Raw genomic sequence first — 72,089 nt, forward strand, 5'->3', positions numbered from 1 at the left:
CATGGGCAACACAAACTAAAATACAAACTCAACGAGTTCACTCCTCATCAACATATAAACTATCCATATCAACACATGTTCATTTAAATTGATCCCAAAAGAATAACATCAACATATGAATGAAGCGGCCTGATATAGAGTAGACGCGGATCAATCCAGAAGTAAAGAACCATTTCTGAAGTAACAAAACAAAACAATCCCCAATGCTCAAGAGGTAGGTAATATATTCACATTCCCGAGTTCACCATAACAATGATGGAACCTGAAAAATAGCATACACCCTGAAGCACCGTTGTTCATAATTCATCAATCAAGAGTTCCTCGAATCATGAAGTTTCTTAGCCAGGGTGTCACGCAGAGCCAAAGCCTTGGACGACACAGCCTCACCCTCCAGCGAATCACACGGGCCATTGTAAGAGTCCTCAAACCCCGACGCCAAAGCCGAAAAGTCCTCCCTCATGAGCAAACTATTATGAAGAATGGAACACGCACCGATATACGCGACGGCCATCTTAAGCTCCTCGGTAACGGGTCGACTGAGGACCCCCCAATTCCTCAAACTGGCGGCGGTTCGGAGCGCAGGGAGGCGCATGGTTGCATGAGCAGCGTTGAAATCGGCTTGGACGGTGCCAGGGAGGGGTTGGGCGAAAGGAACGATGAGCCAGGGGAGCAAAGGGTATTGGGAATCGGCGACGAGGTACTGGGTAAATGGTGCGTTGAGGAGGGTTCCCTGTTCGATGTCGTTGAAGAGAGTGGAGGATTTAAGGATTTGGGAATCGGTTTTGTCTCCGAGGAAGCCGGCGGCGATGGTGAGAATCCGGAAGGAGGAATCGACGACAATCTGGGCGGCAACGCGGGAGGGGGAGTTGGTGTGGGCGTTGACTACTTGGAAGCGGGTGCAGAAAACGACGCCGCAGCAGTTGGGGAGGCCGGAGAGGGATTGGAAGGATTGGGAGACGGAGCGGAGGTCGGAGGGGTTGGGGAAGGAGACCCAGAAGCGGAAGTTGGTGCAGAGGACGCGGCAGAGTTGCTTGACGCAGAATTTGGAGACAGGAACGGAGACAGCGAATCGGGCGGAGATGTCAGGGTAGTCGAGGCCGGCGGCTAGGCGGGAGAGACCGATGGCGAGGCGGAGGGCGGGGGAGAGGTTGAGGGGGAAGAGTTCGGCGGGGTCACGGCAGTCGAGGAGGGGCTCGAGGAGGCCGGAGAGCCATTGGAAGGTGGAGGAGGTCATCATGAAGGAGTTGCGGAAGGAGTCGGGAGTGCGAGTGAGAGTAAGCGAAAGGGGATTAGCATCTTGGGAATCGCGTTTGCGTTTGCGTTTGCGAGAGAGGGAAAGGGAGAGGGTGGTGGTGAGTTGGTGGGAGAAGAGAAGGAGAGGGAGAAGTGAATGGGAGGAATTGGGGAGAGGGGAATTGCGTGGTAAAATGTGGAGGAGCAAGAGGAGGAGCTGCGAGATGAGGGAGGAAAGTATTGCGGCTAATTTGCGAGATTCCATTATGATGGAGAGAGGGAATTTTGGGGGAACGGAAACCGAGGTTTCTCTGTTTGTATTGTTTCGGAGAGAATAAAGGTTTGGTTTTTGTTGAATTCGGCTGTATAATTCTACAGTCAACTCAACTGAGTCACTCACTCACTCTGACACAGGTGACCTTTCATTGGCTCTGAACGTATCACGAACCTTCCATTTCGGCGCCCACCTCAACTTTCCGAATCTTCCATTTCATCCGCACGTGCCACCTCTATCCTCTCTTCTCTTCTTCACTAAATTACGTCACTACCCTTCACATTTTCAAAAACCTTTCATTTTATTTTAAAACATTCCTTTCATAGTTTTATACAAACTCCCCCCTCCTTTTAAAACCTTTACCTTTCTCTTCTCTAAATTAAACTTCAAAAATTAAAGCATCTTTGGTCCAAAAGATACTAGATTTCCTCCTTGGGTTAAAAGGTTTCAGTTTAAACTTTCTCAATAGAAAATGTGGTTGCCGATATTCCCAACAAATATTAGTTATACATTTACGTCCCATGTTTTCCGAAAGTCCTATACAAATATGTTTGTCACCATATTAAGCTAGCCAAAAGGTGGACTGTATTGCTTAAACTAAATTGTAATCTGGTTATGGAGTTGTTTAGGTTTGTTATTCAATCTATCTTGGGGGGTTTTGTTTGTTTTCATAGGATACAAGTTTCTTTCATATGAAAAACAATAATGTATCAATCTGCATACACACTTAAGATGTCTTTAAAACAATAATGTATTAATGTTAACTTTACTATCTTGATCCTGTTTGTCCAGATCCCAGTCCCATAATTGAATATAAATAAGAAGACTGATATAAAAGTTTATGAACCTACAACTTGGATCTAAGTTGGTCTTGTGATCAATTGAGATTTTGTCAGAGTCCATTTAAAACGCACTCAGGATTCGTTTTAATGGAATTCACGTGTCAAGAGGGGGCTCGACACTCAGATGACGGACGTCAGGTGTCAAGCGGGGGATCCGGAAATCAGATAGTGGAATGCAGGTGTCGGTAAATGAGCGGACGTTCGTTTGACGTGGAAAGCAAAATTAAGTTTTGGAAAAATTTACGTCACACTCTCTGCATGCACCTTCTTCCCCAAACTCTGAAAATCTCATTTCTCATCCTTCTCACTAAAAGCTCTCCCTTCTCTCTACCAAATCTCACCTTTTCTCTTCTCCGATCATCGTTTAGGCACCGTAGAAGCACTTCCGGCGTCCAGAGCTTCAGTTTGAACCGATCGATTTCGAGTTCTGAACTGGTAAGTTATTCTTGTCCTTGCCGTTCGTTCTCTGGCACATGCAAACCAAGTTCTGGTTGCATGAGTTCATAGTCTCATTCTGAACCATTTTGGTCTGTTGTTTGATTTTGGTTTGAAGAGTTGTTGAGCGTTGAGGGTAGAAGGAAATTGTAGTCAGGCAAACCGTATTTTGTCTCTAGGAACGTTCGTTCACGCTTAGAGGTAAGGGAAGCTATTAAATTTAATTATGCATGTGTTGATTTTGTGTATGTATGGAATGAATGGATTGATGATTTGTATATGAGCGTATGACTTATATGATTTCTGGATTTTGATGGTTTTGTATAAGTCGATAAGGATTCTGAAAAATTTCGTAGAATAGTTGGGTGTTCAGTTTCAACCGTTCGGTTATGGTCAGTGAATAAACTATCAATAGAGTTAGCATTTTGACCTTACCAGTTGTAGTCGTTCGTTTTATAGGAAGTGATTAATATATCAAGTGTTGATAGTTATATACTTTTATAATCAGTCTTGTTGGATTTGGTATTTCAGTTTGTGATAGCTCATATATTATTATTAGTAGACTTCGTACTTAGACCAGGCTTAAATTACGTTCGTTTATGATCAGATACAAGTTTATGGGTATTTCAGGTAAAAAGTCTTAACGTTCGGTTTCCTTAAAAGTACTAGGTTTGATAAATAGTTTGTAGGAGTAATTATAAGTGTTCGGTAGAAACTCTAGGCGTTCGGTTTTGTAAAATAAGTAAAATATCGTTCGGTTTTACACTAAGGATCAGTAGTTATAAGTGTTCGATATAAGCTCTAAGCGTTCGGTTTTGTCAGATAGTGAAATATCGTTCGTTCTTGTTTTGAGTATAGTAGAATAGCGTTCGTCATTACTTTGAGGATATTGAAATACCGTTCGTTCGAGTATTGAGGATAGTTAAATATGGTTCAGTCCTATATTAAGTATTGGATTTAATTAGAGTCTTCTATCCTTAAGCTGTGTTCGGCTCATGTTAAAGTTATATCTATTAAATAAACGTTCGGTTATATTCGTCTGTTATTTAGATCCTTTCCGTTAGTTGGTAATTAAGGTTGGTGTTATTTGAGCGTTTGATCTTCTTATGTGAAAGGTTGTTGATCTTTTAATGCTGATGTTATGGCTTGATGCTAGTTGTTTATTTTCCGTAATGATCTATTATGTATGGGAAGTATTATTAGTATTCAAGTAAAAGTTTATGTTTCAATTAATGTGGAAGAGAATTCCGGGGAGGAATGTCTTAGTGTAAGGATAATGTTGTGGTAAAGTATGAATACAGACAGTGAAATTCACGGAGTTCATCTTGATATTCTGATGATTACCAGTTCTCAAGTAGAGATGGATAAGTCATTGTGTGAGAATGGCGGGAGATCCTAGCCCCTAGGTTCTTGGGGTGAGTTATAACAGACTAACCTCGAGTGACAGTTGATGGTTTTTCAGTTACTCCACCACCCAAGTGCACGAACGACCTCAAGCTACGTATTCATACAATCCGGATGGTTAAGTCAAGTGTCAGTCGTACGTGAATCATGATATTCAAGTTATGTGTGATATCTATGTTGGCTCTTGTATACTAAAGCAATCGGTCTGTAATGATTTGTATCTTTATTTCATGTACGAATGCATGCTTAATTGAATTATAGTAGCTTACCCTTATTTTATGTTTTATCCATGTTGCCGTCCGGTCTTCTATTGCAATGATCATCCTTGTTGGATGTGAGCAGAGGGGGAAGGACTTACGTTGGAGCAGGAGCTGGACGATGAGACTCCTGCTGAATAGTTGATGATCGTTCGGTCGTATAGGAATTATAGTTTTGGTGAACCGAACGTTCACTCTTTGTTTTCTGTAAATATAATCGTTCGGTTATATGTTGAACGTTCGGTAGTGGTATAGGAAGCTCTTGCAATGTTAAACGAAAAATTTAATAGGTATTTTGTAACGACTGTAAGTTTAACGTTCGTATTTGTTGGAAAAAGCTGACACAATAGTATTTCCTGAGGCGTGTAGAGTCACTGTCCTTAAGGACTTATCCGCGGTGTGTTGCGTAAGCCCCCCAGGATACAACAGGAACTTCTCAGAATGTCTGAGGATCTCAGAACTAGCAAGGAACTCTAAACAGAGTATAAGAATAACCCAGAATAATTTTAGAAGAGAGAAAGAGCTAAAGAAAGAAATTCAGAAAAGAGAAGAATAAAAGAGACTGAATTTTGGTGTGTCTTGGAATGGAGGAGGAGCTCACTATTTATAGAGCTAGAAAGAATCAAGAAAATAAATGAAATTAAAAGCCATTAAAATGTTAACGTTGCACCAATTAATTATTTGAATGTTGTTATTAAAAAAATTAACGTTGGCAATTATGAAAAGAATTTTAACGTTGCCAAATACTAACGTTGCATCATCAACGTTTTCATATTTTGCAATATAATAATAATATATTATAACAATCCCCCACATATTGCAAAATAGAGTTGAAAGAAATAGTCTTTGACTCAAATAATTCAAACACAAAAAAAAACTTTTATTCTGGGTCTCATAGGATGTAATGCATCAGAACTGGTATAGCAAGCTATATGAACCAGTCTTAGATTGAGAAACTTAATACACAGTGTAGTTGGTATAGCAAGCTATATGAACCAAAACACTTGACGTGTATTAGAGGTTTATCAATCACAATGCACCCCCACAGTCCTTGCTGTTATCGCTGTCTTGCGCTTACTAGGCCATGCGCGTGCCCGGTATTCATGAGTGCTCTAGAGATCATGCCAAGATCTCATGCAAGCGGCCCCACTTGACACTCATATAGGTGATTTCATCAAGTGTATGCTGCAAATCATACACCACCCATAAGGGATATGAAAATCATTAAAACTTTGTTTCAGACAAAATTCTATCACCGTATAGAATTTTAATGACAAAGTTTAACCTCTCAATATTGCAGTCTCTAGCACTTTCACACACACCATAGGAATGGACATAATTGATTAAAATCAATTTAGTGCTATCAGAACTAACAAGTGACTTGTTTTTACCCATATGAACCTTATTCATGGGATCTCCAATCACAAAGGTTGGGTTACCATCACTTGTTTGTTTGCAAGTGGCTTAAGTCCCATTCCCCTCGATGTTTCTAAAATCATATTTCTTCCCAAGGGTTTTGTCAGAGGATCTGCTAGATTCCGTTCTGACTTCACATAGTCAATGGAAATAGTTCCACTCTTTAGCAGCTGCTTCACCAAATTGTGTCTCAATTGAATATGTCTATTCTTTCCATTGTAATTTTTGTTTTTAGCTATAGCTATTGCCGATTGGCAATCACAGTGTATTGACACAGATGGGGTTGGTTTCATTCCTAGTGGAATGTTTGCTAAGAAGTTTTTCAACCACTCAGCCTCACTACCAGCCATCTCAAGAGCGACAAACTCAGATTCCATTGTTGATCTTGCAATAATTGTTTGTCTGGCTGATCTCCATGTAATCGTACCACCCTCAAGAGTGAATACATAACCACTAGTGGATTTTGTCTCATCTGAATCAGAGATCCAGTTAGCATCATTGTACCCTTCTAGTACAGCGGGAAATCCACTATATTCAATGGCATAATCCATTGAACCTCTTAAGTATCTCATAAGCCTAGCAAGTACATCCCAATGTTCCTGATTTGGACATTGAGTGTACCTACTTAGTCTACCTACTGCATAAGCAATATCAGGTCTAGAAAAGCTCATCAAGTGCAGTAAGCTCCCAATTATCTGGGCATACTGAGGCTGAGATACTGATTCTCCTCTATTTTTCATTAATTTAGAGTTAGCATCATAAGGGGTACTCACTGGTTTTAAGTCATAAAATCCAAACTTCTTAAGAAGTTTCTCAATGTATTGTTCTTGAGATAGTAATATACTATCTCCCTTCCTTATGATTCTAATACCTAAAATCACATTGGCTTCACCCATGTCTTTCATTTCAAATTTTGATCCTAGAAACAATTTAGTTCTAGTGACAATCTCATTGTACCAAAGATTAACATGTCATCCACATACAAGCATATAATGACACAATCATCATTTTCAAACTTAGAGTACACACATTTATCAGCATCATTAGGTGAAAACCCATCACAAAGCAACACATTATCAAGTTTTTCATGCCATTGTTTCGGTGCTTGTTTCAACCCATATAAGGATTTTAAGAGTTTGCATACTTTATCCTCTTGACCAGGTACAACACACCCTTCAGGTTGAGTCATATAAATTTCCTCCTCTAAATCACCATTCAAAAAAGCTGTTTTAACATCCATCTGATGTATCACTAGTTTATGGATAGCTGCTAGGGCTAACAACACTCGAATAGAGGAAATCCTAGTCACTGGAGCAAAAGTATCAAAGTAATCTATGTTGGGTTTTTGAGTAAAACCTTTTGCTACTAATCTTGCCTTATATTTTTCTATGGATCCATCAGGGTGATACTTTTTCTTAAAGATCCACTTACAACCAATGGGTTTTGCTCCTTTAGGCAAATCTACTAAAGTCCAAGTATTGTTTTTCTGAATTGATTCAATTTCAGTCCTAATGGCCTTATCCCACTGTTTTGCATCAGGAGCACTAGTAGCTTCTATAAAGCTTATTGGATCATTATCAACAAGATAAGTATAAAAGTCATCTCCAAAGGAAGTTTCCTTTCTCTGCCTTTTGCTTCTCCTCAAATCCTCATTTATAGTATTACTATTATCATTATCATCAACAGATTGAGACATCTCACTAACCTTTAAGGGAAACACGTGTTCAAAAAATTCAGCATTTTTCGTCTCCATTATAGAATTTCTCTCAAGTATGTTACTTTTAACAACTAGAAACCTATAGGCAGCACTATGTTCAGCATAACCTAAGAACATACAATCAGAGGTTTTAGATCCTATTTTCCTTTTCTTAGGATCAGGTAACATCACCTTAGCTAAGCACCCCCACACCCTTAAATATTTAAGGTTAGGTTGGTAACCTTTCCACAACTCATAAGGAGTTTTACCGGTTTTCTTATGGGGTATTCTATTTTGTAAAAAACATGCAGTAAGCAAGGCTTCTCCCCAAAGGTTATCAGGTGCACCAGAACTAACAAGCATAGCATTCATCATTTCCTTAAGGGTTCTATTTTTCCTCTCAGCTACTCCATTAGACTCAGGTGAATATGGTGGGGTCACTTCATGGATAATTCCTTCTTTAACACAATAGTCATTAAAAAGTACATACTCACCACCTCTATCTGATCTAATCCTTTTAATTTTCTTATTCAACTGATTTTCTACTTCTGCCTTATAGGTTAAAAATACATCAAAGGCTTCATCTTTATGTTTGATTAAGTAAACTTTGGTATATCTAGAATAATCATCTATAAAGGTCACAAAATAATTTTTACCTCCTCTAGACATGGTTTGTTTCATATCAGCTAGATCAGTATGAATTAACCCTAATAGCTCAATTTGGCGTTCTACAGAAAAACATGTTTTCTTTGTTAATTTAGATTCTACACATATATCACATTTTATACTCTGTTTATCATGCATATTAATCAATCCTAGTCGTTGTAATTTTAAAACATACGAAGAATTCACATGTCCTAATCTAGCATGCCATATATTATACGAGTCAACAATATAAGCAGAAGAACTTGATTCATTAATACTTTCAGAAACATTTAGAATGAAGAGTCCTTGATCACAATATCCCTTCCCCACAAACACATTATTTTTTGTCATGATGATCTTGTCAGACTCAAATGACACTTTAACCCCCACCTTTCCCAATAGTGCTACAGAGATTAAATTAACTCTGATTGATGGCACATGTAGCACATCACTCAAGGCCAGAGTCTTTCCAGATGTGAGTTTGAGAAGAACTTTTCCTTTTCCCAGAACAGGAGTGGTCCTGGAATCACCGAGGTAGACATGTTCTTCTCCATCCCCTACACTAGTGTAAGAGGTAAAAGCACTTCTGTTTGCACAGATATGCCTGGTAGCACCAGAGTCTACCACCCACTTGCTCACATTGGTCATCAGATTTACTTGAGAAACGACCGCAGCAATAATGTCATCTCCTTCGGCTATATTGGCCCTAGGAGGATTGTCGTTTCTCGCTCTACGCCTGCACTGTGGTGCATGATGGCCTGGCTTCCCACATACGAAGCAATTTCCTTTCTTTTTAAAGGTGGGTTTAGATTCATGGGGACGAGATTTAAGAAAATTATTTTTCTTTTTGTGATCAGGTTTGTATTCGTACCTTTTTGGAGCAGGTTTTACTTCTACCATATTTGCTTTCGCAGATAAAGCTTTGGCCCTTGTAGTAGCAGACTCCTTCCTGTTGGTATCTTCAATTATTATGTGTGTAATGAGTTCTGGTAGAGACATTTGCTTGTGCCTGTGTTTCAACTGTTGTTTGTAATTTGTCCAGGATGGCGGCAATTTCTCGATCAGAAGTTCTGAAACAAATTCATCCGGTAGTAGAATGTTTTCAGCTTTGATGTCTTCGAGCAACTTGTGGTATTCATTGATTTGAGTTTTTATGTCCTTGTCTTCAATCATTTCCCAACGGTAGTAATTTCCTATGACGAATCTTTGTCTGACGACATCTTCGGCAGTGTATTTGAGAATCAACGAGTCCCAAATGTCCTTTGCTTCCTTGTAGGAACAGTACACATCGAACAAATCATTAGAAAGTGCACTAAGCAAAGTGTGTCGGCATACCTTGTTCGCGTAAGTCCACTCTTCAACTAGTTTTGAGTTTGAAGGAATAGTGGAGTCGGGCTTTGGAGATGAAAGAGCAGCAACAACTCCATACATGTCTAAAAGGGTGGAAACGCGTTCTTGCCAACGTCGGAAGTTTTGTCCAGAGAAAATCTCGATTTTTGACACGTCCGGAAGTGATTTTGCGAAGACCGTCTGGGTTCCGGAAGCAATGGTTTGGCTCTCTGAAGGCATGTTGTTGATGTCAGCCTTAAGTCCTTAAGATTGTTGGAAAAAGCTGACACAATAGTATTTCCTGAGGCGTGTAGAGTCACTGTCCTTAAGGACTTATCCGCGGTGTGTTGCGTAAGCCCCCCAGGATACAACAGGAACTTCTCAGAATGTCTGAGGATCTCAGAACTAGCAAGGAACTCTAAACAGAGTATAAGAATAACCCAGAATAATTTTAGAAGAGAGAAAGAGCTAAAGAAAGAAATTCAGAAAAGAGAAGAATAAAAGAGACTGAATTTTGGTGTGTCTTGGAATGGAGGAGGAGCTCACTATTTATAGAGCTAGAAAGAATCAAGAAAATAAATGAAATTAAAAGCCATTAAAATGTTAACGTTGCACCAATTAATTATTTGAATGTTGTTATTAAAAAAATTAACGTTGGCAATTATGAAAAGAATTTTAACGTTGCCAAATACTAACGTTGCATCATCAACGTTTTCATATTTTGCAATATAATAATAATATATTATAACAGTATTATAGTAATTGTTCTATCATATTATTAAATATATTATTAAATGTGGACACTTGTATATAGTTGTGTGCTAGATTTCATTGAGAAATATTATTGTACAAGAGAAATTTGATATTTTCTTTATTATCTATCTTTTTGTATTTTTTTATTATTTTTGTAACTAAAAATATTTTCTTATTTTACGGAAAATAAAGATGATTTGTAATTGTTTTATTTATAAATAAAATATTAACTCTCATCAACAGTGGACGAAACTATCTTGATTTAAGGTAATCGTTAGCTTTGAGTCAAGAGAGCTTACTATATTATTGTGCTTTGATTTAAAGATCTCAGTCTATTACTGAAACATTAGCAAATATACTTTTTAAGCTTTCATATACACAGAGATTTAAGAATAAAAAAATATAAATAAAATACTATACATATATTTAGTAGTGGACAAATGAATTTTAAAAAAAATCATTTTTAATTACAAGTACTCGATTAGAAAAAGATATACATATCATTCCTTAAAACAAAATTCTTCAAACAAATTTACAAATATAATGAAAATACTCAATTCCTTATAGTTCACACATTAAGTATGGGTGCAAAATTATCCAAGCAAATTTAAAATGAAAAAGGACAAATATCACTTGGAGTAGACAAATTTACAATAAAACACCTGCATATAGTTTCATTACCTTCTCTTTTATTGAATCCTTAACAATTATTTTTCCATTAGGGATATGGAAAATATACTAAAAATAATATATGAAGCTCATAAATCAGGTTGAATCCAAGACAAGTAAAATATAAAACCTCATTGCTCATATATGAGTCTTCAATTCTCATATTTGAGCCTTTGTTGATTGGATTCGAGCCCTTGATTTATGGATATGGAAAATCTTAAGTTGAATTTAAGGCAAGTAAAATATGAATCTTTATTGCTTAAATATGAGCCTTAAGTGCTCTGATTTGAGCCCTTAATGTTAGAATTTGAGTCCTTAATGCTTCATATAGTTAGATCATTATTCATTTGAAAGATGGATAGTGTAAAGTAATAGTAATATATCTTATTTGAGCCTTCCTTAATGAATTTCCTGAGGATAAAATACTAGGCAGCCATCACCTGAGTTTGACGATAGAAAACATTCATGTTTAGTATTGTTTAGTCAGGTTACAACTTGATCCCATCAGAGTTGGTATACATTAAGTGTAGTATTTTTTAGTTAGGTTACAAGCCTGCTTCTAGGAGAACTGGTATACATTGAGTGTAGTATTTTTTATTCAAAGCCTACTCCCAAGAGAACTTGTAGACATTGAGTGTAGTATTTTTAAGTCAAGTTTCAAGTCTACTCCTAAGAGAATTGGTATACATTGGAAGTAATATTTTTTAGTCAGGTTACTGGCCTACTCCCAAGAGAACTGATATACATTGAGTGTAGTATTTTTTAGTAAGGTTACAAACCTACTCCGAAGAGAACTTGTATACATTGAGTGTAGTATGTTTTAGTCAGGTTACAAACCTGCTCCTAAGAGAACTAATATACATTTAGTGTAGTATGTTTTAGTCAGGTTACAAGCATGATCCTAAGAGAAGTGTTATACATTGAGTGTAGTACTTTTTTTAGTCAGGTTACGAGTCTACTACTTACACTTCTAGAATGATCTAATTCTCCTTTTCTTAGTCGAGTGAGAATTCGCTCCCAACAATGTTAGAATTCTTTAGTTCTCTTTTCCTTAGTCAGGTGAGAACCCACTCCCAACCGTGCTGGAATTCTCTAATTCTATTTTTCTTAGTCGAGTGAGAACCTTTTCTTGTATGTGTTGGAAATCTAATCATTTTAAACCTGATGAAATAAACATTAAATATGTAGCTACAAAATCCAAGTTAGTAGTCTACAAAATCTGTAGGTATAACTCAAAATATATATATATATATATATATATATATATATATTAACTTTAGTTATAAAATTTTCATACGTAGAAAATCATATCAAATAAAGAGTTAAGTAAAAATTAATTTTTATAAAATATCACTTTAAAGAAGTGGATTTTAAGTATAACTCCACCCCATAAAATTGACTTGTACAGTGAGATTTATACCCACATATATACTCCAAATTGGTGCGGTGTGGGTCTTCCAAGACTCCTCTCATGTCGAGGTATATATATCTCGAGCATGAGACTAGATATTAATGGGTGGTCCGATAGTAGCCTGATAATGGGTGGAATGATATACCCATCAGACTCAAATCTCGCTAGGATAAACTCTAAGTCATGGTTGTGATAACGGTATTTTAAACCGTTATCAATATGTTATCAGGAAAATTGAGTTGGCCTAGTGGTAATGTGATGCGTACCTCAAAGGTCCCTCCCCCTTTTTTTATGATAAAAAATTCTTTGATTTAAAGCTTTTTTTAACATGTACTAATTTGTAACTCATACATAACTTAAGGAAGAGGGATTAGTAGACATGAGATAAATATAATTAAGCCTTTAATCATATTTCTCACCTTTTTTTAATCATTATAAAAAAGAGTTATGTATATATAAAAATACTCCCCCTAAAATTGAGAACTCCCCCTGAATATAAGCCATAAATAAACAGGACAAGATAAGCAATAAGACAAATTTATTTTAGTAGATAAATGAAAACATAACATAAGAGAGATACAAAATGCAAATGAAATGCATGAGGGGTGACTACTACTCATCACTATCATCAATATCTAGAGGTTGGACTAACCCCTCTAGAGCATGAACCTTATCATCTAATCCCCTAATAAGAGAGAAAACTTCCGTAATTCCTATAGGCTTGAAGAAGAGACATATCAGATAACTGCCTAGACAACCTCTCTAAGGAATAAGAGTGACTGACTGATGCTGGTGTAGATGGTCCCACCTCATCTTGAACATCATTCATTGCCTGGTCGTCATCTTCATCTTCTGGGTTCCCCACATCATCATGATGGATGTAGGTATTTCCTTGGAAGATGAATCCCATTTGAGGAGGGTAGAACCGCCAATCTTGTTGCCTGGATGAGTGCTTTGGAATGCCTCAATTGAGACATTTACTCCTTTATACTCATAAATTCTGGTAACCAACAAAGCATAGGGTAAAGGATAATGTGTATACCTCTTAGCCTTCATCATGGTGTCGTAGATGAGGCCTGCCCAATGAGTCTTAATTTCATTGACTATCCCATAAATGATCATTAGGTCAGCTTCGAAACACTGAGCATGATTTAAAACATGGGGACACAACAACCACACAATTAAGTAGTGGATAAGCCTTTCATTACTCTTAAGGTCATTCACCAACAATTGCTTCCTATTCACTTGTACCTTAGGGTTCTTCAGGAATGAACGAAAGGCCAAGATCTTGTTGAAGCCTTCTAGCCCCTAGGTCAGCATCACCGCATCTTCATCAAGTTGAAGTTGAGTCACGATGGTCCAAATATCATCATCCAAAATAATGTCAATTTATGACTTTTATGTGATTATTTTTTGTCATGTTTAGTGTAACAAACAACTAGATTAATGGATATGTGGCTATTATGTCATGTCTTGGATAAAAATTATCGTTTGAGCATAAATTAAAGAAGATTGGATTAAGGTAATAATATATACCTTTCACATATTACAAAAAATAACATCAAAATTTAAACATTAGTATCCATACATATTGAAGTTGTGTTATTTTTTCAACCGTTCAAGAATCCATCACCTATAATGAATGACACAATAAAAAAGACAAGATAAAAGTGAACTGTGTATCTAATAGAACAAAGAAGTTAGGATCCACGGTAACATTAGTATTTTGCTTAAAAACTATCTAGGACAAACTTTTTATTATGAAAGTTTTAGTTTTGTTGTAATAATTTTAGTGTTGATAGCTTTAATGTTAGTATTTACATTTTATGTTAATAGCTTTAGTTTTGATATATAATGTGTACTAAATTTTTTTTGAGTTATGCAGGAATATTTTCTTATTTAAGTTTTGGTAAATTGTAAATTAAAAAAATATTTAGAAAAAATTAGACAACAATTTGATATGATACTCGTAGTTAAGAGACATCAAACTATCAGATTACTGAAGTTTTTGGACGTCTATTTTCAATTTCGATGTCAATTTCACTACAAGAAAAATCCCATTTATATACGGCCGAAATCCGTATATAACATCCAAAATCCGTATAAAAAGTGATGTTATATACGGATTATATACGGTCAAAAATCTGTATATAAAAAGGGCGTAGATAAGATTACATACGGATTATCCGTATGTAATTTATATACGGATTATCCGTATATAAGTTACATACGGATAATCCGTATATAAATTATATACGGAATATCCGTATATAAATTACATACGGATATCCGTATATAACTTATATACGGAATATCCGTATATAAATTATATACGGAATATCCGTATATAAATTATATACGGAATATCCGTATATAATTTATATACGGATTATCCGTATATAACTTATATACGGATTATCCATATATAACTTATATACGGATATTCCGTATATAATTTATATACGGATATTCCGTACATAATTTACATACAGCTTGACTTGAATAGCAAACCTGGTCATCCAACTTCCAAAAAGAGACAATTTACAAGACCTGCCCATACCACACAGACAATTCACAAGACCTGGACATTATATCCATTCACAAATTTAATAAATAAATCAAGTCTTTAAAACATACAAACATGCATTTCACATTAATCATAATAAGAAAGTTTACATAATTGTTAATCATAATAAGTTCAAATAACATGTTTAAAGTCATTGAGGGAATAAGTGTGAGTCATACATGTCCTACTTCTAAAAACATAACTAGTAATCTCCATAAACAGTATCATCTTCTGGTTGATCTGTTGGTTGCTGTGGTTGTTGTGGTTGTTGTGGTTGTTGTGGTTGTTGTGGTTGAACATTAGCTTGTGGCTGATTCTGGGATTGAAGAAATTGTTGTGCAATTGCGGCTGCAGGAGGTGGAAGATACTGCATCATGACACCAATAAAGCCTTGCAATTGAGAGTTCATCTGTCGAAGTTGGTCATCATGGGTTGATACTCGTGTGTGGAGGTTAAGAATGTCCTCTGCAATCGGTTGCTGAGAAGAAGATGCCTGTGTCTGTTGTATGTAACTATCGACACAGTCATCTTGAGCACTGACATTTCCAATGCCGTATACGCGTCCCTTGTACCTTCCACCAGCAACATCCAACCAACATTGGTTTCTCAATCTTTCCTCATCTGCAGGGTCTAGGGGAGCACATGTTGAAGCCCCAACGGATGCTGTCTCAGATCTTATTTGAGAAAATCTGGCTTCAAACTCTTCCTGTTAAATGAATACATGATTATCGTTAAATAGATAGACCTAAGAATTATATAACCTAATAAAGAATAAGTTAGTAGAAACTAACATGTGTCCGCCTAGACCTTTCATCGACAAATTCTCCTGTTGATGCTCGAATATGTGTCTGCTGAAATATTTCATCAACATGCACTGACCGACCAAGCTCCTGTGACTGCAAGCAAAGAAGATGTAAGTTGTTAACATCAAATATTTTTAAAGTTTATCCATATAGAAATGTAAAAATAAATTTATATGTACCAGACGAATTGCATGCTCATGCACGCTAATGGATCCCCCAGTGTGCAAACAACCACCCTTGTCAGATGTCCTGTTCTTTTTGGCCGTTTCACATTTTTGTCTATAAAGTGGCATGTTCCACTTCTCCAAAAGACCATTCCAAACATTATCCCCCATCCAATCAGGTTTTTTTCCTTCTGTTCGAGCTTTTTTAAACATCTCAGATAATCTATGAGATGCTTTTGTGTGGAATTTTTTTTTCACCTTTTCTTCATGGTTAGACCTCCATGAAACCTTTCTCTGTTGACAAAAAAGATGAATATTGGATAAGATAATTGAGGACCTTAACATTTAAAATTAACTGTAGTACATAATGTAAATGAACACAAGTGTACCTTAAAACGCTCAAAGAAAACATCTCTTCGTGTCTGAGGTATTTGTCCCCATGTCACCCATGGCTCATCAAATTGTGCCTTGATGGTGGCTGTGATTGCTTTGGATGCTGTTTTTGTTGGATAAAACCTATACCAAAATAAAAGTCAAATATTAGAATAATATAGTATATGCTTGGAACAGTAAATTGATGTTTTCTTACCCTCCTCCAATAGGTGTAATGATTGGACGATTGTTGGAAACATCTTCAAAGTCATTGGCTGCTGAACTTGAACGTGGAGGGTTATCCCCTATAGGAGATGGTGATGGCATATTTGTGGGAGTTGTTGGGTTAGAACCAACATGGGGGGAGGGTGATCTCCATTGATCAGCAGCAAATTGTTGTGAACTAGGTGTGAAAGGAGGAACTTCCAACGAAGGTGGAATTGATGGTGGAGTAGGTGTCAAACCAGGAACTTGTAATGGTGGTGGAACAAATCTAGCAGTGGAGGTAGAGGTAGGTGTAGATGGCTGACTACTTGAAGCATTTACGTTATTGAAACGGTTTAACAACTTGACCATATAAGATTTCTTCTTGCCCTTCTCCTTATCTGATTTTGCTGAAGGTGGAATAGGAGGGTCACAACCATCTGATGCCATATTCTTCAACAAAAAACAAAATTGTGTTATTATGATATTACCTATTAAATATGCAGGGAAAATGTATTGAAATTGCAAAACCTATTATTGAAGCCTTGAAAAGGAAAGGTGCTTCTGCTATGGGATTTGTTGGTTTCTGTTGGGGTGGTAAGTGGCATATATGGGTTGTAATTATCTCAAGGTTGCTAATTCCTCATATATGGGTTCTCAAACCTTGTTCCTCCAAACATAGCAATTAGAATCCTTAATTTCCACCAAGTGACAATTAGAAACTTGCTGTCCCAGAAACTTATCTGTATAAAGAGTATTCTCTGCTGAAAAAATACAAATAACATCACACTTGCTTAATTACATTCTACTAATCATCACATGGATCTCAGTTCCAACTAATGTATAAACATACGAGACCTTCTCAGTTCCAACAAGTTTTTAAAAAGAGTCATTCATACACAACTTACAAGTTTGGTATACAATGTTCAGCTGTTAAAGGGAATCTTAATCTTTTTAAAGTTAGATACCCTAGGAATTCATGCACCAGGTTCGTCTCACTAATTGGTTCTAAGATTGATCATTGGCTTAAAAGTCTGGTGAGATGATTTGATCATTTGGTTTTTAAAAGGGTCATTCAGCTGCAACTTACAAGCTTGCTATATAATCATAATGTTTGAGAATAAAAGATAGGGTATCTTTTTTAAAGTTAGTTCCGATAGAAATTCATGTACCAGGTTCATCTCAACAAAGTATTCTTTTCGTTGAGTTTGGTACAATTAATAATTAAGAGATGTATAGAAACTCATCTCAACCACAAAATTCACATTGTAACCCGTAATTAGTAGAGTTAACCCACATAGGCACAAAGCAATTTTGCTACTGATTCAGTGAAAGACCACATTAAGGTCTATATAAGCACTAGGTGTCTGATAGATAGCTTAAAGCAAAGCATATATTTTTTATTATTCTAACTTTTATGTCTTAAAACTAAAAATTTTAGTCAGCATAATAATGATGAGAAAGACAAATATAAAAAGAGAAAATATATATGGCCTAAAGACATTACAAAACCAAATAGTTCTTTTAAGCCCTTTGAAATCACCCACTGGATAGAGGTGCACAAATAAGTGAGCTCCACTGGATAAGTTCATTGAAAAGGTTGTTTTATATATTACATTCATTCCAAGTATTTATGTTCTTGAATACGTATATACTGTTCTTGATAAAATTTAAGTGGATTAGAAGATTTATATAGATGTATATTCTTGAAGATTAATTAGTAGTCTAATCAAGCCTTTCCGAAGAAATCCAACTGGGATGTCGTATGGTTGAAGGACAGACATCATATGCAGAAGCTAATGTGTTGGTAATTTTGGCAGAGACTGATTGGGTTAAGAAGAAGATAAAAAATAATGAATTGTCTAGAATTGGTTCTGGGGAATGGGTATTTGGTTGAAATCCGAATACCAGTTTTCTATTGGAGTGTTGAAACTGGTGGTGTGTGGGATGTTTAAACCAGTAAAGAGATTAGATTTTCATGAATAAAACAGTTAACTGAATTGTACTGAACTAAAAAATAGTTCAGACAGTTACTTTGAGATGTTTTTAAGTACATTACAGTTTTACAGTTTTCCTAAACTAGTTTATAGTTAACTATAAAATTTTACAATACAATGTAGTACAGTGTGCTTTGCCCACCCCTAATCAAAATAACACGGAAATTGAAATTACATAAATTAATTCATCACTTCTTCTTTCTCCCCTCTACAAGTATGGGTTTATGATCACCCATGGGTACACCAACACATCGTAACTCTATTCACTGCTAGAACTGTGAAATGAATCTTCATCCTCATCTTCACTTTGTCCCTCTTCACTGCATTCTTCTTCCGATTCACTTGTTTCTTCATCCATATAGCGTTGAACTGATTGTACATTGTTGGGGTCCACTTCTTCAAGACCGGCTTCTATATCTTGCAATCGGATAACTTCTTCAACTTGAATGATGTCATTAACATGTGACATTTCCTCCACTTGGTATGGCTCAATGGCATCTACCTCATTAGAGTCTATACGACCTCTAGGTTTGGTCTTTATTGCAACACACCAACCCCGTTTGTCGGTGCGCGATACAGGATATGGTACATAATACACTTGTTCTACATTATGTGCAATTATAAAAGGATCAAACAAGATATATCTTTTATCCATTCGAATATCCACAGTGCCATACTTTGAATCCACTCTTGTCCCTATTCTTGATGGATCAAACCAATCACAATAAAATAATACAACCTTCTTTTCAATGGTTGAGGTATTATACTCGAGCTCATATATGTGCTTAATGACACCATAGAAATCATCTTCACCCCCTTCTGTAAGGCCTTTAACATGAACCCCACTATTTATAGTCTTCTTGCCCTGGCTCCATGCATGGGTATGAAATTTATATCCATTGACAAAGTAGGTATGTCATTCCTTCACACATCTTAAAGGACCAAGTGATAAATCTCTAAGATGTTGGTTTCTGACACTTAAAGGATCGTTATGAACCTACAAAAATATATGAACCTATTGAATATAATTAAAAATGAATCAATATGTGAATAACAAATTTATGTCGAAGAATTTGATAAGTTGTACTTGATCCCTGAACCACAATGGGAAATTTGCATGTATATGTGTCGAACTGTTTGACTCTGAAAGTTGATAGGTATGTAAGAATGAGCTGTCCATAGGTATGAGAATATTCAGTCAATATCAATTTAATATGATGAAAACAAAATCCATAGACAAATGCAATTTATTTGGAGCCTTACTGAAGATAAGGTTGAACTTCATTGCAATTGATCAAGAGATGAACATGAGCTGATCTCAATTCTTCGTCACTTAGCCAATGAGTTGATTCCCTCCCGGAATGACGACCACCTTCGTCAAACACTGATAATGTTGTCCTTTCAACTTCAATGTCTACTTCATTTCTCATGCTTTGTGGTGTTAACATAAAGTTCTTGAAGTAGTGTGAACAAAAATGAGTTGTTTCATTGTGCAAATATGATGCCACTATTGATCCTTCAACCCTAGCTTTATTCTTAACTGAACGTTTAGCATATCCCATGAACCTACAATTTAAGAAAGTCGTATGTTAGTTTCAATATGTGTTGCATCTAAATTCAACTGTTGAATGAGATATTGTCACCTTTCAAATGGGTACATCCACCTATATTGGACCGGTCCACCAAGTCTTGCCTCATATGGAAGATGTACAGGGAGATGTTCCATACAATCAAAGAATGAGGGGGGAATATTCTCTCCATCTTGCAAATAATCATTGGAATGTTTTCTTCCATCTTCCGAAGGTCGACCTCATTCAATGTTGTACAACATAAATCTCTAAAGAAATGACTTACTTCTGTAATGGGATTGAGAACATGAGTCGGTAAAGAACTAAACGCTATAGGAAGTAAGCATTCCATAAACACATGGCAGTCATGACTTTTCATCCCAATGACCTTTCCCCTATTCACATCAACACACCTTGACAAGTTAGAAGAATATCCGTCAGGCATCCTAAGATCTTTCAACCACTGACAGACCTGTTTTGATTGGTCTACTGAAAGTGTATAATTAGCTTTTGGCTTGTACATCTTTCCATTTGTATGAGTTTTGAGCTCCAAGTCTTTTCGTTTACAATACAAGCCTAAATCCATTCGGGCCTTTTCATTGTCTTTTGACTTTCCACTGACATTCATCACAGTATTAAAAATGTTGTCAAAAAAATTCTTCTCAATATGCATGAAATCAAGATTATGCCTTAACAAATTATCCTTCCAATATGGTAGATCCCAAAAGATGTTTTTTTTTCGTCCAATTATGCCACTCACCGTATCCATCTATTCTTGGCGCACCATTTTCAGTTACTTTAGGATAACCATTAACTCTATTCCAAACTTCTGTTCCCGTCAAATATGGTGGTGCGTCTTCCATGTCCACTTCCCCCTTTTTGAAAGCATTCTTATTTCTCCTAAAGGCATGGTCATTTGGTAAAAACCTCCGATGGGAGTCAAACCACGAATTTTTTCGCCCATTATATAATCTAAAAGCCTTTGAATGCTCCATGCAATGTGGACAAGCCAATTTACCATGGGTGCTCCATCCAGACAGCATACCATAAGCAGGAAAATCATTAATTGTCCACATTAGCATCGCCCTCATGATAAAGTTTTGTCGCCTTGAAATATCGTATGTTATGACACCACTCCACAACTTTTTCAAGTCATCTATCAAGGGCTCTAGGTATACATCAATGCGTACTTTTGGATTGAATGGCCCCGGAATGAGACAAGTCAAAAACATGTAGGGTTTAGACATGCACATTTCTGGAGGTAGGTTGTACGGCGTGACAATTACTGGCCAACACGAATATGGTATAGATGACGCCTGCACATATGGATTAAAACCATCGGAGCATAAACCAAGTCGAACATTGCGTGGCTCAATGGAAAAATCACGATGTACTCTATCAAAGTGCCTCCACGCCTCTCCATCACACGGATGACGCAAAACACCATTTGACGACCTGTTGTGATGGTGCCATGTCATTTCTGTTGCAGTTTCTTTTGAGGCATACATTCTTTGAAGTCTTGGAATTATTGGCAAATAGAACATGGATTTAACGGGAACTTTTTTTTTTGAACTTGCTCCTGTCTTGTGTTGTTGATACCTTGGCTTCCCACAAAATTTGCATTCAACTAACGCTCCATCCATCTTACCATATTCATTATCATAGAATAGCATGCAACCATCCACACAACAATCAATCCTCTGCGATTGTAATCCCAGCTTCGACACTATCTTTTTTGCATCGTAGTAAGTTTTTGGTAAACCACATTTGTGTGGTGTTACATCCAAAAGCATTTTTGCAAAAAAATCTATGCATTGGTTAGGAATATTCCAATTGGACTTGCAAGCTAAAAGCCTCACACACATTGATAATTTGGAGTCTGATGCTCCTTCATACAAAGGCGTATTTGCCTCCAACAAAAGGTTATAAAACCTTTGAGTTTCTTCATTTGGAGCCTCTTCAATGTTAGAAGAATTTGATGCTTGGAAGGGTTGTCTTTGTATGAGAGCATCATGGACCATGTCTTCCATCGTCATAACTTGTTCATTTGGTTCACCTTCTGTCTCCACACCCCTGAAAGTGACATCATTATCTAAATCAGCTTCTTGCATGGTTTCCCCGTGATCCTCCCAAATGAAATAATTAGGCTTGAAACCGTTTTTATACAGGTGAACCTTCACAACTCTTTCGTTCAAAATCTTTTTACAATCGCACTTTGAACATGGACATCGAAGCCCCCCATCTCTTTGATAACGGTCTTGTTCACAAGCTTTAATTATAAACTCTTCAACACCCAATACAAATGACTCTTTCAACGCACCTCTTCCTCTATAACACCTATCGTACATCCATGAACGATTTGGTGGAACTTGATCCATGTTCTGTATACATATCAATTAACGACAAATTAGCCATTACTTAATACAAGGCTAAATTAATTATGTATTACAAGTTTTCCTTCAAGGAAAAGTAATAAGAAAGTTCAACACTAAACAATCAGTAATTGAATTTCCATCACTGCTCCTTGGAAGGTAATGTTAGGTAAGTACTTAGTCATGTTAGTTTAAAAGGTTTGGCATATTACATGGGGTATAGATGTTCATGCTTTATGAAAAGTGATGTTGTTATAATGAGTACACATGATTGGATACTTTGGGGTGTTGTTTGTGTATGAAAAAGTGTCATGGATACACTTTAAAACCATGTATATTGTGGATATCTTGTTTTTAGCCTCTTGCATTAAGTATACATTGGTGGGGCACTTATCTATACTCTTTGACCAAGAGTGCGGGTAAGAGAGTATTGAGTATTCTCTTCCATTGTTTAAAGAGAAAAGAACGAGTTTTAAGTATGAGAGGAGTGGAAGTGAGGTTTGAGTGAGTTGGGGTACATGGGTTGATACAAATAATGAAGAAAGTAGAACTTTTTGGTGTCAATGCTGTGGAAAAAGATCATGAAAGAATAATGATCTCTGGCATCCTTGCACATACATTTCTGAAATTCAGAAATCAATAAAATGCGTTCAATATTTATCAGAAAATAACCATAGCTGAATAACATGGTTTGAGAACTATGGGAAAGGAGGAGAACGTATTCCAATTTAAAAGGAGAAAATTTATTCGGGAAAACACAATAACAAGTGACTTTTTGCTAACAAAACATGCCTGAATCTTTAGAAACACCTAGCATCAGTGACTGTTGACTAGAGGGGGAATGGACAGAATTGGGTGGCTGCTGTAGTGATGCAGAAGAAATACCACTGAGACTAGTGGACTGGACCCCAAGTCCAATACCAGATTGAGAAGAAACAGATGAGCCATGAGAGTTAAACTGCATACATTACACTACGTCATATAAAATACATTTTTCTGATGTAAGAAACTATGTGATACAAGGAGTTATAGGTTATATATTATCATTTAACAGAAAAATAAGTTTTAGTCACATTAAATTATTCATAAATAAAAGTACATATGGAAGGAAAATTGAAAATGAAAACATAAAGCTTCAAGAAAAACACCATTAACAACACTTTAAAATGAGAACTAACAGTATGCCATATTTACTTACTGATACTTATAACACATATTAAGAAAACAGAAAAAAATAAGAACTTTGTATTGAATATCCGAGTTTACAAGTGATGAGCTTCTGTTGACAGCAAATGCATATAGACTACAGAGGCTCATTTAAATGATGAAATCAATTATAACAGCTGACTAACAAGCATCCAGTGACGCTGTAACTGTAACAAATAAATTGTCAGTGACAACTGACAAACAGAAAACAACAGATCAGACAATAGAAGTAATCAGACTACAACTGATCAAACAAGTAATTCACTCACTGCACAATCCTCCTCATGGGCATTATAAGCGATTGATTACTATTTGAAACTTAATCACGAACCAATCTGAAAATTTTCGATTCTACTTGATACTACAAGATCAAGTATCTGGTGATTTTGGATGGTCCATGAATTCATATTCTACCCGGAGTAAAAAACATTCATTCCTTTAATTTCTACTCTTACCAAAGGAAGCACAGAAGGCTTTACTTTTCCTTTACATAAACAGAATTCATGTTTAAGTAATACACTCACAATCAGACAAATTATCAGGCAGTCAACGATGACCAACAAAAAGAAACACGAATTTTTTTTCCCTTTCCCCTGTACAACTTTCTCCATCACTTTGTACTGAAACAGATTTAAAAATAAGTCTCCAATTTAGCTTGGAATATTAAGAGGACCAATGCTTATGTAGTAAAGAACCACATTAAAAATCAAGAAAAAAGTAACACTAGAAGAACATGCATGTTTAGGCTGGATAGCTCAATTTTTGTGGACCGTAATGAATCTTCTAAGAAAAAAAAACAAGCAAAGAAAAGACAAATTTGATAAACAACTACCTGTTGCAAAAGGGGGTTTTGCTGCTGGGCAGAAAACTGCTTATGGTTTCCCCCAACAAGAGAAGGCATATTACTTTTGCAGATTTAATAAAACAGTACATTCAAAGCTGGCTGGTTCAAATAAAGACTCAAAGAATGCCTAAACACTAGATCTAACTACAGGATATCAGCTAGAAGATTTAAAGTGACCTAAAACCACACAAAGACAGCAAGCACGGTGCAAACACTTTATTTAAAACTGTGACAGTTTTGAAATCCAGAATTTAATCAACTCAACCATTCATTTTTCAATTCTGTGATTGATTGGAGTTGCTATCCCTTGAGACATGCTTAAAATCATAAAAGAAACTTGTCTCAAGCTTTATACACAACAAAACTGAGCAGCAACAGTATTGACCAAAGCAGACCAGAAATTGAATTGGAGAATTGTGAAACAAAGACAAGACAAGCTACTGAAAGTAGGGAACTCAGGTATGCATTTTGCATTTTAGTGATTAACAAAAGTTGCTACTGCTTGAAACATGTATAACAATAGTAAACACACTTGTACCAAGATTCAAAACTACAAAATCTGACCAACAACAGTGAGCACAACTTGAAACCAGTGAAGAATATTGATGCAGATTTTTGAAATCATAGTGTGAGGAATTCAACCAGTCATTTTGCTTTTCTGAGATTAATGAGTTTGCAATCAGTTTAAACACATTTAGACTCATAAAGCAGATTTGGTCAAACCTTGAAACACCAGAAAACTGGACCAAAGCAGATTATAACAACTCAATGCAGAAAGTACAGTTTATGGACAGTTTGCTACTGGAACCAAAATGTGCAATGCTACTTGGCTCAACTGATCAAAGCTGGACATGATGTCGTTTCTTTATATGATCAATCAGAGACCTAGCAACTGCTTAAGGCACAACCAAACCAAAAAAGAAAAAAAAAATACAGCTGAACAGAATCAAAATATTAATGACAGAATAACACTGCAACACTTTTGCACATGACTGGACAAAACTGAAATTGATTTATAAAGCTGAATTTGAACTCAAACAAACAAAGTGCACCGTCTAAAATGATGAAGAAACATTAAGGAACAACTGAATGAACACAAACTGCAAGCTCAAGTACGAATTAAGCCAAACAGAATTGAAAAAAAAAATATTTGAATTGGTTAAGATGTAGGTTACCATTTTAGGTTACAGATGAATACAACACAAAACAACTATTCTATCAAGGATACAAAAGGAAAATGTGATAGGTTTGGAATTGGTTATAAGAGGAGGGATAAGAGGTATAACTGAATATGTCTGACGATAATTCTAGCATTAGCAAAAGCAATGGTGGGAGAAGAGAGCGTGATCAGGGGGAAACAGCGTCTTCCTCAATATAATTTTATATGCATCCACATATAGCTCCCTTTATCTAATTAAGCTCATATTTTGAAATGCTTAAGGTTTATACCACCCTCTTATAGGCTTTCCCTGGTCTAAGGACTTATAATAGCCTTATTCAATACACAATAAAATACAACACAAGATCATTCTTTGATTTCTTATACAGTGTATGTATAGGATATTTGATAGGTCCTCTTTAACTGTGTAATTTCTAAAGGGTTGTAAATATAATTGGGATAAGAATCAAGGTTAAAATGTAAGGTCTGGGGCAATCAACAAACAAGAGCTAACATTTTTTTATAAACACCAGAACAACACATAAATTTATTACTGAAAAATGAACATAATATTACAAGATCTTACAACATAATATATCTTAAATTATAAAAACATGCAATACAGTCCTTTTCTGTATTCAGAAAGATGATTATGAGAGATAAGTTACTACAACACAACCGTCATTGACATACAAGATTGAGTAATACCTGTAGGAGTATCGAATACAGCTAACAATCTCCTGCCAAGATCTTCAGCTAAGTTTAGTACTTAAAACTTGGTTTGAAGAGGCTGGACAAACATGAATTTCAGAAAATATGTCAATAAATATCTTCCACAGGTGCACACATCCTAACAGTAAGAAAGAAGTTTATGTTTGTATCCAAACTAGTAGAAAACAAATACTTCTAGATGTAATCATAAATAAAAAGATCAATCATTTCAAACATTAATCAAATTATCCGAAAAATCATTCTTAGTTCACATTACAAGACTTTTATCTTCATGTATTATCCGAAAAATCATTCTTAGTTCACATTGTTAACCTCCTTCACCACCAAACATACTAAATGTCAACATTTGTCTTACTTTCATAATTTATCTCTACAATTAGACAGATTTTTTCTTTCACTGTTGGTTAGTAAACACTCTTCATGCTCTATTCTATCTCACTCGTATGTATATATATAACTTTATAAAATTATAATTTCACTTAATATTAGTAAGAAAAGGAACCCTGACAGCATAATATCAGTTCCTTATGATATGGAGGTCTGGACAACCTCAAAGACTTCCAAAGGGAAAACATGAAAACTATCACAAAAATGGGTCACCTTTCTCATTTCTAATGTGACCCCTAGCTCTCATGTACCTAGCTTCACCATTGCTTAAGCCCAATTCATATACTACATCAAAAGAGGATACTTGTTGGACATAGCAGATGTCATAACTGAGGAGATTTAAAAGTTTAATGTTCTGAACCTAATGGCTTGGCCTGGAGACACACCCTTTCAAATGGGGGAATCTAGTGTACTTATAGTGGTAGAAGAGCAACCACAACCATAACAACTAACACCACCACAAAAAAACTTAGTAAAATCCAACACCAGTACCTCATCAACAACAACAATAGCCACAACAGGACACCTCTTCAGAGCATACTTAATTTTTTAGCACTACTGTACAACAAAAAGTTCCTTATAATGAATGAACAAAGGAAGGAAGATCTGAAGGAAGCAAGCAAGAGTCTTCTGAACCAGAGGACTTCTTTGACTTTAAGATGGATGCATTATCTTGAGGAATCATTACTCAGGCTCTTTTCTTTGCTTTCAGATATCATATAATACATTGTATTAATTTTTATTTATTTATTTTTTATAGTTTGATGGGATGAGAGAAAAAGAAGATAAAGATGGGAACTAAACACACCAACGTATCTTTATCTTAACACTACTCTAACTGTAATAACTATCTCCATTATACCTAACTCATCATATAAGCCTTTGTAGCGAGCGAGATCACCCAAGTATATCAAACAACGGTGACAGGATATTAAACCTTTCTTCATATCAGAAGATTTCTTTTCATCCTTCCCCATTACAATTTTATTTTCAGAGTCCTCAAAGTAACCAAGTGGAAGTCCATACTTAGCTCTAATATTCATAATAAGATCATGGTAAAATCCAGTTGCTTCTGAAAGAAAAGTCTTAAATTGCAGCCTTATTTTAGTTATCCGGTCAGGTCGAACAGAACCTTTCCCTCCCAGAGATGATTTTGAGCTTACGGAAGTATGGGCAACATTAAAGTATGTCCTCAATTCCTCAATCCTCTTATAGTGCAATTGCCACAGAGCATACTCAATGTTATGCTTCTCAGAAAAGGCATGATTCACTTCTAACACCCTCTACACCAAATGTAATGACAATGTACTTCCCATCTCCTTTGCTGTTACATACACCTTATTTAATTTGTTTACTTTCTTTAGGAAGTATAAAGGGAAAATGTAGAGGGATGAGTTTTTATACAGAGGTGCTCTCTCGTTTTCTCTTGGTAGAAATAGGTTTCAATGTGACTATGGGAAATGAGGGAAGTTGAAATAGTAAACTGGGTGAAATCTCTATAGAAAGTTATGATTTCTACTGTCATAAGCCACAAGTTAGAGAGTTGTTACCTTCTGAAATGTGGTTCTTCAGTATGAAAGTTGAGTGCTCCAAGTTTTAGCTAGTTGTGCATTTCTTTACCAGTCAGTTTATATATTTTAGTAGTTTTTAATATTCATGCCTTCTAGTTTCTTAACACTACTATGAGAATACCTTTTGGAATATCAGAGGAGCAGTTGGAGCGGTCTTCTAATATTTCCTATATGGGTGTTGGATTTAAAAAAGAGGTTATGTCATATTTCTTAACAAACCTGCACTTAACAAACCTATATATTAAACTTGCAACCAGAGGTAACACCGCAATATCTCCTATCACGTTAAACAAACCTGCACTTAACCAATTCCAAGCGCATTGAACTACTTACCTTGGTTACTAAATATTCATTTCTTAACCAAAATGTCAGTTAATGGTGTGGTTTTCTGGATTATAAACTATATCAGGTGAAATTCTCCAGCAATCATACAACATTGCACCTTAATCAATCAATTAATTGAATGTTCCTAGAGAACCTATCAAACTCTTCCTATTCTGCTTGAAACCCCTATTCGGACCAATTTTACAACGTCACATACAAATATTGCTAAACATAACTAAAACCTTATTCTAATCAAAGTACATGTTAATTTGCATTCATCATATTAGAAAGAATCATTCACCCATTATATAATCATAACACCATATTTCACAGAATCAAAGATAATGTTTAGCGCCACTTACTTTGGCTCTTCTTAGTTTCTTTTCTCTACACCACCAGAATTCTCCTAACCTTGAGATTGATCCAACACCTTCCTCTATTGTTCTATTAAAATGCTCCCAGGAAGTTCAAATGAACTTTGTACAATTTAATGCTAAACTGCATAAGAAGTAAAGTAAGGACTTTAAACATAAAACAGGGGGAAACAACACAACAAAACTCAGGAGTAAACATACCTTGCTTCAGTACCTAGCTCTTTTGCTTCACTGTACAACACTTTAAGCCTTCCCAATGAGGTACCCCACACTTCTCAACCACTTCAGCTCCTGTATCAAAGTCAAAATAAAATTTTCAATAACGAAGCAAACCATTTTCAGTGACTAGTTTTCGTCAAGACCCATTTTCAATAACAACCAATAAAACGAAACCAAAATATAAGCAATTCAAACTTACTAAATGAAGAAGGCAATAGCAGCTCGATCTTATCTCTTCCACTTCGAAGACCCCATCACCTAGGGTTTCTAAATTCGCGATTTCAAACCTCGAAACAACAACGAGCAAAAATAGGACAATGTAACAACACCGAGAGAAAAGATAACTCAAATAAACCTCAAATCTAAACGATTCAAACTTACCAGGACCAAAACGCAACTACAACTCCAGCTTATCTCTGCCACTTCGAAGAAACCAACCTAGGGTTTCCAAAGTCGCAATTTCAAACCTCCAAAGAACAAAAAGAGAAAACGAAAACAAAAATAATCCTCAAAGCTTCGATTACTCACCGTGTTCGACAAATGAAATCCGAATCTACGAGCAGTGACGTCGAGTGCGGGTTTCACTGAACAAGAGCCTCCCTGCAGGCGAGGTGGACTCACAGCGGAGAAGAGAGTGCAGTGAAGAAGTGGACTGCAGCTTCGACAAGAGGGAGAAGAGGCAGACTGGACTGAAGCTTCGAGGACAGAAGGGAGAAGAAATGTTTTTTTCAGAGTGTGGGAAATTTTGGAGCTTTCACTTTCATTTTTACTTGGTTTTCTATTACGTACGCATATTACATACGGATCTTCCGTATAAAATTTTTTTTTTAATTATATACGGATTTGTCCGTATATAATGGATTTCCCAATATCCGTATGTAAAATCCGTATATAATAAGTTTATTACATACGGATTTAATCCGTATATAATGATCCGCGGGTAACTAGCTATTTTCTTGTAGTGTTTGATGTCTTTAAAAAATAGTAAACGTCAAAAAATAATATATATATATATATATATATATATATATATATATATATATATATATATATATATATATATATATTAATAATTAAACGTAATTATCCATATTCGCAATAATTTCTTATCAGGTTTGTCTCTGATTTGTAAAAGTCCTGCTGAATGAAGGAGATTTCCGACATGAGGAAACAAGCTGAAATATAAAACTGATGCAAACGCCAATCTGCCCTTACCAACAAACAATAGTCATATCTTTATTTTATTCTTTTTATTTCATTTTATCTTATTTCAAAGAGAATTAGTATACTAATAGGGACCCGTCTTATAATATCTGACATATGATACATTTATCTATATGCATAGTATTCCTTCATGTCATGTACATTTGTATATATTATTCGTTGTTCCTTGTTATTTCAAGCCAATGTTAATAAATTGCTTCATGTGACTGCCTCTTTTATTTCTTGCCAATAGATTTCTTTGGTTTTTACACAAAACCATTGGCTAGTTATACCGAATATGTCCAACAAGCATAAATCTTCTGGTCAATGTGAAAGATTGAAATTATTCAAAACTTTCAACCTTGCGTTTAACTTTCTTTTTTTCTAAGAAAACGTATAATAAAATAATAGTATGTATAAAAATGTATACAATGTGGAATATTATAATATTGAATTAATCTATAAATTTTTTTTTCTGTGTGCTAGATGAATTTCCCACAGAACCAAAAGCAGTCGCTAATATTATTCATTAAGCGATTAGAATCTGAGATCACCAATGACAATGAATGCATCAGATTCCATCACATAATCACACTCCTTTTACATTGCATTGTCAAACATATGGTTTAACTAATATATTCTCTCTAACTCAACAACACTTATCAAATCAAATTGTAGACACATTCATTATGAAAGCAGTCTCAGACGGCAGCACCTGTTATGGGAAAACAAACCACACAATATGTACATGAACTCTGGCAATTCTGCATAGTCCCAAAAACTACAAGAAAATTTAATTGAAAATGAACAAAAAGTTCAGCAACTTAAAGTTTTGCTCCCGAAGATCCATGATTAGGACTTGAGCACCCTCTCAATAGCAGCCACATAAAACTCCTTTGGCATGGTACCTATTACAGAATCGCATTTTTGACCATTTTTGAACATTAAAACCACTGGTACAGCCTTAATGTCATAGTCTTCAGCAATTTCCATGTCAGTGTCTGTGTTGACTATGAAGCACTTGACTTTTCCAGCATACTCTGCTGCAATCTCGTCGATTATCCGGTGAACCATCCTGCATGGTCCACACCAATTTGCATAGAATATAACAAGGACTGGAGTTTCACTTTTCAGAATCGAATTATCCCACAAGTCTTTGGTAACTGGTGTAGCTTCCAAATCACAAGTTCACAAGATTCAAGTCACAATACACACTCACATATCATAAATGTAAAATTGAAACCAGGACCAGCTAAAAGCAAGAAACAAATAAACATGAGCCTTGAATCATTGGGTGAACTTTTTCAACATAAATACCCCTTTTGTCATATTTACATACATAGATTGAGAAACTTTCAACTCACAAATAAATACAAATTACTTTAGATGCCTCCCCACATGGATGATTCCAATCATTTCTTTTATTGTAGCAGAGGGGACATTATGTATCTCATTTCATAGGTCATCCCATCATGATATGATTCAAACTAACTAGAAGTCTGAAAATAAATAACTTGGATATACAGCAATGGGGTTAGGTCAATAGGTCAAGCACCCAAACCTATTGATAAAAACCCATAATAAGAGGAAGGATGCAAGGACAAATGAACTTTTCAAGCTCTTCAGATGAGAAAACAAATATGACAGCTCAAAATTATCAAGTTGGCCACAATGTCTTCAAAAACAAGAGGAAAAGAAAAGAAACTATTAGAGTAGGCTAGCAACTCAAACTAAGAATCAATATTCAATACAATGATGAATGTTCAACTAGGCTACACGATTTTCTTGATATTTAGATAAAGATGGATAAAAGGATAAAAAGGATACTGAGGTTTATAATGCTTCTGATCTCTAATAATTACCAAAACCATCCTTGTAACAGGTCCTGTATGTTGGGCTTTCAGGTGGAAATAAGATAATTACAAGTAACAAACCTTATTTTACATGCCAACCTTTCACAGTTCCATGCCTCTGCTGGTTATTTTGACTACAGATGATTTACAAGCTTCACAAAACTTAAACACGATTCAAAAGAATGAATCTATTCCAACTGCAACTTATACTGAGTGGTTTTAACCAAGGTAGTTAGTTATGTTGGGATACTAAACATTAATGGAAAAGCCTATTTTTTTGAATCGTGATTTTGAATTGTATTGTGAATAGTAATATTCATGATCAAGAATAAGACGGCACACACACAAATATATAAAAGACATACAAAAGCACAAAGTCTGTTCCGGAATCATACAATTTACTAGGAGATCTTAGTTCATGAATAATCAAGATTGCATTGAAACCAGCAACACAATAGCGTACCAGCACTGTCGCTGTGCCAGAATGCAACCCACTTCGATATTGCAATTCATGCAATACGTGAGTGATCTGACAATTCAGACGCAAAAACTATACTCATCATGATTTGTATCATCTGCGTCCGAATCGTAATATTCTGAAAACCTTAAAGAAAAACTATAATCCTATTTTCAAAAAGGATCATTTCAACACGCCCATTGTTTCACAGAATTCTACTTCAAAATTTACCAAGATTTTGTTTTGACACCTAAAAATATATCTTTCAGTCAAAATGTGGTAACTTTGAAAAGTTAAAACATTAAAGTTAAGCAACAAGCAATACACTTCAAATGGGATTATAGAAAAAACCACTAAAACGAAATTCAAAGCAATGAATGTTGAATGCATCCCATAATACAAGCATGATCTGGCCACGATCTCAATCCAAAATTAAAAAAACAAAAACAGAAACGTACATAAATAACTAGACAGATACCTATGATTTGACGACGCGAAGATTGAATTTTTGGCAAAAGAACGGGAGTTTGAAGGTGTTGAGGTTGGTAGGGCATTCGAAGAACGAAGTGGGGAGCGTGAGGGAAGGCATGGGAAGAAGGGTCTTTGGGTTTGGGAAGAAAGGGAAAGGAGGAAGTGAGAAAAAAGGAAGCCATTGAAGAAAGAGAGAGTGAAAAGTTAAAGAAGACAAACACAAACTACGGTAACAAAAAAAAACTTATAAACAAATAAAGACACGAGGAAGACACAACTATAGATGCGTGAGTAAATTTAATGTGCGATCGATGTTCTTGCTCAATTACGCAGCTCATTGTTTTTTTCTTAATCTCTTCTTGTGGATCTAAATGTTTTATTGATTTCCGCGTGTGCTAGTATTAATTTAATAATTTACAATTATTGTATGATGCATACAGTTTTAACTCATCGTTATTTCAACAAAATATATATAAAGTAATAACATATTAGAAAGAGTAGAATGGTTAGTTAAGTATACAGTGATGAAAAATTAAAAAAAAAAAGTATATACAATAATTTATATATATGTGTGTGTGGATAAAAACGAACTTCTACTATACCTATAACAAAGAATCTATTATGGAAATTCCCAAAATACATATTTCTCTTTCGGTGACACCTAGTCTTTTTATATGGTTTTTTTTTTCAAATTCTGCTTTTCCAAAATATCTATGACTATATGACGACACTTGTCTTTTTGTGTGGTTTTTATGTCATTTTCAAATTTTGTTTTCCCAAGCTCTTGCGTGTATTGCTTATACAGTGTTTTTTTTTGTCTTTTTCAGTTATTGGCGTTTTGTGCTTCTTTGTAACCGTGGAAAGGAAGAAGGGAAGTGACGAATTTGATCCTTCTTCTCCAGCTTCTCCGTGATTTCCAGCCTTTTTCCTAGGTTTTCATCTTCTTTACACATTGTGTTTCTTTCTTTTCAGCCATTGTTCCGTGAAAGATGTGCTGTTTTTCTTATTTTTACATGTTGAAAACCACATGAGAGATGTTAACCATTTCTTTTTTTCGATTGAAGCTTAGTTTGCCTCTTTGAAGCAAGATTTAGTGGGTTTTTTTTTAGAAAAGCCTTTGTTATTTTTTTATTTATTTGGAGTTTGTTCTTTTTACTAGGTTTTCTCACTCCCAAAATATTCATGTTTTTATGCTTATGTTATTAGTCCCAAAAATTTTGTTTTGTTTTCTATTATGCAATTTTTGGATTACATTTCAATGTTATTTATTTTTTCACTAGACAAAAACAGGGTGAATATATGTGTGTACGGGACCATTTAATTAAAAGGTAAGAATTTGTGATTCGGGTTTTGGTTTGGTTAATGTGTTTGGTTGTTGAAGATAAAGTGTTTCCTGTTTCTTATGCTTATGTTCTTACTTCCAAATTTTTTGTTTATTTTCTATTATGCAATTTGTGAATTACATTTCAATGTTATTTCTTTCTTCAACAAACAAAAAAAAGGTGAATATTTGTGCGTACGAACATCGTATAATTAAAAGGTTAGAATTAATTTGTGATTTGAGTTGTGGTTTGGTTAATGTGTTGGGTTGTCAAAGTTAAGTGTGTGACATTTTTGGTAGGAATATTGTGACGTAGGATCAGCAAAAGGTCAAACTTTCGGGTTTAGTTTTTGTTTGGTTAATGTCTTTGTTGTTGAAGATAATTGTTTCGTGGTTGTGATTCTATATGTGTTTGCTTTGATTCCGTATGCTTTTTAAATTTTCAAATATTTGTACGTACTTATTTTATTTTAATCTCTACTTACATGTTTTTTCTTCAAATATTTTGACCTCAACTTCACTTTGTTTAAATTTTTAACTTCATTTTTTTATTTGATTCCATATAATTGATATCTTTCAATATGTTTTTGCATTTTATGGTGTCTATATTTATAAGTGATGTTTAAAAACTTTAACCTTAACTCTCTTTTTTTTGTCTACGTTTTATTTTAATCTACTTATGTCCATGTTAATTTATGTTTGAAATATTTTAAGTTCAATTTCATTGTGCTCTAATTCCATATGACCAAGTATGTTTCGATATATATCTTTATTTGATGGTGCTTATATTTGTATGTTCTTTTATTTAAAATGTTTAACCTTAACTTTGTTTTGTTTTGGTTTTCTATTGGGATTAGGGAATTACTTTCACAACATGTGTTTGTGTTTTGTTTTAAGTTACTTATATGCAATGGTGGATCTTCAACAAGTATTTTGGAGGAACTAAAATTTTCTTTTATAGATATAGACAAATATGAGGAGCTAAATGCATAAAATTTAAAAAAGTTCAAAATAATTATTCTTTTATATATTAATTTTGGTATGTATAAAAGAAATATTATTTATGCTTATACGACCATGTTATTTTTGTTTAAAATGCTTTTAAGTTCAACATCATTTTGCTCTAATTCCAAATGGCGTTACCTTTCAATATATATTTACATTTCATGCTTCTATTGAAATTTTTTTACCTCAACTTCATTTTATTATAATTTTATATGGATATTACATTTTACGATATATTTGTATTTTATTTTAATGTACTTATATGTCTATATTACTTCTAGTTAAAATATTTTAAATTTTATTTTATTTTGCTTTGACATCGGCATCTTTCATTATATATCTGCATTTTTAAGTTGTTTATATTTGCATGTGTTTTTAATCAAGTTTGAAATCTTTACCTATTTATTGTCTTTGTTTGAACTTGTATGAGTTTGAGACTAGAACACATATAAGAGCTTTTTCTTTTTGTCAAACTGGGGGTTAAATAGTGTTAATGAAAAAAACATTTCGCAACCATGATAGTTGCTTTTAACGTGTTATTTAGAATGTACACTACAGAGTTTGTAAGAACTTCTTTGGTTGAAGAATAATTGTTTAGTGCGAAAAGTTCTTGTATTTATAAATAAAAACACAGTTGTAGGTTTTATAAGAAAAACATTTAGACAAGAGAAGAGATAATTGCACAGATATTTTTATACTGTTTTGCTCCAACTGAGCTGCGTCCAGTCTCCTCCGCAAAGGGTTGCACTATTACATTCAACAAGATTACAACTAAGTATTCGCACCACTCCTGGTCTTCTCAGTCAGCAAATAACCTCTTGTTACCCTAGAATGGATGAGTATTCTCACTACTCCTGGTGTCCTTAGTCTGTGAATAACCTACTATTACCCTAGATTGGATGAGCATTCACTTTACTCCTAGTACTAGGCAACCTTGCCTAGATTTTCTTAACTCAATTGATTTCAACAAGTGTTTTAATTCTCTTTAAAATTGCAACCAACAAATGCTTACAAGTCCTTTAAACTATTACAATCGTAAAGAGGATGTGATAACAATACAATGAAATATAAACACTCGTAGGTGTTTCTCTCTTTTCTCTTTCTCTCTTTCTTACAATCAGTAAGCAAATATCATAGTGAAGCTTGAAAGTATTGTTTTTCTTCTTTTCTCTTCTTCTATTTTTCTACTCAAGTATTTTCTTTTTCTTGATCTCTTTCTGTGCTTTTCATTTGAATATTTCTCAAAGGATGAATATTTTTGTTGTATGTTATCCTTTTGATTCTTCATTTGAGTGATCTTTTATTTAAAGGCTATTGGATAAATTTTTGTTAGATTAAGCTTTTGGCCTTGATTCTTATTTCTTCTCTTTTTTCGTGTATAACAGTCGTTGGTTAAAGTCAACTTGTCAAAGCAGACTTGCTTTTTCAGTACTTTACTTTAAGTAAAGAACATTCCGTGAATATCTCTTTTGTCTCTGACATCCACTTTTGATATTTTAATTGAGACTTGTGGATGTGTGTAGAGTAGTTTATTTGCAAATAATAGAGTAAATTGTGCATGCAACAAATATATCTTATCTCTTATCACTTTTGTTGTTTTTGAACGTTGAGCATTTAATGTCATTCAATGTTTGCTCAGAACAATAAAGTATTTTTCATTTCCTACCATTAAGTTGGCGTTTAAGAATTAAGCTCTTCTTCTAAAGATATCAAGCGTTGAATGGAAACTTCATTATTGGATGAAGTAACATTTTAGCTCATGGTATCATTTGGACTGATGCAAACACTTTTTGTGATTTTGCCTTTTTAGAGCAATGGCGTTTAGCATGTTATCTTTTCCTTGATGTTTTAGGTTTAGGCTTTTAAAAAAAATTGTCAAAAATGTTGTCTTGACACTTTTTCATTTTTTCGTAAGTTCAATTGAATACCCTTTTGGGTATAAGTAAGCTTACACGTTTAATTTAAACTTTTTTAGATGCTTTTGACTTAACAGTCGTTTAGCTTTGGATTTTGGTGTTTTGATTTAGATGTTTTTATGATTTTTACAATCCTAAAGGTTTTCCTAAGGTTTTTCTAAGAGATCTTTGAGCATAAGTCTTGTGTTGCATCCTAATGTATTTTCATATTCTTATTTTGTTTAATATTATTTGGTTAAACGGGAATATTTAGACATATAGACGATTTTGTCTTAACATACATTAGAAATGAATTGATAACTCTTGTTACATAGGGTGGAAAGTTATCACGAATGCATTTTGGTGAAAAATTATCCACGGATGGTGATCATATGTATTACGTGCAAAAGTTAAACTGTAGAAAATTATTCATAAGTTATGACATGCATGTATTGTCCACGAAAGTTAAACTATATAAAATTACTCTTAAATGATGGTTCGTATATATTATCCACGAAAGTTAAACTATATAAAATGACATGTATGTATTACTTAACAAGATTTGTTGTTTGTTATTTTTAGTTCTATAAAGCTCTATTAAGGATATACATGAATAAGAAAGGTTCAATGCAAATTTTGATATGGAAAATAAACATGGTATACAATTATGATACTCCATAAAAAAAATTGTTAGTCTGACTAAAATGATTGTTATAGACATAGTTCAAAACCAACCTACATACAAATTATCCATGAGATTGATCCTCTTCAAGTGGAACAAAATAATAATCACGAAGAATAATCATATTGATCTTATTCGAAATTCAAATGATGCTCGGCTTTAGTATAATAACAAAACCAAAGCTCCAACAATATCAAACTTTATCAAAGTTTTGTTTGAGAAAAAAGTTTTATAAGTTTAATTCAACTCATCTTTAACAAAATCCAATTTTCCAACAATTTTTGTTTTAAGTAACAAATAAATTATTATTTCGGAGATTAAGAACCTAATAAATTAGAAAACCTTGAAAATAGTATTTATTTGTACTTTATCCATAATAATATAGTGTTTTCAACTGATACCTGATATATTTTAAATTTCTCTATTTAACGTTCAACTTATAATTTTATCATAACGACCAATATGTTTTTTTTTATTGTGCAATGCCATATATAATAGCTGTAAGAGAAGTGACTTAATACATACATTATTCAACATTTTAAGCGTATGACATATGTTTCAACAAACAATATTAAAAGAGTAAATGGACATAAACAAAAATATTTAATTTATTAGATACGCAACTTAAAAAAATAAATATTAAATACACAAATTGAAAATCAATGAATTATTAAGAACCTAAAATTAGTTTAGTTTATTTTTAATCAATGTTTGTATAGAATGATTGAACAGCTTCTATACATATCAATGAAATATTTTTTTCTCCATAATATAATCTTTTATATTGAGATCGCAATTGGTCATTGATGCAACCTTGGTAATAATCTTTTCATGCATTGTTCTGCACTTATTTGATCTTTAATGGTATCATATATTGATAAACTAATTATGATTTGCTTTGGTGAGTCTTATTAATCTTAATAGTTAATTCTAATAATTTTTTTATTTTATTTCCCACTTTAACAATCTCATGTTTTATGCAATCAAATCTTGAACTTTTGAGCTCGAATTCGAATATATCTTATGTCCCTAATAGGCTAAAATCTACTTATTTTCTTTTGAAAGTAACACTCACTTTACATCTCTAAGGAGTTAAAAATGAGTAGTAAAGTTGCAAGCTTAAACTTATTCTATTTGAAAATATTATTTAATATTATTATTAATGAATAAGTAAATTAAGTTTGACTATTTTAATTAAAATCGCTAATTTATCCTATATTAAGACAAACGAGATAGATACAATATATTCATCTTTTCATATTTTAAGGATTTTCATTCTTAAGAAAAATTCTTTTCTCAACTATCTTTTCTCCCTTTCATTACTATTTTGTCTAAAGAATTTCTTACTAAAACATCTTAATGAAGATGTGTGGTTAAATCACTGAATTGATCCAAGATTCTAAGAATTACAATAAAATGCATAGGATTTTCCTACACTGTTTTTTTTATATATATATATATACTTGGATTGTTCTTCAATAAAAGGCTTGAATTAATGGAAGAAGTTCTTCTCCTTTTAGGCTTGAAAAACTAGCTATTATGAGAGGTGACCTCGCTCTTTCTCTTTTTTAGCTCAATGTATATAACATATAATCAAACATATCACGGACTCAACCAACTTAGATATTGTCTTTGTGATGTTATGTCATAATTAAAACAAAAGTTTGAATTCAACAATCTGTCCTTTTCTGTACGATAACAGACATTTTGAACAAATTTTACTTTCTCAGCATTTTGTAGTTTCAGAAATTATACTCCCCAGAACTTTATGTATTTCTAGAAGATTTCCCAGAACCTAATTCAAATTTAATTATTCCAATTGATATCCGTCAAATACAAGTTCAATTTCTCGTACAAACTTCTAGTCCCATGACAATTAAGAACACAATTCACCATAATGGATAAAAGACACCATTTATTCAATGAATCAGAAGAGGAGATCAAAGATGTGTTCTTCCAGCGGTTACAGTGTATATTAGTCCAATTCAATGTTTTTAACAGAGCTTGCTTTAGAACAAATCAGCATGCTAGATTTTGTTGTGGATACAAAGTGACGTGCAAGAAACACTTTTATTGACATTGTATGGTACGCCCACATATTCTTTCTTTCTTAATAACAACAGATAACCCCGTGTGCTGCAACAATAAAATTTGAAATTCACATTCTAAATACACCATATTTTGTTTTTTCAATGGCAAGGTTAGGGGAGGCAGAGATGCAGAGACCAATGACTTTTCTTGTATCCGCTGGATCAATGATTCCATCGTCCCATAGCCGTGCTGTTGAGTAATAAGGACTTGCTTCTTTCTCATAAGCCTCCACCACTTTCGCTTTGAACTTTTCCTCTTCTTCCTTATTCCACTGCTTTACAATTATGATGCGCATTAAGACAACCTAAGACAGATGAGAAAACCACAAATATGTTATCAAGAACTGAAACATATTTTACCTGAATTCCTTGCTTTTTCTTGTTGCCTTTCTCTATTTGAGACAGTACACCAGCAGCCTGAACCATGGCCACATTCCATAGGCATTAATTAAAACCCCCACAAACCAGATGAGTAACAACTAATGATCAACCAAATTTTCAAATCCAGTTTGATTTAGAAGGCAAAAAAAATGCAAAACTAGCTACATAATTATTTATCTCACAAAGTACAGAACAATAACCATGCAGAGCGAAGTCCTGGATCAACCAACGCCAACAATTTATTATAAAGAATCATAACTCATGGGGGTCACGAGAAATATGCTACCTGAGCACCACCCATCACAGATATTCTAGCATTAGGCCAAAGGAACAAGAAATTTGGACTATAGGCACGACCACACATTGCATAATTTCCTGCACCGAAGCTTCCTCCAACCATTATAGTGACTTTTGGTACCTACAGGTATTTATTTGAGGATAAAAAATATCATTTGTCTTTGAAAAATATCTCTCATGCTTTCATATGTTGCTTTCACCTACATTCCAACTGCCAAGACATTTATAATTACACGTAATAAACTTACTAGTATAGAATAAATTTTATAGCATGTAAATAGATGGCTGGAACCCACAAACCTTTGCACAAGAAACAGCCATAACCATTTTTGCTCCAGACTTTGCTATGCCATTTGCCTCAGATCTTGAGCCAACCTGCCAAATAGACATGTACTACGGTTTCATAACTCTATTGTTTAGAGAAATAATACTTTCCTTCATCATTTTACAAGGAAAAGGGAGAAAAAAACTAACAGTAAATACTTTCCTTCATCATTTTACAGTCTCCAAACAACAAAATATAATTAGACAAAAGAAGATGGATGACATGGAGTATTTGACATCCATACCATAACCGAGATACCCACAGACGTACCACCATTTGATAAAGAATAGTACCAGTTAAAAATACACGATATCCATCAACAAAAATGTTTGAGACAAAACAGGACTATAATTAAAGTAAAAATTAAAAGGTATGATGAATCAATACGGCTCTTTTAGATCTTATTGGCATTCTCAAACTCATTATATTTCTATTAATCTCAATTGACAATTCTTAATCTCTCCTGACTATTACAGTCATTAATCCCTCTGTATTTCCTAAATCTACACATGATTATATTTCTATTGAATTACAATTAATGACTCTCAAACTCTTCTGACTAATTTGTTCAGTCACTGATCCCTATGTATTTCCTAAATGAGAACATATTATTATTTCATTGAATTTCAATATATGATTATCAAGCCCACATGACTTTAATCCCTGATTGCTTATTGATATACAGCTCATTTATTTGTGAATCACAGAGCACATTAGATAATTCTTTGCCTTTGAATAAGTAAACAATGGGTATGACTGAAGGAAAAAGGAATCAATCTATTTAGAAATCAAAATACAACGACAAAAGCATAGTGGAGAAACTAAATAAATTACTTCAATTCATACCATGAATCCAGTGATGTTCTGAAGGAAGACCAAGGGAATGTTACGTTGAGTGCATAATTCAATGAAATGGGCCCCTTTCAGTGCAGATTCGTTGAATAAAATCCCGTTGTTTCCAATAATTCCAACAGGCTGTCCGAAAATCCTAGCAAATCCCGTTACAAGTGTCTGCAAAAAGATTTCAATATGCAAAGTGAATTGCAACTTTTCCTGTAAGTATATTATTTAAAATGTTTATCCAAAACAAAACCTTATTGTCAAATCAGCAACAAATAAGTGTGTGACAAACCATCAAAGGTAAGGGCACCGAGAAAAAAAAAAGACAGTACAATAGCAACTCATGCATACTAGGATAATGATTAAACTGATAAAAAGTAAAGTGGATATGTCCTCACAGTGCCATACAATTTCTTGAATTCATCAAATTCACTTCCATCAACAATTCGATCAATAACTGATCGGATATCAAACTGTTTCTTAAGATCAGTGGGAGCAATAGAACGAAGTTCATTGACATCATACAACGGCTCTTTATATTCATAGTTTATATTTTGCAATCCATTTGCCAAGGGATCTTTCCCAGCCATATGCAAATTCTTAATTATATTCCTCCCAAGCGCAAGTGCATGGAGTTCATCTACAAGAGACGAAACATGTACAAAGTCACTAATAGGAACTAAGTTAATGTTGGTTCATTTACAAGAAACGAAAAATGTACAAAGTGACTAACAGGAACTAAGTTAATGTCAATAGTTATCGCATTTTCTATACACTCATGTGCATAAGAGAAAGCAGTCACAGCATATACCTTGAGCAAAATAATCAGAAACACCGGACGTCTTGCAGTGCACAGTAGCACCTCCCAGATCCTCTGCCGATACTTCTTCACCAGTAGCAGCCTACAAATTTATTTAGGGTTATTTTTAGTCATAAACACGTAGAAAATACATTACACAAACATGAGCAATCAAATATGTTTTTGGTGATTGAAAATATCACCAGTTTTGGTTTCAGTCATGCTAAATTTATATTCACTTCAACCCAACATTTGTCAAAATTGATACGTTTTTAGTCTCTTACAAGTCACTAGGGACTAAAAGTATGTTATTTCCATAAAATGAAAAGAACTAAAATAGCTAGAGCAGTAATATTTTCAATGATTAAAAGCATATTTAGCTCAAATGTTAAAACTTTAAAGATTTTAAAAGTAAAAAACAAAGAAACAGCAAGAGACTTGGAGAACTACAATAGCTAGAGCAGACCTTAACAAGAGGTGGCCCTGCTAAAAAAATGGTGCCGTTACCCTTGACCATCACACTTTCATCAGCCATTGCCGGTATATATGCCCCACCGGCAGTGCAAGAGCCCAATACCAATGCAATTTGAGGAATTCCTTCAGCAGACATTAAAGCCTGATTGTAGAATATTCTACCAAAGTTTTCTTTGTCTGGAAACACTTCAGCTTGCTTGGGAAGAAAAGCTCCTCCACTGTCAACAAGATATACACAGGGCAATTTGCACTGAGCAGCAATCTCCTGTGCCCTGAGGTGCTTCTTAACAGTAATGGGATAGTAAGTCCCTCCCTTCACAGTGGGATCATTGGCCACAAACATACACAGTCGCCCATGCACAGGACCTATCCCAGTAACAACCCCTCCAGAAGGCAAGGGCTCTTCATACAAGTCATGTCCTGCCAGCTTTATCACTCAAAAGTTAAAAACTTTTGTTGTCAAACCCATTTCTCACAATTACCACCCATTTGAAAGCCTTAACCTAGCAAACAATCAAGATATGCCTACCATCTTAAACTAACCAGCTTTCCACAAATCCAAATGAATAAAGCAAACGGATCATAAAGAGAAAAACACACAAATTAAGAATGTGATGGCTTAGAAAAAGAGAAATGAAAAATATAAAACAGAAGACATAATAATTATTACGATTGAAAAAAACAAGTAAATGTTTTTAATACACGAGTAATCTTAGCTTTAATCTTTTAAATAGAAAATTGGTTTTTTGTTTCTCTCCCAATAGTTAGACACTAATCTTTTGAATACAAAATCTCACTTTTAGAGGCAATACCAAAATCATACTATCCGTGGTAAAAATAAATAAATGTAAGCTTTGTTTTTATATAATTATAATTAAGTAATGATAAAATTATTTTGAAATATTATACGATATAAAATTGAAAATATAAAGAATTAAAATGAATTAGTGATATTCACAGGACAGCAAAGGCCGTGCATAGAGTTGGACTGAATGAAACAATAAGAAAAAGAAATGTTTTAATTTATCTAAGTGGCCATGATGAATTTGATCCCAAATTTTAAATAAATCTCTTATAACCTAAAAAATTCTGATAAATTTTTGGAGAAGGGGAATAAATCTCATGTTCATTAAGTCAAGTTTAAAACCAAATTAATGGATAGAAAGAAAAAAGGACTTGAACACGTTTAATTAAAATTATAGACACTAAAATGTAGTTTCATAAAAATTAAAAAAGTCTAATTAACAGATAATCATAATTTAATATACCAATTACCAATATTCCTCAAATGACAACCAAAAAAAAAAAAAACCTGTGAAAGCTCGAGGAAGGAAGAGCCAGGATCAAGAAGGCGATCGATTCTTTCGCGGGGAAGAAATTTATTCCTGCTCCTGTTCCTCTTCACAGCCTCGGGTCCTCCACCGGCAAGAGCCTTCTGAACGTTGGATTGCAGTTGCGCAAGTAACTCCTCCATGGCCCCACCATTAGTAATGGTTGTTGCTGTTGCTGCTGCCAAGTTCAACCACCTTCTTCCCGATCCTCCCAACAAATTGGCCTTTCTTCCGATTAACCCAAACATCCCTTATCTTCTGCGAATCAATAATGCGACTATTCTCTCTCTCTCTCTATGGCTACACCTGTGTTGTGCTGTGTTTATCCATTCTCTTCAGTTGCTACAATTGTATATTATAAATACGCGCATACTTTCATGTCGCCATTGGATAATCACGCCACGTCCTTCCACTGTAAGTAAGAACAAGAATTTGTTTTCCCAAATAAAATAACAGAATTAAAAGAGAAAAAACACCCAAATGGCATCCTCAATTTATTTACATCGCTGAAAGTTTGGCACTAAAGATCAATTTTCATGTATAAAAGATTGATCATTAAAATTGAATAAAATAATAAAAATAGTAAAGAATGTTCTTCAATTTAAATTTTGATAAAATATAATATAATGAAGGATCTAAAACAAAAATATTATATATATATATATATATATATATATATATATATATATATTACATTATAATTATATGTTATAATAGAATATGATATTATTTTGATTAAGTGATTAATTAAAGTGTAAAATATATTTTTATTTTACATTTAATAAATACTTTGTATGCTCTATGTAAAGTAAGTAATTTGTACATGTATAATTTTGTTTGATTAATAAAAATCCTAGATACAAAATGTTGATATTTAATTTTAAACATTCATAGTATTTAATATCTTAAAGTTTAATATATGTTGCTTTATTCTTGAAAGAATGTTTATTTTTGTAGTATTTAATACTAAAATCTTTGAAGAATATATTTATTATAAAGATATTAAAAGAATTCTAATTATATTCACATGCGAAGGAGCTACATGTCAAGTTTAATGAATGACAAATATTTAGAATTTATGATATTCATTACCGTAAGACTCCGACCAATTTGTTGGAGCCTTCAAATTAATTAACCTAACAGCGTAGGGATAATCAAAACATTTAGCTTGTTTTTTGAAATCATCAATTTGAACATAAACGAGAGTTTGTTCATCCTCATCCTCCATTATCTTAGTTATACATTCTATTAGTTATACATTCTACTATCCTTCTGGTATGGTTGATGTTATATAGCTGTTTGGATATTGCTTTGACTAAATTGGTTGTCCTACAGAATATCTGGTGCTCTGATATTGTCTAGTTATGTTTGGTGGACTCTTAAGAAAGGATAGAGTTAGTAATTTCCAAGTGAGGTTGATATGAATAGACTTTGAGAGTAACTTCGGGTTATGAAGTGGTTTGGAAAGTTGGGTGTGAAGTCCTTGAGTTTAGGATCTTCCTTTCACCTGTGCGAAGCATAAAAGAAGCACTCTTTGACTGTGAGAAGTAGTAAGAGTGAGTTTGAGTACCATATCCTCGAGCCTGTGTGAAATAGGGGAGGGAAAAATTGTTTAACCTTATAATCCAACTTGATGCTAAGTATAGTGCTCGGTATGCAATCCATCGAAGCTTTTACTTATAAGACCTAAAGGAATAGGGGAGATAGGTTTGTATTGTGAAGGTAGATTACTCAATCATCCTATATTGGGAATTAGTGTTGTGAGGATAGACCATTGATATGAGAGAAGCTTTTGATGCAATGAATGGTTTGAACTGTCTTGTTTTTATGTATTGCTTGACTTATACTGTTGATTTTGATATTGTTAGCTTACCCATACATTTGTTTGTTTTGGTTATGTTTGTTGCAATTAATGTATTACGATTGTGATACGAGAGCATATAGGAATGAAGATGCTACTAGAGTTATGTGATTGATGAGAGAGGGGATTTGCAATGGGAGTTTTGGATAAAGTTCTTTATTTTATCCATCGATTTAAGAAATTGTAATAAACTATTTACTTTCTTGTTGAATTTTGATCATTATAATTTCAAATTGTAATAACTTTATTTCTTGGGAAAACTTTTTAATTATGTTACAATTTTAAACGAAAGTATTTTTGTTTTTGACACGCTTAAGTGACTTCCAGAGTTGAGACATTATAGAAACAAAAACTACTACTGGTGGCTTTTCCACATGAAAATGTAGTTTTCATATTTTAGTGCAATGGTCAATTTGCTTAATAACATATTGATGCACTTTTAGCCAGTAAAAACCATACAAGCAAGTTGTAATACACTTGTTACATCTACATGTTTAGTTTCTATTTTCATATTTGCCTCTTTTACTAACATGCAAACCAGATTACTTATGACAAAACAAAATTAGATTTCCAATTAAAAGACTCAAACAAAAGAATTGCACTGATTAAAATGATCAAACAATTGACTTAAAGCTCAACACACTCACTTACACAAGCAGAACCTACTTAGAACAAAAACAAATCAATAAAATAGTACACAAATCAAGACAAATATGGAAAAGCACTTGAACAACACGGAAACAAAACAAAAACACTTATTTCACTACAAAAAGCTTCAATTGTGGCTTTGAATACCACATGATGGCTTGCTCTTAGGTGCTTGGATAACCATTCTCCACTGTGTAATGAAACAAAAATTGGAAACTCTAACTAGAGGTGTAGAGGTGCAACAAAAATGAAGGTTCTATAGTGAAATGGAAGATGAATGGTGTGTATATGATGCTACTAGCCTTGACAACCAACCCAAACGAAGGAAAGAGGCTAAAGGAGTGTGATAAGGACTCGAAAAAGGTGACTCTTGTTACAAGCAAAGGATGGAGTGATCTTAACAACATGACATTACTTGGCATTCAAGAGTGACATTACAATGCACGAGGTGTTGGATTTATAGTGGATTCAACACCCTTACACGAGATTCAATCTTGGTTGATCATCATTCGCATCATATGAATCACAAGCCACATGTACAATACGTTTTTCAGGTGCCTAGCTACGTGTACAAAGCAATAAAACGTACAACTCTTGAAACTTCCCATGGGTTGTTGGGCACATACCCTCCTCATTGGGTGTTGGCTGATCTGCAAGCCCAAATATGAAGTCTTCATGTATCTTGTGCTAGCCTTCTTCTCCTTGCACTGAGCAATCCAAGAGCTTCCAATTTAGCTTGATATATAAGGCTTTGATGTCCTTTGTTGCTTTCTAATCTAGCTCTTCTTGCATGTTCTTAATCATTTCTCTAGTAAAATGTCTCTTGGTTAGCTCTATTTTATCATATTTGATAATAACAAGATGAGAAAACTCGAAAATTAATTCGAAATAAAAATGAATACTAACTAATAAAAAAATAATAAGATAAAATTGATGAATTAAACAGAAGGTAATGAAATAAGTTCGATTAGTAAGAGAATTGTTTTCCACACATGTGTGGGGTTCTTGGAATCGATTCCATCCATCCAAAACCGATTACCACCATTCAAAGTCATGAAATCCATACAATTTTAACAAAAGATAATATAGTAAAAGCTCAACTTTTATCCTCAAATCACCCGAAACCAAAATTAAAAAAGTCACTGTATTACAAATCTACTCCTTTCTCGCCTTTAAATTAAATTTCATGAAAAAATGACATACCAAGAAAATTTCAAAAGAGAGCATATTATTAGACTCAATGTAGATGGAGTGATTTTGACTTTACTCTTTGTATTTTTAATTTTATAAGAAAATTAACAATTCATAATGGCATATACTATATAAATATTAATATTTATCATTAACAATAGTTTTACGTAATACATATTGGTTGAGCTGCAATATAATGCGAATATACAATATAAAAAATTATTAAGATCTATAAAATAAATATTATCTAAATTTCTTAAAATAAATAAGAAGATAAAAAAATATAACCTCTAAAACTAAAATTTTTCAAATTTTATAAAATTTGAAAAATAAAGAAAAACATTTACAAGAACAGAATAGAAAAAAAAGAAGCATTGTAATTTTGTTCGTAATCTAATCTCGAATCAGAGTGCCACAGAGTTAGTTGAGTTCCAGCAGAGTCCCCAATCCTCATGTCGTTGCTGCTACTGCCTCAACCTTCCACTACCCTCTCTCCGGTCACCGCCTCCGCCTTGGCCGCACGGATACCGTTCGCCACCGTCACGCCTCCGCGGCAGAGAACGTTCACTGCGAAAGCCACACTTTCAATCTCTCTCCTTGACACAGCACCAAATGCAATCCCTCCGAAAAAGGTTCTGGTTCCCATCGGTTTGGGCACCGAAGAAATGGAAGCCGTTATCATGATTCACGTGCTGCGACGCGCCGGTGCTAATGTCACTGTCGCCTCCGTGGAGCCGCAGCTCCAAGTAGAAGCTGCCGGAGGCACCAAACTAGTGGCCGACACCGACATTTCCACGTGTTCCGATGAAATTTTTGACCTCGTTGCTTTACCCGTTAGTTCTCTAACCGAACCACTGTTGGTACTGCTGTTACTGTTAGTGCTGGTTCTTGTGTTGTTGATGGTAGTATTAACCACGAGTGACAGGGAGGAATGCCTGGCTCTGCAAGACTACGGGATTGCGAAGTTCTGCGAAAAATCACAAGCAAACAAGCTGAGGAAAACAGGCTCTACGGAGCTATTTGTGCAGCTCCCGCTGTCACGCTTTTGCCATGGGGCCTTTTGAAGAGAAAAAAGGTGCCTGCTTAACTTGAATTTCAATAGAATCGAAATTTATTGCCATGGCTTTAAATTAATCTTGCTATCCAATGTTGGTTCGGTCTAGCAGAAGGTTTAGTCCCCCGAGGAGCTAACCTGCATATATGTGTAAAATAGTGTATACATATCAGTGTAAACCTTAATATCACGAGTCGGAATTGTAGGTTAAGTTAGGCATAAATCTTAGAGGGAAATGAATACAGTTTGTGTCTGTCGGACTAAATCTAGAATAGAAAATTCTTGTTGCCCTAACAGTGTGGTGGTATCCATGATCCATCCATCAAGACTAGAGTGGAAACAGCTTAATCTGTATATGTACACGACACCATTAGAATTTATCCTGTCAACCCATCACATTAATGAAAAGGATGGATGGTGTGATAAAATTATCAAACATTTTGTGTCAAATAATTGTAGAACGACAATATATATGTGTATGTGTGTGTGTGTGTTAAATTTAAAGTAAAGAAAGTGAACAAGCTTATCATGAATGCCAATCTATAATAAAATGACATTATACTATTAGTGCATTCTAATTAAGTTTTTTTTACATAAATTGTATTATTACCATTGGAATTGCTTTTACTCGCTACAACTTTTGCTATAATTTCATTATGTTTTTTTTTTTGGTATTTGGATAAGGCTAATATGCTCTAGTTTGTCATGCAAGATAACTTGCCACCCTGCCTTCTTCGACAGCCTTCCAACCTTTTGGGCCGTTAAATCAAATCTTCAGGTTTCCAGAGGACTCACAACCAGCCCGGGCCCTGGAACTACTTACCAGTTTGCTTTGTCCTTGGCCGAGCAGCTATTTGGGGAGTCGGTTGCTAGGGAGGTTGCAGAATTGTTGGTAATCTGTTTTTATTAGCATCTTTCTTGCCTGAAAGGAATAAATTGCTTCCCTTCATCTTTGTAATCATATTATGTGCTTGTATGAAGTTGTTTCTTTGTTTCCTTCACTGGTTAATTCCGTGCTGAAAAGTAATGGTACTGACATTGAATTAGTATACAATGCAATAAAAATCAAAGGGGAAATGCAAATTTAGTGAGAACTTGAAGAGAGGATTCTAATAGGAATACAGTTGTTCTGCATTGCCAAATATTCATGTTAAAATTTTAAGCCTATATTGCAATGATACACCAGTAGCCAACCTTTTTTCTGGTTCAAGTAAGTTGTAAATGCACCAAGTCTATAGCATGAATAATTGTTATTGTATCTATATTGGATTATTTTTTAATGTCTAGTTTCATGTTTGAAATATCCAATCTTTGATGTGAGAGGGACGTACTAGAAATCATACATTGTTTAGAAATATGACCAAATTATAATTTAAAAAGAATAGAAAAAAAAATAATGGTAGATGTGCTTGAAATCTATGTTTGTAAATTTGGATTCAATATTGTTTTAACGCATTTATAAAAATCAACATCTTTTCTTGTTCTTTTTGATCTTTGATGTATGTCGTCTGATCAGTTAAATCTGTGACTGATCCAATACTCCCTTATTTTATAATAGTTGATGAGAACGGATGATGATAATGCAACTAAGAAGGAGTTCAATAAAGTGGAATGGTCTATTGCCCATCACGCCCCTAGTGTAAGTTATTACTAACTTTCATATTTTTATAATTTGGGAAGACTTCAGTTGTCTATCCTTTTGAAACGAGATCTTAAACTTACACATACAGTCATTCATTATGATACCCAGGTCCTCATACCAATTGCACATGGTTCTGAAGAGATTGAAGTAGTGACTGTGGTAGATATTCTCAGGCGCGCAAAAGCTAACGTCATAGTTGCTTCAGTTGAGAAATCTCTTGAAATTTTGGCTTCACAAGGAACAAAAATTGTTGCTGATATATTAATTAAGGATGCTCAAGAGTCAGCACATGATTTGATTATTCTTCCAGTAAGATAAAACTCTTATAATAAACTTGTTACTGCATTTTTTCATGGTGCTATAGTAGACCTTATAAGTATTTATTATTGAGTTTTAGATAATTCAAGTTTGATTAGATGTGGAAATCGATTTTGATGTACCCATTGAGGAAAATAGCATTTCAATTGCTTTATAAATTAACTGTGTATGTTTGGAACACGTTAAAATTGAATGGAGTTCATTTTGTTTTAACACTCACTTATCCTTAACTAGAATAGTAGAGTGAGTAAACAAGTAAAGGTGAAACTATCAATTTAAACGCTCACCTAAAAACTAAATAAAGGTGACTCACATCCATCTAAATTTTAGTGGATTTCTAAAGTAAGCACTACAAAATTTCAATCAATCCCAATTTTTAAACTTTCCAAACATATACAATCACTAATAACCCTCTCCCCAACAAACAAAAATCACATACAATGTGCATAGAGCAAAGGGTGAAATTGAATGGTCATAATTATGATTTTTTGTTGGGGTTCTTCAATTTTTAGGGGTTTTCTTTGCAGGTGCACTCGACTCAGTTTATTTAGTTTATGATAGTCACTATCTGCAAAATCTGATGATTCTGGTTTTTGTTCCACCTATTGTTTGTAGTTACTGAGATTTTCATGAATTTTTAGGGAGGAACTACTGGTGCACAAAGACTAAGCAAATCTAGAATTCTGAAGAAACTTCTTAAAGAACAAAGTTCAGCTGGAAGAATATATGGGGCGATCTGTTCTTCACTTGCCATTCTACATAAACAAGGTTTACTTAAGGTATTAGCTGCCCTACTGTTACCATTGTGCTTGTTTCCTGATCTAATTCTTGAGGAAATCGTCACTGAAATGAGAAATTTGTTACCGTTGCAGGACAAGAGGGCCACAGCCCATCCCTCTGTCTTAGACAAGGTTAATGAAGAAGCAATAAATGGGGCCAAAGTAGTAATTGATGGAAATTTGATCACTAGTGAGGGACTTGCCACTGTAACAGATTTTGCATTGGCCATTGTGAGCAAGCTATTTGGTAATGGAAGAGCTAAAAGCGTAGCAAAAGGCCTTGTTTTTGAGTATCCTGGGTAGAGTGCATGATGGTTTAAAGTATGTGTAGGTAGAAGAAGAATTATAAGTAGTCTTAGGAGATGGGGGCTTTATCATTTTCGAAGCCTATGCCTGGCCAACGTCTCCATATTATCATTATAAATGCTTGTTCCCTATCGTTTCACAAACAAGGATAAGTTGCACTTTCTGTGGCCAAAAGTATTTGATCCACTTGTACACAGTCTTGTGCAATTCCCCATCTTGTTGCAAAATCCACAAGGTACAACCATGCTTGACTTTCTTGGTGTCAGCGCATTTTGGAATTTTTCACATACATGGATGGTACCAATCAATCGAGTTTCCTTTGTGGAGTGGATGTGATCGTTTCACATGTGATGGGAACTGTATGCTGAACATTCTAATGTAGAATTCAGACCTTGATAGATAATTCAATCCTCATTTGCCCTAAAAAAATAGGTCAATGTCATAATGTAATGAGTCAAATATAATCATCTTGTACACAAAAAACGAGCAACAAAGTTTTTTCATGTCAGATTTTTGTTGCGACAGGTGGTTTAGTCATATATTTTCCTTGGTAATAGATATTGTACTTCTGTCGATGCGTAAAACAAGGAATCTGCAAGTAACATCTTTTGTAGTTATTCCTGTTCAACAAATTGAGTCGAAAACCAAGAGGATAAACATGAACTTTGGAGACTTTTTCAATCCGAAAGCAATTCAACATTATCTTAATTTTAATCATTTGAATTATTTTCAAATCTTAAGAATGAATACAATAAGCCGAGTTCAATTAAGATATAATTCCAAACTGGAAAACAAATATGGCATACATAGTTTCATTCACTTCAAAAGAATAATTGACAACATTCAGATGCATGATTACTATAGCCGATATTTAAATACAAAATTTTGATCTATAAAAGAAAAGGTACTTACCATAAATAAAAGTTTTTTTTTTTTTAAATCTTTACCGATATTTTAATTCTGATTTCCTTTGACATTTGATAATAACATAATCAAATAATAAATTAATAAATATACAATTGTTTAACTTTGATGCTTAGTGGGATTGATGTCACAATGAAGTCTATACACACCTCTAAAAGAGAAAGTAGGAACACATATCTTTTATCTAAAAGTTAAATTGAACTTAGTTTTCTTATAATTTGTCAAAATTTTATTTTAAACATATACATAACAACGTCAACCATGGAGAACCAATTTGGATTGGTTAAGTAGAACCCATGTGTATACACATCACGTACTTTTACGTTTTCCAATTTAAGGAAGTCAACTAATTGGTCATCTCTTCACCCCACTATAAAAAGTTACCTTCAATTTTGTTGATAAAATATTTTTGAAAGGAACAAAAGCTGTTGCACTCACCAAGAACTGCAACTCCTATCACAGCTCGGTACAATGGAATTTAAGTACTATTCTAGGCATTTTCTTCTTCCACCACATGCTTTCTTTTTTCATTCACTTAGCTGTAGTACATTTAGTAAAATACCTAGGGCTGGGCAAAAATAACTGATCTGTACTGTACTATAGTTAACTGTACTATATTATACTTAAAAAAAACTGATCCACTTTTACTAAAAGTTCAGTATACTATTTTATGGTTTAGTTTTTAAAAACTGAACTTATAACAGTTTCAGTTCAGTTAACTGTGAGAACTGTATCTACTCTTTTCTTTCTCTAGTTCCTATTCAATTGCTCCGTCTTGCTAAGAAAACGTTATTTAATAATAAAATATTAATAAAAGAAACCGTTCAAATAAAAAATTAATAATGAATTTTTTAAGACAATTTTTTTTATCACAAATTTTTATATTTTTTCATCAATAAAAATATATTACTTTTTAAATAATTTTATTTTAAGTAATAAAAGTAAAATATATTTTTTTAAATTTAATTTTATTAAATGATTAAGTAATATAAATCATAAAAAAAAGACTACATAAAAAAAATAATACTTTAAATATATTATATTCTTTAACATATTATTAAATATGTAAAAATATGTTAAAAAAACTTTTAATGATATTAAAATGTGTGTAAGCACACACACTAAAATAAATATTTATTTTAAAAATCAACTTACTTTAAAATAAATATCAATATTATTATTTTTAAATGATAGTATTTTACATATTAAAAATAAAATATATTTTTTAACGTTAAATTTTATTAAATGAATATATAATGAAATATCATAAAAAAAATAGTAATGTAGCAAAAATAACTAATATTATAAAAATATCAAATGACAAAAAAATTAACAAACGTTTATCAAGAGTAATTTTTCTAGCATCATCTTTTATTATATTATAATAATTAATAAATATTTGTTTAATTTTTACATAAGAAAATATAAATAATAAATAATTGATTAATAAAACAATTTTATGAGGGAACAAAATAAATATAAATAAAAAATTATTTTAAAATAAAATAAGTAGATAAAAAGATAAAATAAATTATATACACATATAAAAAAAAATATAAATAAAAAATTAAAAAAATAAATATAAAAGTAAAATAGTATTCATGACAAAATAAATATAAATAAAAAAATAAAAAAAATAAAAAAATAGAAAAAGTAAAAAAAAAAATAATAAAATAATTTCCATACACATATAATAATAAAAGAAATATAAATAAAATAGAAAATAATAATATCAAATAATTAAAAAATTAATTTGTAAGACACTTATGAATAGAATAAAATAAATATTAAAATAAATTTCAATTAAAAAGAACATGTATTGTTATACTATTCAGTTTAAAAACTAGTACAATTCAGTTTAAAAACTAGTACAATTCAGTTTAAAATTAGCATAATTCAGTTTAAAATTAGTATAGTTAGTAGTTCAGTTTAGTTTATATTGTAGTTTAGTACAATTTAGTATAGTTCAGTTCAGTCCAGTTTGATAAAACAAAAAACAGTTCAGTTTGTCTGAACTGTTTTACAGCTCAGTTCAGTTTATACAAATTAGTTTTTAGTTCAGTACAGATTTTAGTAGTACAGTGCAGTTAAGTTCTATTTGCCCACCCCTAAAAATACCTATCTCTATTATTTAAATAACAAAATCTCATTCTTTTCTAAGCACGTCCAATATTTTATAGATTATGCGTTCTAGATAGGTAATGAAATAGTCTGTCTAGAAACAGATTATAGATTTGTTGTATCTAAATACATGTGTTTATTGCTTTAAGATTATCAGATTGTTCAAGTTAGTAGTTAATAATTATGTATTTAAGTCCAAAGATTTATATAATTTTAGAAACTGTACCAGCAGGGACCGGACGCCGTACGGAAGGACATCCACGTCAGCGGACCACCAAACGGACCGGCCGCCCACATCACCGTTTGGACCTAGGAAACTACCCTTCTACTATTGTTGGGAAGGGTTAGTCAGGGCGGACGCCTAGGCCGTGGACCCGTCAGGGCCGACCGGTCAGGAGGATAAGTCCCACGAAGGCGGCTGGCCGCGTCACTAATCAACTTAGCTTAAGGTAAGTAGGGGTTAAAAGCTATTGGGCTGAATTGGGCCGTGATTAACTTTTCACTAATCCCAAGCCCATAGCGAAAACTATAAATACAGATCCAGGGTGAGTGGTAGATAGGTCGCATTTACTGCACATTTATTACTGTCTTAGAAAAACGCCTTAGCTCTCAACTGACTTTGGCATCGGAGAATCTTTCGCAGGTCTCCCACCCGCGGACAGAGGAGAAAGTCGAGGAGCGAGGACTGAGGGTCAGACGTACGAACACTAGCAGGCGAAGACGTGGAGACGTTGGATGAACACAGCCCTACACATCCGAAACAGAAGCAATCTTCTAAAAATAATTAAGAAATAAAATCATAAATTGAAAGTAATTAATGTTGTAAAATATTATTATTTTATTGCAATTGAAAGTTATGCAACGTTAATATTTTATTAACAACAGTCAAATCTTTAAGTGCATGAAACGGTCAAATTTTATGGGTTGAAACAGTCAACTTATCTGTTTTAATTTATTTTATTCTTTCCTAGCTCTATAAATAGAGAGTACTTTCCCATTCCAAATGACCTGATTCTTTCTCATTCTCTTCTCTTCCTAGCTTCATTTTTATTTCTCTTCTACAAATTATCTTGGGTATAAACTCTATTAAAGTAGAGTTTCTTGCTAGTTCTGTGATCCTCGAATACTTTCGAGAAGTTCCTGTTGTATCCTGGGGACTTGCGCGACACAATGCGGATAAGTCCTTAAGGACAGTGATTTACACGCCTCAGGAAATTGCAGTATGAGATTTTGTAAGCACTTTTTACTACAATCTTAAGGACTTATGGTTTAATCTCTTACTTTCAAAAGAAAAAAAAGGTACGAGAAACTTATCTTTACTTTATTGTTTTATTGTATAATGAATTTGGAGATATGTTTGATTTTCTTTCAAAGCATGAAAAATTTATTTTTAATATTTTATTTGATTATGTGATGAATGTTGATATATTCTTATATTGTTATTTTTCAATTAATTATTTGGATGATTATTAAAAGTTTGAATGCTTAAAATCCATGGTTGGATATTTGTGATATGATAAAGTGGTTATAATTTTGGTAAGTTTAGTACGTTCGAAATCATCAATATTAGTTACCATTTTTGTTGGGTTTATGATTCTGTTATACATGGCATTGATTCCTTTTATTTCATGTATAATTTTTTTTTTAATATTAAAGAGAGAAACGGTTGTTTAGTGACAGCCGCAGGCAATGGAGTGAACCTTAAATTACAGTGGAGAGAGAAGATTTTTCCATTGAATTATAATTAGGAATAAAGTAAGAATTAGGGTTTTTCTTTTAATATTAATTAAATTATTTTTGGGGGTTGTTTGAATAATTGGTGATAATTTTAATATTGTCTGTAATAAAAAAAAAAATTAAATTGTTCGAGGATCATGGGTAAATGTGGTGGCAGTGAGATTAAGGAACAATTTACGCTTAAAGTATTCTGAAAAAAAAAAAATAAATAGGAACCCTAATTTTTTTTTATCCCCTTTTCCCAGTCTCGCAATTTTTTTTTCTCTCTCGCGCACCAACCCTTAACTGCCCTCCACCTTTCCTTTTTGCGAAACTCCACCTTTCCTTTTCCTTGTTCTGGACTCGCGAAGGCGCAAATTTTGGTGTGCACTGAGGTTGATTCTCAGGGTTCTTCGTCGCGCCACCCAGGGAGGGTTTTCTTCTCCTCTTTCGCCATGGTTCGAGCTCGTAAAGCAGGGAAGCTTCATTCCCTTTTCTCTTTGTCTCACGCTGAACCAATAACTCAAGCAATGGGAGTTGCGGCGTGCACGGGAAAGTTCTTTCCCTTACTCTTATGGGTTCAAGGCTCGAATCAAAATAGGGAACTTCCCTCTCTTCTTCTCTGATTCCAGCGATTTCTCTTTGGGAGTGGAGATCAGGTTTGGTGGCTCAGGCGCGGTGTTTCCGCGACGTGTGGGTTCGCTCTCTGGCGTCTCTGTGGCGGCGAAGGTCTCTGCTTGTTGGCATTCTCGTGGTGGAGCATGGCGTTTACGTTAGGGTTTCGATTCGGGGATTTTGAGGTTTCTAATTTTGTGATTTTGGGTTGAGTCACGAGGAAGGCGACTACTGCGTTTTGGGGATTTCTGATCATGTTCAAGAATTTTCTTTTAGGTGTTTTATTCTTGTTTTTCAATTTGCATTTTGAGAAGTTCCATTCTTGTTTCCCAGTTTACTTTTTGAGTGTCAAAATTCTGGTGTGGGAAATCTTGTGCTCTTGATCTAGTCGCGTTTCATTTGGAGATTTTTGGGACTTTCTATTCTTGTTTTTCGATCTTGAGATGTGGGGGTTGTTCTGACCTTCGTTTTGGATTCTCACGGTGGTTGCGATGGCGGTGACAACCGTTTTGTGGTGGTTGTCAGCGGAGTTACTCTTTTTTGACCGTGAGATTTGTCGTGGTGGCTCCGACATCGTCGGACTGTGTTGGGTCAGTTTGGACCTATTTGGGCTGCAGGCCAGAGTTTGATCCGGTGTCTGTGATTAGTTCAGTTTGAACTACTTAAACTGCAAACCCAAACTTCGGACTATTTCTCGGCCAGTTGGGTGCAGGTCGGAGAACTCATAATATTGTTTTAATTAATAATAATCAATTGTAAATGAAAAATAGAATTAAGTAATTATTGAAATTAATTAATGAAATTAAATTATAAAGAGAGATGAAAGTATTAATTTATAGTTATAATTATGGGAACAAAGTTATTACTATTTATTTAGTAATTAATTGGAAATCAAATTAATTTATTGAAAGAGAAATTAATTTGATTTAAAAAGGAAGTTGATGGGATTTTAATTAATTGAGAATTTGATTTTAATGATGATTATGATCTATTATTTTGGAATGACATTTATTTATTGTTGGTTATGTATTGTTTGAGCATAACTGCATATTTTATTCTTAGAATGAGACTTTAGATAACTATAATGTCAGATAGAGAATGAGAATGAAATTGTTGTTAGAAATAAAATATTTCTAAGATTTTAGGTCTTAGAATCATAAGAAAGGGAGATAGTATATTATTATCCCAAGAACAATATATTGAGAAACTTCTTAAGAAGTTTGAGTTTTATGACCTGACACAAATGAGTTTCCCTTATGATGCTAGTTCTAAATTAGTGAAAAATAAAAGATAGTCATTATCTCAGCCTCAGTATGCCCATATGATTGGGAGCTTATTGCACTTGGTGAGCTTTTATATACTTGATATTGCTTATGCAGTAGGTACACTGAGTAGGTATACTCAATATCCAGATCAGGAAAATTGGGATGCACTTGCTAGGCTTATGAGATACTTAGGAGGTTAAATGGATTATGCCATTAAATATCGTGGATTTTCCGTTGTACTAGAAGGGTACAATGATGATAACTGAATCTATGATTCAGATGAGACAAAATCCACTAATGGCTATGTATTCACACTTGGGGTGGTGCGATTACATGGAGATCAGCCAGGCAAACAATTATTGTAAGATCAACAATGAATTTGAGATTGTTGCTCTTGAGATGACTGATAATGAGGCTGAGTGGTTGAAAAACTTCTTAGCGAACATTCCATTAGGAATGAAACCAACCCCGTCGGTATCGATACACCGTGATTGCCAATCGGCAATAGCTATAGCTAAAATCAAGAGTTTGGTGAAACAGCCACTAAAGAGTGGAACTGTTTCTATTGATTATGTGAAGTCAGAATGGAATCTAGCAGATCCTCTGACAAAACCCTGGGAAGACAAATGTTATTAGAAACATCGAGGGGAATGGGACTTAAGCCACTTGCAAACAAACAAGTGATGGTAACCCAACCTTTGTGATTGGAGATCCCATGAACAAGGTTCATATGGGTAAAAACAAGTCACTTGTTAGTTCTAATAGCACTAAATTGATTTTAATCAATTTTGTCCCTTCCTATGGTGTGTGTGAAAGTGCTAGAGACTGCATTATTGAGAGGTTAAACTTTGTCATTAAAATTCTATGTGGTGAAAGAATTTTAGCTTAAACAAAGTTTTAATGATTTTCATATCCCTTATGGGTGGTGTATGATTTGCAGCATACACTTGATGAAATCACCTATATGAGTGTCGAGTGGGGCCGCTTGCATGAGATCTTGGCATGATCTCTGGAGCACTCATGAATACCGGGCACGCGCATGGCCTATTTAGCGCAACACAGCGATAACAGCAAGAATTGTGGGATTGTATTGTGATTGATAAACCTCTAACACACGTCAAGTGTCTTTGGTTCATATAGCTTGCTACACCAAACATACTATGTGTTAAGTTTCTTGATCTAAGACTGGTTCATATAGCTTGCTATACCAGCTCTGATGCATTACATTCTATGAGACCCAGGATAAAAAGTTTCTTTTCTTTTCTTTCAACTTTCTCTTGCAATAAGTGGGGGATTGTTGTAAAATATTATTATTTTATTGCAATTGAAAGTTATGCAACGTTAATATTTTATTAACAACAGTCAAATCTTTAAGTGCATGAAACGGTCAAATTTTATGGGTTGAAACAGTCAACTTATCTGTTTTAATTTATTTTATTCTTTCCTAGCTCTATAAATAGAGAGTACTTTCCCATTCCAAATGACCTGATTCTTTCTCATTCTCTTCTCTTCCTAGCTTCATTTTTATTTCTCTTCTACAAATTATCTTGGGTATAAACTCTATTAAAGTAGAGTTTCTTGCTAGTTCTGTGATCCTCGAATACTTTCGAGAAGTTCCTGTTGTATCCTGGGGACTTGCGCGACACAATGCGGATAAGTCCTTAAGGACAGTGATTTACACGCCTCAGGAAATTGCAGTATGAGATTTTGTAAGCACTTTTTACTACAATTAAACTTGTTAGTAATGATTACAAATCCACGTTTTACATAGAACAATTACGAATGGTGAAATACGAAATATTTCTTAATTATGAAATTTAAAATATGTTTAAAATTACGTCATTCATTATATGGTTAGGAATTATACAATCCAAATTATATTTTTGAATTATATAATACACAGGTTTGAGATTCAATATATCAATATAAGTAATTTTTTATTGTATTTTTGGAATTTTGAGTCTAGGAAGCTAATGTACACGACATCGAGGAAGAGAGTTATTCTTCTTGTAAACAAACACTTGTAAACCAAGAGTAGTGTAATAATTCTCAGACTAATTAAGATTGATTAAGTGAACTAGAAGTTGTTTACAATACTCGAACTAGTCATGATTGACTAGGTGAACTAGGAGTGATTTATAATACTCAGACTAGTCATAATTGACTAGGTGAACCGGGAGTGGTTTATAATACTCAAACTAGTAAGGATTGATTATGAGACCTAACAATACTTATAATCAAGAGTGGGTTAAACTCAATGTAATCTTTATTAAAATTAGTGGAATCTTTTAAGAGTTCTTAAGGGAAAACTGAACATAGTTTAGGAAGAGTGAACTAGTATAAAAATTGTGCTATTATTCTTCTCCTTTAAAAGCTTTTACTAAGTTTTCTTGTTAAGTCTTATATTAAGGGCAAAATAGTGTAGGACTTTTGAACAATCTTTCTTAAGTTGTAGGGCTCTTGCTTAAGTTGTAGGGTGGCATTTGTGCCTAACTTAAGCTAATTTTGGGTGATTAGTTTTGTAGCCCTAGTTTGGTGGAGGGTGTTCCACATGAGACATCGTGACTACATGACAAACTCTTAGTGAAAAAATTTCTTACAAAGGTAGTGGTCATGTGTCACTTTCCTAGTGAAGAATTTTTGCTAAAGTGGTTTTTCACATGACACTCTAGGAGTGAAGATGTTTTCTAAAAGTTAGAGTGTCACATGTTAAGCTCTCCTTCACCAAGATAGGATTTTTAGAGTTTGGTGCAAAATAATATTTTATGGTTTTGGTCTATTTTGGAGACACGTTCATTTAAAGATAGAGATGTCTTCTCTTTATAAACCTACTTTGAGAATTATAATGTTATGTTGCCAAAAATATTTGTGCAATCATATATTCTCTCAAGTCAAAGCTAGAACATTCCATATGGTCTCTTTTAGCCACCCTTCTCTAAAGTTGACCAAACGTCTCTAGAGAACCATATAAAACCTCTATCCCACCATAAACACTCATAAATCTTAACCATCCTCTCCATCTACGTGCAACTTTCATGCCAACCTCACCTTATAATTTCATCTTCATGCTTTGGCCCAACCTAACTTGAGGAGAAGCTTATCATGTAAGCGAAAAACATATTTTCATAAAAGTAAACCTTCAAATTTTCTTTCTAAAACTTACTCTATGTAATAGACACCAAAATACTACTTCAACATACAATAACATGTATACTATGGTAATCGATCCCAAAATACCAAATTTATCCTTGTTTAACATACCCAAGCATCTACACAATCTAATATATAGAATCATATTTGAACATATAACTACATCCCCACTAAACTTGTTTTCACATATCTAAATCTATGTTAAATTGATATAGATACAATCGCTAACCCTGCTTACTTAGAGATAGTGTGCCTCTTAGCAAAATCTTTTCTCTAGTCTTCGAAAAATTCTTTTGTGCTTCTGATAAGTCTCCAAATATATATCATGCTCTAAACCAACAACATCTTTCTTTTTACAAACTTCCAAAAGAGGAGGAGAAAGTAACTAAAACCCTTTAGTAGAGAATGAACTACTTGAATTTAATAGGCTAGACGTAATCATCATCTTTCTATTCTCCCATATATTTACTTTCACAACACAACAATGTCTTAATTATTCTCCAAACTTAAAAAGTTAGTAAAATTTAGAGTTTTAAAAAGATAAAATTATAAATGTTTATAGACTTTTTTATTTTTTATCTGTTAAAATATATTTCTAAAAATACTTGAGTCTTATAGTGGTGACAGAGCTTAATTAAACCCTTCGATTTCTTTTTACTATATAAATAAAAATACTTTTAATTTTAATATATTTTATATATTTAACATTTTGTACACTTCAAACAAATGTTTAATTCTATCAAAATATTTCTTAAAGATCCTTCATGTTATATAAAACTCCAAACATTATATCGAGGTAGGCCGGACATAAATAACTAAACTATACTAAACTACACTTAATTATATTTTTAATAAACTATAAAAATTGAATTACTAATATTATATATAAACTGTACTATCTAAGAGTTCAATTTTCAAAAACTCAACTTACACCAATTAACTAATAAGTAAACTATGAATTAAACTATTTCCAGATTATAAGTATAAGTCAGTTTTACCAGACTCTTAGCTTTTCTGTTACACAATTTTTACGGCAATTTTTTTATTTTATTTTGAGTTTTAAATTTTGTTATATATTTTTGTCTTTAAGATAAATTATATATTTTTAGACTATATAATATTATTTCTATCATATGTTATGTGCAGAATATAATTTTTACATGTAATTGATTAAAATAATTTTATATTTAACAAAAATCATTTATCATAAGCCAAATAATTTGTTTGTGAATAGATAATTTGTCACAGTATGGTCATAGCTAAATATTTTAAACACTATATAAACTGAACTATTGCCGGTTTATGTTGCCTCATGAAGAATTGAATAAGAATGAGACACAATTTAATTATGTTTTGGATTGTCTAAACTTAAGAACAGCTAATTAATACAAAAATTAACAAAATAAAAAATCCCCCAATTAAGGTAAGATGCTAAAATTAAATTAGAAATAAAAACTTATAAGTTTAATATAGAAAATTAAATCTAAAATTACAAGAATAGAACATGAACAGGACCATCGACCAAAAATCTTTCTAACTGTGATGGATTGATGATTGAAAGAAAAAAGTGATAAGAAAAGACTTTACCACAAAACACTATGGAAGATAAATATAAAAAGATAAACATAAAAAGATAAACATAAAAGAGATAGTTTATACAATTAACTACACTTTAACTATAAAGGTTAATTTTTTAAAACTGAACCATGGTATAATTTAGTTATCAGTAAAAATAGTTTAGTTTTTATAATTTAATATAGTATAGAAAAATTATTATATTTATTGGCTTACAGTGTTTTATTAAAGTTGTTATTGTTTAAAAGACATTTAAAAATGAACTTAGGAAATAATATTCAAGAAAATACATCAAATATAAAAGTTTAATAAACCACTCAATGCTCTCTGAAAGAAAAAAAAAAACTACTATAAATGGACTATTTTTTTATTGTTTCAATTTCTTTTTAATTTTTATAACATTGAAAGTTTTGCATCTAAAATAAAATCTGAATTAATTTTTATAGTAAACTTTTCACAATAATTAAAATAATAATTAAGTATTTTATAAGATTTAGAATATTTAGGATCCAAGAATTTTTTTTTGTCAAATCATGAAATTTGTTTTCTACTCTTAAAAGAAAAACATATTTCTTTATGTACTTATCTAAAACAATAGTAGTCATTACCTTTATCATTATAAAATTAATTATTTCTAGAACAGTGGCAAAGCTTAGCAAGGTTGTTGTCCAAACAAGTGTTCCAATCTTAAAAAAGTCAAGAAAAACAAATTAAAAAGGTATAAAGGGTTAAGAAAAAAAAATGTTAGAAAAAAAGTTTAAATGATAAGACTGGATGAATAAATATATTGCCACCTTGGAATTGATTACTCATTCGTGTTTACAATATTTGAAAGAAAATTATTCAATTGAGCTATTAATGGCCATCATTATATTAAGAATTTATTATTTTTATAATAAAAAATCAAGTTATTTCGGTACAAAAATAAATCTACGCTCACTATTTAGAAAAAATAAAAGTCATATTTTTACTTTCAACACCTCTCTCTTAGGACATTATTTTGGCAGTGTAGTGTAATAAGGTCTACACAAGTAATTTTTTTTAATAAAATTGATTTCCAATAAACGCATTAGTTAGATAGCTTATATTGAAATATTTTAATAAGTTCATAGTTTCCAGTATAAAATATATTTAAATTTATGTCACTTTTAATAATTAATTTCTCCATTTTTACATTTTCATTATATTTTTACACCATTTTCCTATTTTTTTTCTTTATACCGGTACACCTATAAAATGAAATATACATTTATTGTTACTAACATTAATAACTAATTTTCTTTCAAATTATTATGTTTATTTGTTTCTCTTAAATTACTTTACAAAAGAAAAATTAAAATAATAAATATATATAAGAAATAGAGATTAATGATACTAAGGTAAAAAAAGAAAAAAGAAAATGGTTAACTTGCTTGAAATTGAAGTAGCTATATTTTGAGATGACCATTAAAAAATTGTAAATTTTATGTAATTTACAAGTGAACGATAATAAGATTCTTACTTTGGGCAGCAAAAGTTATTTGAGAGTCATCACTGAGTAAGTTACTTTTACATTTACTAATATTAAGATAGGATAAGATTAGAATTTGGCTAGAATTGAACATCTGAACACCAATCTCAAAATTCATCCACCAGAAAAAAGAACAGGATATTTTTCCTTTCACGATTGTGTTGTTTGGCCTTTTATTGACACGAAATAATACAATCATAGCATAACATACTTTAAAAAAACAAACACCCACAAAATGGTACAGCAACATAGGATACATATGGAAACAAATTGGAAAGTAAGGTAAAGGAAATTTGCATGTTTAAAGTCAATGGAAAAGCAACAGCTTCAACTTTTGACAGGTGTAAGTAATATCTATATATATATATATATATATATATATATATATATATATATATATATATATATATATATATATATATATATATATATATGTGCGCGCGCGCGCGTGTGGATATAGCTGAATTTTGTAAATATCAGTGGATATCAATAACTATTTAATAAAATACAAATTGAAAATTTAGAGGTATATATAGTAAACAAAATTTACTTAAAATATTTGCACTAAGCATAAGTAATTACAAAATAAATGTTTACAAAAAGAATATTTTGTTTTTAATCAAGGACATTAACTGCAGATATGTCCAAGTTTCATGATACCTGTCAGTCATTGTTGGTTAAGAAGTATACATAAGCAATCATGTAGCTTCTATACTTGGAAACTTTAGCAATAGGTCCTCCATTACACTCATTCAACTTCAAATTTGATGTTGAGCAAGAATTAACACATAGATTAATATCTTTAGACTATTTGGTAATCTCTAGGCCAAAAAACAACAAAGATCACTAGTGGCTTTTAGTTTAATCTTGCTTTGAAGCATTGTGGTGGTCTTAGTCTTGATTACTAAGGAAGCATTCAAATTTCCAATGATAGTGTTTTCAATGTAATCAATGAGATTACTAAATTGAACTCGGTCCATACTGATATACGGTACATTGATTGAGTGAAGCCAAACTTAGTGATAATTTGGAAAATGTTATGAAACTACTGTCTTGAAGTTTGTTTAAGGCCACAAAGGAATTTTTTTATTCTACAAGAAAAGTGCTTTCCCTAGGTGTTTGTAACTGAGGTAGTTCCATATAAATTTCTTCAAAGTGATTCTACAGTCCCCTTGATTGCTGTGATAAAAGGGTCAACCAAATAAAGCAATTCTGATACTTATCTTTTTCATGTGGAAAATAAATAGGAACCTCCCTCCATTCATAAATACAAGAAACAAATGGCTTGTCTAAAACTTAAATTGGACAAGAAAAAGTTAGAGACAGTTTAATAACATTGAGTTATCTTATCATCCTGCAATAGAAAAGAAAATAACATTCAAGCACATATAATAATTCATTATTTGAAGATACATGTTTAATAATGTACAACTCACCTCTCCTAGTTCCTATACATAAAACTAATAATAGCTAGCTACCACCCTATCTAGTGTTGGACTGCAATTACCTCAAAGTTCACAAACATACCCCAGTTCTTATGACACAACAATGATTTTCTCCTTCGGATATCTGTTACTCAGAAACAACTACTCACATTGTCTACCACTACCATGGCCCTGTAAGTGTCCTTCTCAAGCATTGTATTTTACTTACCCTTGGCTGGCTTGCAGGGTCCGAATCCTGTTAAGATAAACAAATAAATAATGTTTATTTGGCTTTCAAACTGTGAAAATAAATTTAAAAATAATTTATGTTGGTAAATTTCTCTATTGGTGTCAACCAGTAGAAAAAAGTGAGAAAAGAGCCATTTGATGAAGAGAACATTGGCAGAGATTCATATGCAAAACAGATTATACCTTGTTTTTCTGCATTTCCTTAATTTCTGCCTGTAACAAACCAATTGTAATCAGAGAAAGCCAAAACCTTCGTATACATTTTACTGATAAGTGATAAGGATGTGGCGCAGAATGACAGCATACCTGTTTTCTTTGCAATTCTCTGTTTATTTCCTTTAGTTTTGCAACTTCAGCTTCTAGTTCGAAAGTGTAGGCCTGCCATTCACAAGAGATAGAATATTATAGTTACGTGCCTTATAGAAGATCCACCCACACAGTAAATTACTAGAGTTTTTTTTCTGTAAAAATCTTTAGAATAAAACTAAATTTTTTGAGAAAGTGAGAAACAAAAGAATAATAAAAGGTATAACAAAAGAACGTTAGAGATTAATTATATATATCTTTTAATTTTTATTATTAGGTGAGTTTTAGGAGTTGCAGTGCAAAAGGAAATGGCTTCATTTTTCAAAAGAAATTAAAATCACATGATTTCGTCTGTGTATAAAGTTAAAATTTATTAATATTATTTGAGCTAAAACATAATTCTGAGATAGTTTAAAAAATAAAAACATGTTTTACCCTTACTTCTCTCTAAGTATATGTTAGAAGAACAGTAGAACTAATGCAGTGATGAGTACTAACCTGCTTACGAGCCCGTGATCTGGCTGCTGATTCTCTATTTTTGATCATTCTCCTTTGTCTTCTCTCAACCACTTTCTCTATAGCACTAGATTTTCTTCCCCTGTTGATTGAATAATGAACTGGCGACAGTGGAGAGTTGTCTACATTACTTCTTGTAATTACATCTGATGATATTTTCCTTGAGGGAGAAGCCTCTGGATTACCCGAGACTAAACCAACCAGTCCAACATTCAATGAATGGTCGATCAACCCTCCTCTTCTGCCAGGGCTAGCAAGTGCAGCACTGTTCAACAAATGCATAGGAGCAGCAAAAGATAAATTTGCAGGCTTTGGAAAAAGTGGTGGCTGTTGTGTTGGTCGGTGAGAGTGGTTTGAGTTTAGTGATAGAGGAGGAGGTTGTTTGGGAGCTAAGTTATTGTTGGTCTCCACCACCCTCTCACCCATATTCCCATTACTTCTATTTGGTTGATGGAAACCAAGAAGTAGGCCATTGTTATTGTTTGGTCTAGGAAAGTTACCAAACCATCCATTGTTATTTGGTTTTCCAATTTGTTGTTGTTGAGGCACATCTTCTCTCACCACCCCAGCTCTCACCAAAAACTCCTCTAAAGTCATTTCTCCCAATGTTGGTTGCCTTTGAGGAATGGATGAACCACCATTGCCATTCCCATCATTGGCCCCACTACTTTCTTTGATCAAGTCCTTCCAAACCTCATCTACTGTTTTTTGACTAAGAGTCCTTGGCAATGTCAAAGAACCCTGTCTTTGCAAACCACCACTAATTGAGTTAAGGTTGTGGCCTTCTCCTGTACCAGCTGAAAATGTCAAGGCCTGAGTCTCTTCAGCTGTCCAAATGTTCTTCAAGAGTTCATCCATGTTCATGGACCCAAATTCCTTCCCAACCCCACCCATGGTGCTCTGAAACTCATCAAATGTAAGGGAGTATACAGATGATGGCTGTCTCAGTAGAGAACCAACATTTGCCGCCGGTGTCTTCCCATGCATGGCATCCCAAGTGGGGTTATTATCACCGTAGTTCCTGAAGTTCATCTTTGCTTTCACTTTCCAAACCTTGAAGCAGACGTTAGAGCTTTACTTAAGCAAGCTTTGTCTTAGGTAGCAATCATGCCTCAGTAGATCGTGGGGTGTTTTCAGACACCGATTTGGAATGGTTTCCTTGGATTCAGAACAACTATAAAAAATATAAAACATTGGGACAATAAAAGCAATTCACTGATAAAGTTACTAAAAGAGATCATTATTAATCCCACCGCACAATCCTTAAAAACAAAACATTCAGGCAGAACGCTGTTCCATCTTTTTAGGGATCAGTAGAAAAACAGTTAGGAAACAATTTCATTTAAAGCGCAAAAATCCAAAGCAGTGCACATGGTGAAACACTGAAGCCTACTATGATTGAATTGTAGAGAGAAGTCAGATCTAAACGTTGTGCTGTCTGTTATTTAGGTATTTTGACCAGGTGAAAATATCTTAGTAGTTTTTGTAACTTAGATTAAATTAACCTACCGCAAAATCTGATGATGTAGATAGAACTTAATTTTTCAAATGCTTCAAATTAAAAAGTTAAGTAATTTCTGGGAGATACCAACACCCTTTTTAGGAGTTTAACAGAACCCAACTTCCTTTTTCGGGCGAAATCACAAAAATCTCTCGTACGCGTCACCATCTCCTACCCGATTTTCTTTTATCTTAAAAAAGTAATTGTCACTATTATACAAATTTCACATCCAATCATGGATACCAAACTCCTTGCTCCACACACCACGAACCAAAAAGAACCAGCGCAACAACTTAGCGTTATCCAATTCCGCTGATTCTCCACGCCACAGAGCCCCGCGGCGAACGGAGAAACCCAAAAGGCCCCGTATCGATAAACTAAAATTAGTTGGGAGGAAAGAGCCATATAAAAAAGGAAATGGAAAACAAAATAAAAGAGCGTGGGAATGGCTCAGATATGGATATGAAGAGGAAAACAATGGTAGTGAGAATGAAAGGGGATTAAAATTAGAATTACCTCGGGTGAGTGTTTTTGTTCATTCACTGATCAACGTTGGACTTAGGAGTAAGGAGTGTCAGCGATCTTGAGGATGGGGAGTGTGTTGGTGTCGACAAGTGTCTTGTGTAGTGCCGCCTCGACACGAGTCCCAATTTAAGAACACTCTTGCTGCAGATTATTGGACTTTTTCTCTCAGTTATATAATATTTACAAAATATAATTTGGAACCACACTGGTATCAAAACGTGGCCCAATAATTTCCAGTTGAATCAGTGACGTGACCTTCAGCCAATCATGGTTCGAAATGTGTGAGGATCACAGCACATGATGCTGCTTTCCGACAACATTTTACATTTGTGATTATCACGCCTTTGGATTTTTTCTCACCTTTTTTTTTTTTTTTCATTTTCTTCTCTCACCTTTGCCTTATCTTTTCCTTTTTCAGATGTGGCAGGAGTTTGTAGAAATAGTATGTTCTGAAAGGTAAGGTAGATAGATATTTGAATCTATTCCCTTGGTTTTGTCTATACATAAGCCTCTTAAATAACTCCCCACACCTGATTTAGTTATAAGTCAAGTCACTGTATTAATATAGAAATAGGTTTAATCATTCACTAAGTCCCTATTTTTGCATGTAATCTCAATTTCGTCCCTTTCTTTCTGAAAATATCAATTGGGTCCCAATTTTATGAAAATTGCAACAAATCGATCCTTTCCGTTAAATAGTGTCAAACGTCGTTAAAAAAATTTATGAGTGGATGCTGAGATGACGAACGAACGCTCGTCCACCAGCGAACGAATGCTCGTTCACCAGCGAACGAACGCTCGTCCACCAGCGAACGAACGCTCGTCGACCACCGAACGAACGGTCGTCCAGTGTGGAACGAACGGTCGTCCAGCAGTAAGAGGTCCACGAGCGTTCGTTCGCTGGTGGACGAGCGTTCGTTCGCTGGTGGACGAGCGTTCGTTCGCTGGTGAACGAGCGTTCGTTCGCTGGTGGACGAGCGTTCGTTCGTCATCACAGCATCCACTCATCAATTTTTTTAACGCCGTCCAGCCAATTTAACGGAAAGGATCGATTTGTTGCAATTTTCATAAAATTGGGACCCAATTGATATTTTCAGAAAGAAAGGGACGAAATTGAGATTCCATGCGAAAATAGGGACTTAGTGAATGATTAAACCTATAGAAATATTTATTCTCACCTTAAATGCACTTTTTGTTTTGGATAAATAAATATATTTTAAATTATTTTTTATCAATGACATTAAATATCTAAAATTTAAACTTTTAAGGACTGGTTAAACAAATATATACTCTCACTCCACTAATTTAAGTTTTTATTATAAACAGTGCAATCAAAATCAGTCAATCGGTCTAATTCGATTCGATTTATTATGAGTTGGTCATTTAGGTCTTGTTCTTTTGAGTGAATTTGAGAGAGTGGATTTGAGGGGATTTGAGAAGATTTAAAGATAAATTTTTTTATCGTTTATTTGAGTGAATTTGGAGGTAAATGAGAGTGAATTTAAAAATAAAATTTGTGAGAATTAGTATATGTGACAAATTAAAAAAATTTATTTTCAAATTCACCTTCATTTACTTCCAAATTCACTCAAATAAACGACAAAAAAATTTATTTTCAAATCCTCTCTAATCCCCTCAAATTCACTCAAAAGAATAAGACATTACTTAATCAACTTAACTCAATTCATTTATTGATTAATCCAAAAAATTTGAATTCAATAAATGAGTTGATTTATTAGTTCACTTAAAGTTTTTTTTAAACTAAAAAAGTTACAATTTTTTGATAATTTAAATTTAAATATTTTATTCTGAAATAATGTTAAATTTAAAAAACAATTCAAAATAAAAAAATTAACATGCAACTCAGATGTATTCTAAAAACAAACCTAAAGAGCGAATAAATAAGTTTATAATATTGGATTTTTGTGTCACTAATTCACTAATTCATTTATAAGATTAGAATCTTCAAAGGATAAATTTATAATATTTTGTTCCTTTAAAACATCTTTTTCTTTATTTTCATTTATAATAAATAAATAAAATTTTAACTATATATTAATATTGAAATACAAAAGAATAAATAACACGAGTTCAATTCCAAGTGAGTCGAAATCAATGTAAGTCGGCTTGAAAATTGATCCGTATAAAAAATTTCATTTCTTTCAAATTCAATCCATAAATTCTTACCCATTTTGATATCCCTAATTGTAAGAGGTTAAGATTCTTCCTAACTCTAATAGAAA

The 72,089-nt window shown here is 33.5% G+C and overlaps 5 protein-coding genes and 1 pseudogene across 6 annotated transcripts; 1 reads left to right on the forward strand and 5 right to left on the reverse strand.

Moving 5' to 3' along the window:
* Positions 1-15,132: 15,132 nt before the first annotated feature.
* On the reverse strand, positions 15,133-26,411 carry LOC148206530 (uncharacterized). Its single transcript, XM_088113752.1, has 6 exons — positions 26,328-26,411; positions 16,487-16,926; positions 16,287-16,413; positions 15,913-16,191; positions 15,722-15,826; positions 15,133-15,636 (listed from the first exon to the last, which is right to left on the reverse strand). Exons 2-6 carry the CDS (start codon positions 16,921-16,923, stop codon positions 15,133-15,135), a joined length of 1,452 nt encoding a protein of 483 aa, XP_087969878.1. The 5' UTR covers positions 16,924-16,926; positions 26,328-26,411.
* LOC148206531 (uncharacterized) lies at positions 19,730-22,519 on the reverse strand (annotated as a pseudogene).
* Positions 26,412-31,088: 4,677 nt separating the features above from the next.
* On the reverse strand, positions 31,089-33,471 carry LOC148206532 (thioredoxin M3, chloroplastic-like). Its single transcript, XM_088104351.1, has 2 exons — positions 33,218-33,471; positions 31,089-31,601 (listed from the first exon to the last, which is right to left on the reverse strand). Exons 1-2 carry the CDS (start codon positions 33,390-33,392, stop codon positions 31,282-31,284), a joined length of 495 nt encoding a protein of 164 aa, XP_087960477.1. The 5' UTR covers positions 33,393-33,471; the 3' UTR covers positions 31,089-31,281.
* Positions 33,472-40,164: 6,693 nt separating this feature from the next.
* LOC124822008 (methylcrotonoyl-CoA carboxylase beta chain, mitochondrial) lies at positions 40,165-45,086 on the reverse strand. 2 transcript variants are annotated; one of them, XM_047293960.2, is made up of 9 exons: positions 44,632-45,086; positions 43,312-43,746; positions 42,858-42,948; positions 42,445-42,686; positions 42,053-42,217; positions 41,182-41,256; positions 40,871-41,002; positions 40,564-40,620; positions 40,165-40,478 (listed from the first exon to the last, which is right to left on the reverse strand). In XM_047293960.2, the coding sequence occupies exons 1-9, from the start codon at positions 44,896-44,898 to the stop codon at positions 40,272-40,274; spliced, it is 1,671 nt and encodes a 556-aa protein (XP_047149916.1). In that variant the 5' UTR covers positions 44,899-45,086; the 3' UTR covers positions 40,165-40,271. The 2 variants fall into 2 exon arrangements, with proteins under 2 accessions (XP_047149916.1, XP_047149918.1); XM_047293962.2 differs by having other exon boundaries at positions 40,165-40,475; positions 44,632-45,074.
* A 3,642-nt stretch (positions 45,087-48,728) lies between these two features.
* Positions 48,729-52,957, forward strand: LOC148206533 (protein DJ-1 homolog C-like). Its single transcript, XM_088104352.1, has 7 exons — positions 48,729-49,183; positions 49,276-49,425; positions 50,117-50,296; positions 50,963-51,043; positions 51,155-51,355; positions 52,006-52,143; positions 52,237-52,957. Exons 1-7 carry the CDS (start codon positions 48,803-48,805, stop codon positions 52,444-52,446), a joined length of 1,341 nt encoding a protein of 446 aa, XP_087960478.1. The 5' UTR covers positions 48,729-48,802; the 3' UTR covers positions 52,447-52,957.
* Positions 52,958-66,677: 13,720 nt separating this feature from the next.
* LOC148206534 (ABSCISIC ACID-INSENSITIVE 5-like protein 7) lies at positions 66,678-69,996 on the reverse strand. Its single transcript, XM_088104353.1, has 5 exons — positions 69,838-69,996; positions 67,803-68,994; positions 67,305-67,376; positions 67,182-67,211; positions 66,678-67,005 (listed from the first exon to the last, which is right to left on the reverse strand). Exons 2-5 carry the CDS (start codon positions 68,850-68,852, stop codon positions 66,931-66,933), a joined length of 1,227 nt encoding a protein of 408 aa, XP_087960479.1. The 5' UTR covers positions 68,853-68,994; positions 69,838-69,996; the 3' UTR covers positions 66,678-66,930.
* Between the last annotated feature and the right edge of the window lie 2,093 nt (positions 69,997-72,089).

Source organism: Vigna umbellata, chromosome 1 (assembly GCF_029865625.1).
Source record: "Vigna umbellata cultivar VRB3 chromosome 1, Vumbellata_1.0, whole genome shotgun sequence".
Classification (NCBI taxonomy): Eukaryota; Viridiplantae; Streptophyta; class Magnoliopsida; order Fabales; family Fabaceae; genus Vigna; species Vigna umbellata.

Excerpts from the sequence above, each read along its gene's own strand:
- LOC148206530 (XM_088113752.1), bottom strand. The coding sequence starts at position 16,923 with ATGGCATCAGATGGTTGTGACCCTCCTATTCCACCTTCAGCAAAATCA. Across the intron at positions 16,414-16,486 it reads ATTACACCTATTGGAGGAGG|GTTTTATCCAACAAAAACAG; the intron begins GTAAGAAAACAT and ends ATTTTGGTATAG. Across the intron at positions 15,827-15,912 it reads ATGAGCATGCAATTCGTCTG|TCACAGGAGCTTGGTCGGTC; the intron begins GTACATATAAAT and ends CTTTGCTTGCAG.
- LOC148206532 (XM_088104351.1), bottom strand. The coding sequence starts at position 33,392 with ATGGCTTCCTTTTTTCTCACTTCCTCCTTTCCCTTTCTTCCCAAACCC. Across the intron at positions 31,602-33,217 it reads TTCGCGTCGTCAAATCATAG|CTACACCAGTTACCAAAGAC; the intron begins GTATCTGTCTAG and ends GTGATTTGGAAG.
- LOC124822008 (XM_047293960.2), bottom strand. The coding sequence starts at position 44,898 with ATGTTTGGGTTAATCGGAAGAAAGGCCAATTTGTTGGGAGGATCGGGA. Across the intron at positions 42,218-42,444 it reads TCAAGAAATTGTATGGCACT|ACACTTGTAACGGGATTTGC; the intron begins GTGAGGACATAT and ends ATCTTTTTGCAG. Across the intron at positions 41,003-41,181 it reads TGGCTGTTTCTTGTGCAAAG|GTACCAAAAGTCACTATAAT; the intron begins GTTTGTGGGTTC and ends AAATACCTGTAG.
- LOC148206533 (XM_088104352.1), top strand. The coding sequence starts at position 48,803 with ATGTCGTTGCTGCTACTGCCTCAACCTTCCACTACCCTCTCTCCGGTC. Across the intron at positions 49,426-50,116 it reads GCCTTTTGAAGAGAAAAAAG|ATAACTTGCCACCCTGCCTT; the intron begins GTGCCTGCTTAA and ends TTGTCATGCAAG. Across the intron at positions 51,044-51,154 it reads TTGCCCATCACGCCCCTAGT|GTCCTCATACCAATTGCACA; the intron begins GTAAGTTATTAC and ends TATGATACCCAG.
- LOC148206534 (XM_088104353.1), bottom strand. The coding sequence starts at position 68,852 with ATGAACTTCAGGAACTACGGTGATAATAACCCCACTTGGGATGCCATG. Across the intron at positions 67,212-67,304 it reads GAGAATTGCAAAGAAAACAG|GCAGAAATTAAGGAAATGCA; the intron begins GTATGCTGTCAT and ends GGTTTGTTACAG. Across the intron at positions 67,006-67,181 it reads AGGAAATGCAGAAAAACAAG|GATTCGGACCCTGCAAGCCA; the intron begins GTATAATCTGTT and ends TTATCTTAACAG.